Source organism: Aedes albopictus, chromosome 2 (assembly GCF_035046485.1).
Source record: "Aedes albopictus strain Foshan chromosome 2, AalbF5, whole genome shotgun sequence".
NCBI lineage: Eukaryota > Metazoa > Arthropoda > Insecta > Diptera > Culicidae > Aedes > Aedes albopictus.
Genome location: NC_085137.1, coordinates 305,050,163 through 305,122,251, shown reverse-complemented (window position 1 = coordinate 305,122,251; position 72,089 = coordinate 305,050,163). Strand labels below are relative to the sequence as shown.

Below are 72,089 nucleotides of genomic sequence, written 5' to 3'. Positions count from 1 at the left end.
GCATCAATTATTATTCAGCATATTGGAAACCAATATATTTCCAGTCGACTGGATGCAAGGCGTCTTAATAAAGGTACCTACCCAAATTGGATGACCTGACTGATATGCAGAGCAAGCTCAATGATCTTGCCATAGGTGATCGCTTCGTAGCGGCAGATCTTACCATCACCCCCGCTTGCGAGTCAGCCGCGTAGTCGCCGGCTAAGAATAGAACTACTAACCCCAATTCAAGGTATCAAGCGATCCGCGCGGAGGAATGAGTGATCGAGGGGGTAAAAAAAATGCTCGCTTATTAACGGAGCCTGTGTGGTACCTGGGCACCACCCACAGTATTTCGTCCCTTACCGCGTGCAGGGCTCTGGCGTGGTGGACGTCTTTTCTCGTACTATTCAGGGGATTAATAATGAAAACTTCAAAAAATCAAAATCAAGTAGGTAGTGGTAGTGGCGAGGCTAATCCCTTCGCAAGACAAGGGTTGGCGAAGTCTTCGTTAAGGAGAAGCGAGGAAGTAGGAGCGGGAAGCTACGCACGCAGCTCCAGTGTGGGAGCTCCGATCCACGCCCTGACAAGGCAGTCGCTGGAGATACTGATCGGAGCGTGGTTGTGTCGGCGTCGGTGGTGTAGTGGTAAGCGTGGTTGCCTCTCACCCCAGTCGGTCGGGGCTCAATTACCGTCGACGCCGATGGGATTTTCTGAGACATAAAATCCGTGATCACGTCTTCCCTCGGATAGGAATAAAAGCCGTAGGTCCCGGCCCAAGTGTTGATGGGTTCGATATGTAGGGTCCTCAGGTATGGTGGCTGTCTCCCTGAGGGGGAAAACATCCTTTTGCATATAAAACAAACCAAATGATCCATAAACAAATGCGCAACGATCCATAAAAAATATCATTTCATGGGGTCTTGTAAGCAATTTTATTGCTCTTTTCGCATAAACTATGGATCGTATTGCACTTTTGTATGGATCATTACTGCTTTTTTAGGGATTTTCAGTTCAATTCTGTGGAACATGCAAATATATGTTATGGATCGTTTCGTATTTGTTTAAGGATCGTTTTTGTGGTTTTACTGGTACAAAAAAAGTGCTGCGTCAGAATTTAAGGCTTAGCTCCTAGACCCAGCCGACGTAAAACACAACTGGCGCCGAACGGTGCTAGTTGGCCAGAAAGAAGAAGAAGAAGGAGCGTGGTTGTTGAGGGCCATCAAAGAGAAGGATTTCCCGCAATTGAGGTGGCTGAGCAGCAGCTTGGCAAGATCATCGACTTTGCGTCCACGAAGTTCAACATTAGTAAGGTAGACTTCGTAAGTCGATGGACGATACCAAGCAGGATCACGTGAGACTCGTAAAGACTGCAGCAGCGGCGGAACCTGTGATAGTAGAAAATACGAAGGCGAAGTCTACCCAGACGGAGGCCTTCGTTTGCGCAGGTACCTAGTCCAAAAGGTACGGTGGATGCGACTGCTCGTAATAAGCACTCGCAGAAGCGGGTAAGGCAGCCGTTAGGTGGAGAGCTGTCTGGCGATGCCCGCAAGGCCAGATGAATACTATCCGCGAAGGTTGGCAGTAATGCCGGCAAGTCGGACCTCAGCCAGGCGTCGCGGAAAGCTGGAAAGGCTGGCCCGTCTCGGAAGGATGGGAACAAGAGATTCGACCGATGTTAGGCCCTTACCAACTGGAGAGTAGACGACAGCTACACTCACAGTGATCACCTGGCGGGTCACTATAGTATCGATTACAACAACAGCAGGTAGCGGGTAAAGGAAGAGGCGGCTAGGCCATGAAAAGAAACGCAAGCAAAAGGGCCAGAGCTTCGAGGGTCTCTGTCAGAGTGCCAATGTCAATCCGTGGGGTGATGCCTACAGGATCGCGATGGCCAAGACGAGAGGTGTAATGGCTCCTACAGAGCAATCACCAGAGATCTTGGAGGGGATCATCGAGGGCCTTTTTCTGCGTCATGATTCTAGTCCTTGGCCTCCTTTCGTAGGACAGCCGGGGACTGGAACTGGGGATAAGCCGAGGGTCACCGATGTGGAACTTGCGGGGATAGCAAAGTCGCTTAGCGTAGGTAAGGCCTCAAGTCCGGATGGAGTTCCGAACCTGACCTTAAAAGTAGCTATTGCAGAGGCTTCCGAGATGTTCAGGTCTGCTATGCAGACATGCCTGGACGAGTGAGTATTTCCAGAAGTATGGAAGAGGCAGAGCCTGGTTCTATTGCCAAAGGCGGGGAAATCACCCGGGGACCCGGTGGCATATACAACAATATACACGGTGGGGAAGGTGCTCGAAAAGATTATCCTCAATAGAATGTTGAGGCACACCGAGGGTGTAAATGGTTTCTCGAGTAGCCAGTAAGGCTTCTGGAAGGGGAGGTCGACCGTAGACGCTGTCCTGTCGGTTACAAAAACCGTCGGGAAAGCACTCGAACGTAAGAGAAAGGATATTTGCTTCTGTGCAGTAGTGACTCTGAATGTATTGAACGCGTTTAATAGCGCCAGGTGGCCAGCTATTGCCGATGCGCTCCTGCCTCTGGGGATATCAGGGTACCTGTACAAGATTCTCGGGAGTTATTTTCGGAATCGAGTACTAGTTCACGACACAGAAGTGAGTCGGAAGTGTTTTCACATAACCTCAGAAGTCCTGCAAGTTTCCATACAGCGTCCGGTGTTATAGAATGCCATGTACGACGAGGTGTTGAGGTTAGAATTCCCGATGGGAGGGGAGATTGTCGGCTTTGCTGACGACATTACGCTCGAATTCTACGGTGAGTTGATTGAAGAAATGGAGTTGACTACCACCCGCTCGATCAAGCTTGTGGAGGCGTGGATGAGGTCCAGCAAACTGGAACAACCGGAAGTCGGAGCAGCAAGAGGTGGTCCAGGGGTTCGGAGTCGGCTTCGTAGGCCATATCGGTGCCCTGCGGTCAAAATTGAACATTACAGCGATTATGTGGCCGCGGAGAGAACGTTCCGGTAGCGTTGCTGTCGTGGCGTCAGTCCACTGGTTTGGATCCGAGCCCGCGGTTGGAAAGGGGTCCCCGGTAAGGGTCAGAGCAGGTGGACACCCTACTATCAGCAACCTTCTGGTGCAGCTGATAGGGCCTGAAGGGTAGTGATACTCTTGCTTTCAGCAGGTCAGATCTGGTTGCACGAAGGCATCAGTTCTCGATGTCTGCCCGCCTTCCGAGGGCAAAGAGAGTGGTGAGAACCACTCGGGAAACTGGCGAAGCGCCAGCATGCTACCGTGATGGACTCTCCAAAGCAAGTCATCGATGTTCGTTGCTGCAGTAGACCGGCCCACATTTGTATGAAGCGAAAAAAAAGTTTTCAAAATTCACGGGGCATCCTCTAGAATCGTGCCTTGGGATAAGAACAACAATCTGTGAAAGATTCAGCTCAATCGGTTGAAAACTGAGCTGGCGCAAATGAGTTGAAGGTTTGTATGGGATTCTCAGTTCAAATATATGGGAAATTGGATGCCCTCCAGTCTCTCATACATCACGCCGGTTTGACGAGTTCGATTTGGGTCAGAATTGAAAGAATAGCAGTTGATACCCTAATGAACAACTTTGTAGAAGACCATATCATGATAAAACTTAATTTAGTTGCGGTTTTAGCCAACGAAATCAAGATTAGGACATCTTCCCCCGTTTGCTCTCGGCTGTTACATGCAGCACGTGTTTGCCGTTCGAAACTTGCTCACTACATCATAGGCGGCTATGTTGTCCTTCATTTCCATTGCTCACGCATGTGGGTGAGTATCGAAACAATGTAGAATTACATAGCTGCCTATGATGTAGCGCGCAAGCTACGGCCGATCAACACGTGCTGCATATAACAACCGAGAGTAAACGGGGGAAGATGTCCTCATCCTTATTTCGTTGGCTAAAACCGCAACTGAATTAAGTTTTATCATGATATGGTCTTCTACAAAGTTGTTCATTAGGGTATCAACTGCTATTCTTTCAATTCTGGGTCAAATCAAACTAGCCAAACCGGTGTGCTGTATGAGAGACTGGAGGGCATCCAATTTCCCATATATTTGGACTGAGAATCCCATACAAACCTTCAACTCATTTGCGCCAGCTCAGTTTTCAACCGATTGAGCTGAATCTTTCACAGATTGTTCTTCTCATCCAAAGGCACGATTCTAGAGGGTGCCCCGTGGAATTTTTCAACATTTTTGTATTTGGGCCGGTCTATTGCTGCAGGCTACACAGCTAACCTTGAGGATGCGATGTGCACTAGCCCCTCTCTGAAGCAATGCCTTCTTGGTAATTCCAAAGAGACTAAGGGTTAGAATTTAGAATGTGTTTAATGGGTCGAGGAGAGAGTAATCCTGGCATTCATTTTTGTTGTAGATGACAGCCTTAACCCCACATTACCCGGACCTTACTGTTCGGGTATCTGTTGGTTTAGAAGTATGAAAACGAGTATCATGTGCATATTCGTTGATAGATTCATGTCCAGAAAGAACAGTAAGATGAACATTTCTAGATAGTCACAACGTATATTAAAAGTTTCCCTCTTCTCAATACTCTTACATCTAGTTATGCACGTTTATGGATAGTTGTCTCGGCCCCAAATTTGAGATGGCATTGAGGGATAACCTCAACAGACTTCTGATTCGATGTCAAAGCAAAATAAAGTGAGCAAATAGTTATGACGCTGTCGCCTAGATCATCGTTACCCAAACTTGGTTCTCGCGAGTCGCGACCTTATCATCCGATGGTATGGCGCCAGACACGATTTCACGGGCATTGCACATTTTATACTGTCCCTTTACGTTTAGAGCGTTACGTACCTGCAATAAGCACGAGAACGAAGCCGAACAACTGTTTAGGTCATGTTCTCGCACGACACCCGATTGATTATCAAGAACATGTCAAAATGGATATTGAATGCATGCAGTCAGTCCTATTTCCTACCCAGATAAGAGAGGCGGAATATTAATTCGCAATCTGGTCTACAAGCTCACTCGGTCAGTTCGGTTGGGTTCCCATGCATTTCCAATTTCCATGCATCCACAGGCCATCAACAGCGGATCAGACAAAGTGGTCCCATAAAATCGCCAATTCCGTCGTCGTCCATGCCTAGCTATAGTAGAGCGCCGTGTGCTGCGATAAACATCACCGTCCCGAAAAAGTTGGAGGGGTTATATACTAGACACGACCGCAAGTCTGACGTTGAATAACGTCCGTTTATGCATCAGTTTCGATTATTGAATGCTGTTTTAATATTGATAAAGCCTGTGATGTAAAATTTTGGTTTGGTTTAGTTTGATTGTAGACGGCAATTGATAGGGGAGTTTAATTTATCATTATTTTCGATCCGATTCATTCCTTATGAACTTTGCCGTTCAATTTGAATAGGTCGTAAATTTGCTGGGATTCCTATACAGATACGACCTATTCAAATCGAACGTCAGAACTATTTAAACCTGTGTACTAGCCCAGCACTAGGTTTTCTTGGTTCACCATTTATGAGCAGCCCAGGTACTGGTAGTCGTAACTAGTTTCTCTTTCATTAAACTATGTTGTTGCTCTCGAAATACAGTGAGTCAATTTGCAAAATAATTTCAGCGGGCCAACTGTAGTTTGCTAGACCTTTGAATTTCTTTGGATGCTAACAGGTAATTATTTTGCGAAGAAAATTGATGTAGATTTCAAATCCTCTCGCACATTTTCTCTGCTTTTGCAGGTTTATACATAGAAATTTAGAATGGACGCGACAAGACTTGTTCAGCGTAGTAGTTGGTTTTAAAATGTTTCCATAAACGAATTTTTCAAAACCATTTAAAAATCTTTACCTATAACAGAATTGTCTTGGTAACCGTTCATTTTATAAGAGTTTAAAAAGATGCAATCCAACAGATCATTCAAAAATGCAAATCATTAAGCTTTTGCTAATTGGTGGACTGGAATTACCAATATGTAATTATTGCGACATTTGCACCCATTTAGACTCGGCCCGAATTTATTATTATCACAGTCGAATTTCGCACACGACTTCGCAGCGGCTAGTGTATACAATTTCGGTGGAGTGCATGACAGGGGCGTCGGATACACAACAGGTAAACAAAATAAGTTTGATTAGTGTAAAATATCGCTGGGAAATGATGATTCGGTAGATTCTCTAATTATCACAGTAGTCTAAACATTCATGAGAAACCCAATATATAACTAAGAATTTCTAGATATCATACAGTTTTCGTCTAGATTGTGTGGCAAAAATGGGCATAGAAATGTTTAATTTTTGCGGACACAACACACATTAAAATTTGGCTGGGAAATATAAAGGATGCTACAACAATCTAATATATTTCCACTATTCCGCTTGCAAAGTTTATGCCACGGTTTTAAGATTTAGTCGGTTTTGACATATTTGTGACCCGACGCGTCGCCTAAGAAAATTATTCGATTCACTCTTGTGAGGAACATTTTTGAAGCCCTTAGAAAGGCTGTTTAATTTTATTTGTTGTACAATAATCGTTCAATAATTATTGTTGCATGAGGTGAAAATCGATAGCTATGCCAACCAAATCCAGAACGGCATCGGTGGCGTTGGTTCTGATGGGGGTTTTGCAAAAGAAAGCCCTCGTTGTTGCCGCGCACCAGTTTGAACTGGCTGATTGCTCCACTGGCGCCGTGTACAACGATACAAAGGAGGGCGTAACAGCCGACAACCACCGCGCTCGGCTTGCCAAAGCATACTGATGGAAAACGCAAACGGAGAAACTGGCTAGCTTTCCTTCGATGCGATCCCCTCGAGGGGTCACGAAAGAATAAAGAAGATGAGAAGAAGCAGTTTGCTTTTATACGGCACAATCGCCTGGCTTCCCCTCTCGAACGTGATTGGTTAGATGTGAGGGGAGTAAAATTCAGCAATGCCATACAAATTTATCTGCATTAATTTATTATAGCGGAGTATTAAAATATACTAAAATGATTATTATTAGCCATTGCCAAATCAGTAGGTAGGCTTAGCATTAACCAATATTATAATGTTTAGTAAAGAATGACAGTATATAGTACAAAAGTCATGTATTTTCGACCAAAATTTCTAAAGATCACAGATATTTGAAATTCTAAAATTCTTATTGAAATTTGGCAACGCTGGTTAACAGTTTTCATTTCCAGTAAACCTGCTATTTGTCAAAGTTGTAGAAATTTCAAACAGATTTATGATGCGCGCATAAGTTTAGGCTTTTGTTACCGTATCTTGAATTTAGAATAGATTCTACATCAAGCGGTTAAAATATTCCCAGTTGTTGCCATGCCCATCCGCTACCGCACTGGGAAAATGCGAATGAGCCACCGCCACGGCTGCTTCTAGGTTGCTGGCGGTGCTCTCGAAGTAGGTTTCAAAATGTTTGCAGGAATTCGAATCAACTCTTACGTGGAATTTAAAATTGTAGCCCTAATAATGGCTGTTTAATTTTGATCTGAGAATTTTGATTTCACAAAACCAAACCGCGTTACTGCCGTGTCGACGGCGCCCATCCGCTTCCGAACTGAGGAAATGATAAATTATTCCACTACCGCCGCTGCTGCTCGGTTGTCGTCGGTGCGTCCCGTCACGCGTCCGTCAGTCTACCGCGGTCGACAGCGTGAGAATGTGCTGTGAGAAGAGAATGCTGAGCGAAAATGTAAACCGAGCTGTGCTATTCCGTCTCTGACGAACGAGCTGCCGCACGCGAAGAGCCACCGACCACCGCGCTCGGCTTGCCAAAGAACACTAAAGGAAAACGCAAACGGAGCAAACTGCACAGCTCTCTTCTGCCGATGCGTTCCCCTCGAGGTGTTGATGAAGAATGAAGGAAGAGGGGAAGAAGAAATAGCTTTTATACTGCCAGGCGCTCGACGGAAAAGTCCAAAGCTGCGCTCGAACGTGATTGGCTGAATAAAACATGGGTTCACTTTTCCTAAATTTTCAATAGTTCGCTGTTGAAAATCAATAGTTGTTATTAATTGACATAATTGCTGGAAATATTTGCGTCTGATCGGTGCTAAAATTTTTAAAATTCGTTCATAAATGACTGAGTTATTAGCGTTCAAAAGCTGACCACTTTTCGTGACGCGGCCGATTTTTGGTTTTTCTGAAGTTACACCCCTATATGTTGCCGAAGGACGTTATTCAACGTCAAAAGATACTTAGCACATAATTTATCCGAAATCGATCGGTTATCACAATTAACGATTATCTGATTAATCTACATACGAAAATACTCTTTTTTATTGATCGATGGCAATAAAACTTTACGGGTCTTATTGCCCTGTGTGTTTGCGAGTTGCACGATGCAAGCGAAAGGCGAATAGGTGAGCGACGACACAAAAAAAAAAACGCTTGTCCTCTGAGGAATATTGGCGACCTACACCGTCGCAGGCAATCAGTTCTATTTTAATCCTTCCTCGGATGGATATGATGTGACGATTTTGATGATGGCGATACTGACACTGACACTCAAGCTTCTTAAGAGACTCATACTCAATACTGTCATCTTTTAACAGCATTGCGAAACACATACTATTCAGTGAAAACACTGCTACCTTCAATCAACTAGAAGTGTAATATACATTCCTTCTAAATTACAAATTCTAGTCTCCAGTCAATGAGTCAGTATTCTTAGACTTTCTGCGAACATGCATTTTTTCCTTGACTCTCTTTCAACCAAAATCGATTCCAGTAGGTAGCGCCTGAAACATGTTCGCATACTTGTTACCCACCAACCGCACCGCATGAGATGACTTCCATTCGTTCAAAGATGCAGCCTGCCGTCGCAGGGGGATTATTGAACTCGAATGCGTGGAGGACTCAATTTGACATCCAAAGCAATAGTCGTATACTACTGCTGAATGCCTAAAAAAAGTGAACGGTCGTTCTGGTGCGATTTACATAACTCAGATCGGGGCGGATGACTCATTGATAGCGAACGCAAAAACTCCGGCCAAGTCTGCGGTTCCATTCCACCCCGAAGGGATGTCACGGACGGAATGAGAAATAGATGGTGCCATTTCGATTACAAATCTCGCTCAAAACCATAAAAAGGCGTTTTACGGAGGTAGGGCAAACTCCAAATTATTTGCGTAACGCCACTTTTATGGGGTTGGTTTTACATCTATTCGATGATATGTACATAGGTACCATTAGGGCAGTTCAGATTTGGAAAAAGTTTGAAATCGTTATCTCCCATACGCTTATTTTGAAGTTTCGGTAGTGTTACGGTAACATTCGAGGCGCTTTTATCCATGTTGCAGAATTGTTCTATTAAGTCCTTTGACGCCCGACCCGACACAAACTCGGGAAGGATATAGTGTAATTTTGGCATATGATAGGTCAGTTTCATAGGCTGGGCCTGGCCAGCTTGAGGTCTCAGGGCTCTTACGAGTACCTGGTAGGCTGTGATAGCGGCCTGGTAGCCTGCATACACAGAAGTTTCGATGTGGAATACGCGAAATTGTCACTTGGAGAACTAGATTGGAATGAATTTACATGGAGAAATAAAAATTCATCAAAGCGTGCTACGCCGCCTCCCTATGCTCCCTGTGAAGTAAAGCTTGACTTCCACCACCAGGTTCGCTAGTGTTCAGGTATCAAACGAGCAGCACTTTTCGTGATGAAGATTCACCCCCGTGCTGCATAGCTTGGTGCTTGCTCACCGAGGGTACGGTCGATATTCTCGTAGTCCCGGTCATCCAGACGGCGGAGCGGCTGCTGCAACCAGCTCAGCGCCGACACCACCACACGCGTGACCTTCATCCTTTCGGCGTTCGTTTCGCCGTTTCTGGTCAACAACACATCCGCGTAATGGTCGCTGAGCAGACAGCCGGCCAGGTCTGTGATGCGGAATTCTTCTCGGTCGGTGGCTAAGAACGGTCGTAGCTTGCGTGCTACATCATAGGCAGCTATGTAATTCTTCATTGTCTCGATACCCATGCACGTGCATGAGCAATGGGAATGAAGGACAAAATAGCCGCCTATGATGTAGTGCGCAAGTTTCGAAAGGAAAACACGTGCTGCATGTAACAACCGAGTTTAAACCGGGGAAGATTTCCTCATCCTGCTTTCGTTGACTGAAACCGTAACTAAATTTAGTTTTATCGTGATATAGTCTTCTACAAAGTTGTTCATTAGGGTATCAACTACCATTCTTTCAATTCTTAGCCAAATCGAACACGCCAAACCGGCGTGCCGTATGAGAGACTGCAGGTCATCGAATTTCCCATATATTTGGACTGAACATCCCATATAAACCTTCAACTCATTTGCGCCAGCTCAGTTTTCAACCGATTGAGCTGAATCTTTCACAGATTGTTCTTCTCATCCAAAGGCACGATTCTAGAGGGTGCCCCGTGAATTTTGAAAACTTTTTTTTCGCGTCATACAAATGTGGGCCGGTCTAGTATTACAGTAAGTTATCACAGATTTTTCCTTAACACCTAAATTACCAAGGGTCCAAAAAAAGTCGGAAGTCCAAATTTGACAAGGCAATTCTCGGCCGTTTTTCAACCGATTTCAAAACTTTTTTTTTGCGATGGAACCGGACAGGTTTCAAGATCATCGTCCATTTAAAAAATATAAAATAGATGCGGCTGCCCAAAGTTATTAAGCAAAAGGCACTTCCTAGATTTTTTTTTTGAGAGGGCATTTTTGCGCACATTGATCAATAAAACAAAATTTAAAGCGATGACATATGGTTTTTTCGACTCTAAATCATGCGTACAGCTGGATTGAACATGTTTGTGCAAAATTAGTGATTTTTTAGTACACTGATAATTTACCTTACTCAAAAAACTGCTAGAATACCCTATTTTTTACATAAAATAAACAATAAATCAAAATTCAAAGCGATGACATATAGTTTTTTTTTGTCTTAAATTGTTCGTAGGATTGTACTCGACATTTTTGATGAACTATGAAAATGTTCTAATTACAATCTTATTTTGTTTTACCCGAAAACTACGAAAATTCCATACTTTTTTTACACAAGGTAGTCAACAAAACTAAATTTAAAACGATAACATGTAGTTTTTTAGCCTTGAAATGTTCGTAGCAGTTTGGGGTACTTGAAGAATAAAAGTGATGTTTTCATTACACTCAAATTTTGATTCGCTCAAAAATCAACGAAAGTACCACATTTTTCACGCAAAGTGGTTAACAAAAATGATGGCTTACAATGCAAAGTAGTATTTTACCTTTAAATTATTCGTAAAAATGCACTGGACGTTCTTGATGATTAATAGTGATGTTTTCATGACACACTTAATTTATTTTATTCGAAAAGCTACATAATACCATAATTTTCATACAAAACAGTCAATAAAACAAAATTTAAAGCCATAACATGTAGTTGTATGGCCTTAAATTTTCAGTTACAATGTACTGGACCTGTTTTTGATAAAATGTTGATGTTTACATTACACTAATATTTTGTTTTATAAAAATATGTACGAAAATACCACAAAAAAAACGAATAAGCCAAAATTTAAAGTAATGATATGTAGTTATTCAACTTTGAATTTATCGTAGTAGTTTAGTGGATTTATTTGAACAATCCTAGTGAATTTTTCATTACACTCATATTTTATTTCACTCGGAATACTAGGAAATACCACATTTTTCACACAAAGTAGTCAACAAATAAAATTATAAGGCAATGCATTCTGGTTTTTTGGCTTGAATTTTTTCGTGAAATGATAAAGGTTGAACAATAATACCGCCTTCATGACACTCTTAATTCATTTTACCAAACAAGTTTTTAAAATACCATAATTTTCTTACAAAATAGTCAATAAAACAAAATTTAAAGCAATGACGTGTAGTAGTTAGTCTTGAAATATTCCGTTGGAATGTACTTTTGATGTTCACATCATATCCACGTTTTGTTTTAGTAAAAAATCACGAATGTGCCATATTTTCATGTTATTGGCTATTAACACAAAATTTAAAACAAACACATGCAGATTTCTATTACTGACTTTTTTGTACCAGTTTCAGGTTATCTACTATCTGAAAAAATACAAGGCAAACCGAAAATTCACCAGGGATTTTTTTTATTTGTGTCCATTTGTGTCTCCTGAACATGCAGTAGCAATCACCAAAAAATAAACGGAAATCCCGTGAAAATGAAAAAAAAGCTACGAACTTAACTGGTTTTCAAAGTTAAGGTTAGGTTATGTGTCTTTATTAGAGAGATTTTCAGCCTTCTTTCATTTCTGTTTCTTGGAATTCCTTTTCAAATTCCTCTCGGAGATTCTTTTGTATTCCTAACGACGTTATTACCCTAGGTAGATTCAAACATTTCTTTCCGGAAAAATTCCTGGAGAATATTACATGATTTCTGAAATCCAAATATTGTCTCCTAAAGGTTTTTATGAGAATCCTATAGATTTTCTTCCAGAGGTTTTCCCATATTTGCTCTCAGAGTCTCTCGTTGGATTTTTCCTCCTGCGTTTTGCCCAAACAAATTTTTGTGGAATTTATTCACTTTTCTCCGGGAATATACATCCGATGTTGTCGTAGAATTCTCTTAGAATTTCTCTCGGAATTTCTCTTGAAGGTTTTCCACGATTTCTTCCGGTATTCCTCTTGGTAATTCTCCATGAGATTTTTCCGGGATTTCTAAGGTTTTTACAGAAACTATTGCTGGGATTTCAACTGAGGCTCCTCCCGGATTTTAAAGGAGTTTTTCACGATTTTTTTGAAGGAATTGCTTCTGTGATTTCTCCCGAAGTTTTAAGAAATTTCAATGATTTTTTTTCTGGAGTTTCTACCCGGATTTCTACAGAAGTTACATCCGGGATATTTTATAAAGGTTCTTGCGAGAGTTTTTTTTAAGTTTCAACTGAGATTACTCTCGGAGTTTGTGCTCTAGAAGCTGAAATACAGAGCTCCAAACTTAAGCATTTTGTATGAAAATCGGTCAATGCGTCCAGTACTGTACTTTTCTAGAAGTGTTTCTCGGAAAACTTCCTGCCTAAGATAACCTACAAAATTCATTGTTGTAAATAACCGGAGACATGTCGGAATCAATCCACGTGATTTTTGCGAGAAACTATGCAATGAGGAACGCGAGAGAAACTTCGGAAGAAATCCTGAGAAGAACTTGGAAGTCTCGAAAAAAAGCTCTGGTAGGAAATATTTAGAAAATTCTTGAAAGAACTCTGAAAATCTCTAAGAGAAATCTCGGGAGAAACTCCGGATGAAAACCAGCGAAGAAATTCAGGAGAAATATCGGAAAACTGTTTGGCAAAAATTCCAGAAGTAATATAAAAAATATCCTTGGATATTTATCAAGCAGTCGCTAAATGAAAACCCAGAGGAATAAGACACTGAAACATTTCAAAAGTTTTCTAAAAGAATTCCTCGAGAAATAGAACCCCTAAATAAATTCCGCTTGAATCCTTGATGTTTTTGAAAATATCCCTGAAGGAATCTCTGGAATATTTTTGAAACATTTTCGAAAAGAACCCACGACAAAATATTTTGAAAGAATCTTTGAAAGATATCATAAAATATAAATGCACCTTTTGGGAAATTTCTGGAAACCAAATATATATGGAAGAGTTTCTGATGCAATATTGTAAAACGGGGTAGCTTTGATAGTTTTTCAGCAATTTTCCTTAATATGTTATTCCATGTATTTTTCCTGATTTAATAATTTTAAAACAAGTACTGTTGTCTCAGTTATAATTGCAATGTAAGAATTGGACAGTTTTAATTGTTTTGGGTGATCAATATTATTTTTTGATATGAGCGAGATTCACATTTTCATACTTGAAATCTAACCTAAAATTAAATCCAATGCTGAAAATTTCATTTCGTCATATCTAAATTCAATCACCTACAGCTCATTTTAGAAGCTAAACCTGAGAATATGGTGTATGAAAAACTTATGTGGCTAGACCAGTTCTGCAAGAAAATCACGGAAAAATCGCTATTTTTCGAATATTTAAGGTAATTGTCACGGACTACATTTGAAAAATGCCAAATGATATTCATCGTGAATATCATCGGCATTTTTTGTAGGTGATGGCCATTTTCCGCAAATTGTTTAAAGTTTAAAGCGTTATTTTTAACAAATAAAAATGGACCTCTCGTCGATCAATTTCACCCCACTGATCAATTTCACCCGAAATCACGGTACACACATTTATAATCTCGTAATTAACTTACATTAAACGGTTTCGACCATGTTGAGAAGTTGAGTCATCCTTTGCCTCAATTTCAATGTTATTTGTCTTCTTCTTCTTGGCGTAACGTCCTCACTGGGACAAAGCCTGCTTCTCAGCTTAGTGTTCTATGAGCACTTCCACAGTTATTAACTGAGAGCTTCCTCTGCCAATGACCATCTTGCATGCGTATATCGTGTGGCAGGCACGAAGATACTCTATGCCCAAGGAAGTCAAGGAAATTTCCTTTACGAAAAGATCCTGGACCGACCGGGAATCGAACCCGTCACCCTCAGCATGGTCATGCTGAATACCCGTGCGTTTACCGCCTCGGCTATATGGGCCCTATGAACACAAGTATGTTATTTATTCAACATTTATTCGATATTTCTGACAAAAAAAACTTCTCTGATCTTGACAATCAAAAGCTACCGACTAATAAAAAGGTGTTGCAGCTCTTCTTTTTCTATAATCAAGAAGGCAGCCGCTTGAGAAAAGATGCGACTAAAGGGTGAGTCGTTAATTATTGTGCCACCCTACCTTCAAGTGATTCGCAAATTGTCTACAGTTAACGAAATGAAACCAAATTCTTACTGTAGTTTCGTATATGTATGTATTTCAACTTTTTGGTATAGGTTCAAATTTAGGATGCGTTTTAGTGAAATTCCCGACATTTTCAATTAACGCCCTCCATGTGGACATGTTCAGGCTCAACTTGGAACCAATAATTAAAGCTCTCTAGTTTATTTATGCGCATCGTGCCTGGTTTTCCAGCTCCAAGCTTAAAGCCTGTATCCGCAATAATCGGGACACAGAAATATGGCTGCAACTCTGCAATATATACATTAAAATTGGCCAAATTATGTCTGATAGTATCTCAAGATGTGTTTATTTCACCTGCAAAATTTCAATTGAATCGGTGAAGTACTTTTTGTTGTGGCAATGAAATAGTAGAACGCGAGAAATTGAATTTTGTACAGCCCCTGGTTTAGCTTGTCAGCGCTGTAACTTTTGAATTTGACAAAAGAAATGGCTGAAATTTTGAACACAAACCTCTCAACCCTTGCATAGGCAAAATTTCAAAAAAATCGATGCACTATCAACAACTTTATAGTCGAAACATATACTGGGGCTAACCGTGATTTTAGCTCCTCAGACAACTATTGTTTCGATTGTATTGTTGAAAGTACCGTAAAACGGGGTATCTTTGATAATGCGGGTAACTTTGATAGTGCGTCAGGCATTGTATAGTTTATCTTACAACTATGATTTCTTCAATCAGTTAAGAAAAAGGCAAACGTAGACCAATTCTATACATATGAAAGCTCATCTTAGATGTATTTTCATTAAAACCTAGTTTAAATGCAATTTTTTGGACAAAAATAAAAATTGTTAATATTTTTGTCATTTGTCAACCCCTTCAAACAATCTGCTATACGACTACGTTACAACTATTTTTTCAATGAATGGACTCTTATTCTTGATAGAATCATCATAGTAGATTCCAAATCTGGCCTTAAATCTCTTAACGAAGTGTGTTTTTACGAAGTGGAAGCAATTTTGTAAATTGTGACATAAATCTCCATACATTGATAAACGCCTAAAAGTATGCAATGCCCTTGTAATTTCATGTAGATAAATCTGTGTTGTTTAAAATTTGTTAATAAAACATTAAAAAAAAAACCTAAAAAACAAGAGAACTCACCATGAATAGCATGTAATCATATGTTGATGTACCGTTAAACATATACTTTTACAAAGATGATGATTTTTGATAGCTAAATTCACTTTTTTTTCACACAGTACTCCACAAGCATATTTTTATATGTAGAATTTAGTAAAAATCAATGTTTTGGTATGAAAATTCTACCTGATATAGTCCACAAGGCTTCTCTCATCATGTTCATATTCCTAAGATTTCAATCTGTGGTTATTTTTTTTAGATTAGATGTGTTTTTCAGTGCATTATCAAAGTAACCCCAAAATGAAAATTTAAGCCTCGCTCATATGAAAAATTAAAAGTCACCCAATATATTCAAAATTATCGGATCTTTCAATTGCAATTGATAACTGAGACCCCAGTACTTGTTTTAAAAATATAAAACTCGGCAAAATACTGTTACATGGAAAAATATTAAGAAAATTCGCTGAAAAACTATCAAAGTTACCCCATTTTACGGTACTACAGCAATAATCACCAAATTTTTCAGGAACAATATACACATAATCAACTACCTCCTGTGAAAATTTCATGAAAATTGGCAGAGACATTCAAAAGTTATGAATGGGCAAACATCGCACATGAAAAACATGAAACATTTTCACTAACACTAGTCCCTATCAACACCAGTGTCTTTCAATCCAATCGATAAAAGTTGATGAAATTTTGCAAGAAAGTGTCTCTATAAGTATCATAATTGCTCACGAAATTTCATAATTATCCTCACAGAACTTGTAATTGTAGCGAAAAAGAACCATCTAGTATGCGAATGAAAATTGGTGATGATTGTACAAAATCTTAAAAACCACGTCTGTTTGTTTCTCACCCACAGTTAAAAGTAATGCATCGATTTTAATGAAATTTTGCACAAATAATAAACATACATCAAAGAGTTCTCAGTTAATTTTTGATCAATTTTTATTGATTCAGTACAGAGTTACTGCCATACTTCTGTGTCCCGATTATTGCGGATACAGGCTTTATGTTTCACTGGCAACCGTTCCTGAAACCTATTGACGAATATTAAGATGATCCGATAATGTATAATCATCAATTGTTCCAAGGCGCTATACCATGATTTTAGCATGTGATTGTACAACATCTTTTTTAGAACTGTGAACTAAATTTATTCTATATCGAGCGGAATCTCACTGATAACTGCTCAATTCATTTTATGTGAACAATAGACTCTAAGGAGAACTGTACAAAATTTGGTTGATTTTGGTGAAGTAGGAAAAAAGTTACGTTAGTTTGAAAATGGCACAATAATTATCTACTCACCCTTTAGAAAGGCGTACAACGTAATCGCTTCCGTTTGGGCTACCCTAGGTATTCCTACCCGAAGGGAAGATTACGGCCATGCAAAATTATTAAATCTTCATGACAAATGGGTTAAATTGGGAAAACATAAATCAAGATGCAGTAAAACTGCAAAGATCTCTATTTAGTTCAAGCTTGGCCAAGTTGTTCGACATTGGCCTTGAAATTAGCAAACCTTCAGAAAACAAGATTTCTGAACCAATTGATGAGGATCACAGTCCAACAGGGGGTTTGCTTGCTTTTGATGATGATGTTGGTGATGATGGGGACCCGGACTATATCCCAGTAGGAGACGGACAGAAAAAAGAAACGACCATGTTTAAGCCGAGGACTTTGCACGGCACTTGACCAAACTGGCGTTTGGTCCGCCAAGGCCACGATGGCTGTTGCGGCGGCTGCGGCGAGCTTTGGACAGTCCATCGATGAGTTGATCCTTTCTGTTTCCACGGTAGGGGAAATGCGGGCATAACGCCCCCCGGGGGCAAAACGCCTTCACGTGATTTCATCATATTGTGGAGGTTTTCGTTAGATACAGGCAAACTGAGCAGGTTAAGCCCAAGAACGGCTGCTATTGTCGAAAAAAAAAAGCGTGAAAAACGACGATTTTCTACGTTTGGAAAGATTCCCTAATTTGCAGCGCACAGAAATTAAGACATTGCGCGCTAATTATATGGAATCAACCCATTAAACTATCACACGCCTCCTACTCCTTCATTTGATGCTGGGAAGAGTTTAATGGAGCTCCTTGGTATTTCACAACAACTCAAAGCGGGAAATGCCAGCGGGCGTTTTGCCTCACCCAAAAAGGCGTGTTGCCTCCTGGAGTTTCCCGGCACCTATAAAGTAACACTTTTTTGAATTGTTTATTTGAATGGGAAATTTTGTGGGTACACGGGTCAAAAGTTGAAGTCTCTTAGGTGAACTAGTAAACTGCTCTCCAAGGCAGAATACGACCTTAAAATAAGCACTTTTTGAAGTTAATGACCACATATGCTTAGTCGGGGCGTTATGCCTGTCTTTCCCCTGCGACGAATGAGAATAAAGACGCGCGAGCTCGAAGCTAAAGAAATCAAGGCGAGTTTTGATCCAAACGGGTGCTGGGTGGTCCATTGGGATGGAAAACTGCTCCCAGACTAAACCAACGATGGAACAGGTAATACATAGTTCAAAAATCCTGTAGGGGGGGTGGGGGTAAGACGGACATGTTTAGTAAACACTCTATTTTGACAGTGTTAACAATGCGATAATTAAAATTTTATCTCCATACTATATACTTCAACTAAGGTACTTTACAGTCTGCAAGCCGATTTTGCAATAAAATTTGATTTTCCATGACTTTTGAGATAATTAAAAAGTGATCTCCAAATGTATGTTTTTCAACAGTGTGGGTAAGACGGACCGGTAGGGTGGGTAAGATGGACACGTTTTGAAATTTAGCTAATACGCCTCTAATTGTGTTCAATGTTGTTTGTGGCCGTTTGTATTCGGTAGATCAATCATAATAGAATCTAAATTTGGCCTTAAATCTCTTAGCGAAACATGTTTCTGCAAATTAAAATCTATTTTGTAAATTGGAAACCTCCATAGACTGATAAACGCCTAACAGTATGCAATGCTCTGGTAATTTTACAAAGTTCAAACTGTTCCAACAACAAAAATTCTAATAAAATGAATTTTTTAATAAAAAATCAATATGAAATGCTTTATACGGCTTCCATAATCATTTTTGTACTCCATAGATTTCAATCTGTGATCAATGTGTGGGTCTTAATGTATTTCTTACGGCACAATCAAAGTAACCCCAACACTGTCCGTCTTACCCACCCTCAAGGCGGACCGTCTTACCCCCACACAACGCATAATATTCATTCCACCACCGTTATTTATAATCCATGAAATTTACCTGAATGTCGTTGTGTATAGGATGGAACAGTTTAAAACTACTGGGAAACTCAAAATAAAGTGCAAAAACTTAGCAATTTAATGTTAAAAAGCTTATTTATTGCCGCCTCAAAATTAGATCCCAGCACAAAAGTGTGTAGTCTGGTAAATGGTTGATTATTTTTTGCACTTTTGACATATGAATTCTCTCATGGAGTGGTTCAATAATCATCAACTGATAAGAAGATAGAGTTAATCGTAAAAGAAAGTCAAATTTCAGCTCTTAAGTGCCAGAACTAGTCGGTGGTCCGTCTTACCCACCCGGTCCGTCTTACCCCCACCCCCCCTATATATAATGCAACTTATTTATTGTCATAATTTCAGGTGAGTTGTATTTTTTTCTGCAGGAGCAATCCAACAAATTCTAGGAGTTCCCAAACTTGCAGCAGGAACTGGCATGGCGCAGCAGAAGCTGTATATAAATGTTTGGTTGATTGGGTTGTTCAGGATTACGTCGTTGGGATGTGTTTCGATACGACCAACTCCAACACCGGACGTGAATCAGGGGCTTGTGCGTTGATAGAATCCAAGTTAAACAAGCCTCTAATACATCTTACTTGTCGTCATCACGTGTTGGAGTTGGTTTTGAAAGCAGGATTCGAAGACCAGTTCGGCACATCAACAAGTCCATCCATCCCAATGTTTGACAAATTCCGTAAAGAGTGGGACAACTCATTTTCATCATTAACAATACTCGTACTGTACTAGCCCGCTGGATTGGCAGCCAACCGGAAGGAAAAGGCAACAATATCTTATAAGGCAGAACATGTTGCATTTTGCAAAATGCAACTTGAGGTTAGTTGCTTTCAATATAATAAGACTAATGAAAATTAAACTTTGCATATATTTGCAGGCTTTTCTTCCCAGAGATGACTCCAATTTCACCTCAAAATTTTCTAGATAAATTTATTAATGCTTCCCCCTCTCAAAATGTTGAATTCCGACAACAATTTCCCAGGGGAGGGCGACATAAGAGAAAATCGAAGTTTGTGTCAGCCTTATCATTAATGGTGGTTGGCAGATAGGAACCACTCAAATAGTATGAGAATTTTAGCAATTCTGAAACAGAGAGATGGAAAAATTAAAATAAGGGATATAAAGAATGTAGATAAAAATATCTTGTCATGTTTAAGAAGAGGATAAATGGTAAGAAGGAAAAATGGTTAATAGTAAATATTCACACCCTGAATTCAAATGCAATTTCGTTTTACGCAAGTCTTGGATCATATATTAATGGTAACCCAAAGACGGAACAAATGATAATACTATTTTTTTTTGTCTAGTTCATTTATTTATGGCTCAATCGCGTGTAACGCTTAACGAAGCCGAAATTCATTCAAATGATAATACTAGGAGGACACAGAACAGGAAGAAATGGATAGATTAGGAAAGTTTATTGGACATAAGAAGACAAACGAAAACGGAGAATCTATGTTATTATTCCTAAAAATATCTAAAATAAATGTAATTTCAATGAGATACGACAAATCTGTACTGGTTACCTGGACAAACACACGGTACAGTTCCCAGATAGATCATGTTGTTAGCGCACACTATAAGTTAAAATCAAGTATGTTAGAGCAAAATGGACAACGATACAAACAGACCATAATATATGCTAGTAATAGGAATAGCTTCAATGCAATCAGAAAAAAACAATAGGGAACATAAAACAACAAAATGCATTTTGTCAAACAACCTATAATATCTGACCACAAGGGAGCATTCCAGGAGGAACTCAAACAATACGACCCAGTCAAAACAAAAGAATGCACTGTAACAGAAGCCTATTAAAATTAACAGAAAAGGTTGAAGGTTGTGCAAAAAAAGATATTAGTCGAATCAATGACACCAATGGCACAAGGAAGAAAGAAAGCTATGCAATCAATGATAAAAGTTAGGAAAAAGATGAGATTTGCCAAAAGAAAAGAAATAGCAACAGAATGACACAGGAAAAAGCATGCAGAAGACAAGAGTATTTGGTTAAACTAAAGGAACATCAGAAAAAGAGAATTACAGTTAACTGAAGAACAACAGTTAGTAATAGAAAAGGACAGAGAAGAATTAACGGAAGCGCCAACAACATCATAAATGGCATCTGGACAAAGCGTGTACGAGCACCTTGAAACGATAACATGGCAAAAAAAAGAAATAAAGTCCAATTGGCTTCTTTAGTGGTGTTGAGATAATTCCATATTCACAATCTACATGCCAAACTGAGCCGAAATCCAAATTTTCATGAACTTTGGTGCCCGGGAACCTATTTAAAAATCGATTTAAAGTTTGTATGGGAGCGATTTGTCGAATCACCCCTCGTCGCATTTCGTACTGGGCGGAGCTGTCAAGCAATTGCCCAGCTGTCAAAAGGTGATTTCAAAAAATCTTTTTGTAATTGAATTTAGGTATCAAAATAAAGTTTTAAAAATCTGAAAAAAAATCATACTGGCTTAAAAAAAGGTGCTCTTTCGAATAAAATCAAAAAATCAATATATTATTCTTAATTTAAAAACCCAATTGGCTTTTTTAACGATGTTGAGATAATTCCATATTCTGAATCTGCACGTCAAACTGAGCCGAAATCCAAATTTTCATGAATTTTGGAGCCCGGGAACCTATTTAAAAACCAATTTGAAGTTTGTATGGGAGCGATTTGTCGAATCACCCCTCGTCGGATTTTGTATTGAGCGGAGCTGTCAAGCAGTTGACCAACTGTCGAAAGGTGATTTGAATAAATCTTTTCGAAATTGATTTTAGGTATCAACACAAAGTTCTAAAAATCTGAAAAAAATCATAGAGGCTTAGAAAAAGGTGCTCTTTCGTTTAAAAATATAAAATCATTGATTTTTTCTAAATTTAAAAACCCAATTGGGAATTGCATATTTTATTAACTGAAAGAGCACTTTTCTCTAGATGATGCCACATGTTATGCCTATGCTACGAATTGTTACAAAGGTAGTGATCCAAACTTCAAAAACGACATGTGTAGAAACATGTTTGGTTTATTTTGCGCCCAAAAACAGGACAAATTTCCACCATTAGGACGCAATCAGTGAAGCACAATTATGGGTCACTCAAGAAGCAATCATTTCATAATATGAATCGATTTTCGTATAAAAATAATATTTTCATTTTTTTATATTCTTATCATTTAAACTTCTTTTTATTATTTTATATAAAAATCTGCTTGTGAAATTCACTTTAGGTGGTGAAAATTACCTGAAAGTTGGTAAATAATGAAAACCACAATAATGGGTCGAAATTGGCTGTGTAGGCTCGGTGTACCAGTTATGGCTATAGTACCTCAAATTCGCCATAGTTGATTTTCAACCTTTAACGATGCAAATCAACAAGAAAAAAATTGTGAACGAAAGATCACGTTCATAAAAGATGATAGCACTCATTCAAATTCCCATTTTGCTCAAATTAAGATAGACATGATTCATTTTCGTTAACATTTTGGCTTCCTTGCACCCTATTTCGCCATAGTGTACCAGTTATGGCAAATCCCATAAGGAATTCATGTAAATAGTGCGAAGTGGAACCAAAATTTTAAAATATGTCCATAACTAGTACAGGGTTCCAATCATTGGCACACGCCGTAGGGTAAATATAATTTGGACATGTACAGGGGATAGACAAAATGATCGGGACTGGCAAAATTTTCACTTTTCAAAAAATGTCCAATTAGCTGTAACTTTTCAAAAAATGCATCAAATATTTTCAATTTTTTACTGTAAGTTGATCAACTAGTTGCGTATCAGTGGACAAAATTTTGAAAAGATTGGGCTATTCTGCATGAAGTTATAAGCATTTTAGAAAAAGGTAGAATTATCCGATAGCCAACTTTGAGCTGTTATATCTCCGGATTCAATAAACCGAATACAATGAAATTTTGTCCATTTATAACTTATATAATGAGCTTTGAAAAACGTTTGACTCAACTTTAAATTATTAACAATAGAAAAAGTTCTAGCAATTTCATTAATTTTATGATTTTTTAGTAAATTGGTCTATTTTTAATATGCATCCCATTACTTTTTCAATGAATTGCCGCCTATGTTGTTACTTTCCTTTAAAACATATCTGTATTCAAGATAATCAGAGGGAATTTAAATGAACTATAATAGGCATTTTGAATTTTGAAACGATGTTGAAATTTAAGAAAATTTGGGGTTTTATTATAAAAATAATCTAATCGTTATAATTTTCGTCCGTGTTAAGAATTTTAAGTTATGTCAAAAGTTTTTCAAAAATCATTATATAAGTCATAAATGGTCAAAATTTCATTGCATTCGGTTCATTGAATCCGTAGATATAACAGCTCAAAGTTGGCTATCGGATAATTAAACATTTTCTTTAGAATTTTTATAATTTCGTGCAGAATAGTTCGATCTTTTCCAAATGTTGTCCACTGATACACAAATAGTTAGTCAACTTACAGTAAAAATTTGAGAATATTCGATGCATTTTTCGAAAAGTTACAGCTATTTGAAATTTTTCTTAGAAGGGGAAATTTTGCTTGTCCCGATCATTTTGTCTATCCCCTGTATGTAATTTGGACATGCACGGCGATATATGGCTTGTTCCGGATGGCTAATTAAAGTAGATACTTCTCAATATCGATTATTGGATCAAACAGACCCTATTCTAATGACTTATGTTGAAAATACGCTTAACAATTAAGAATTTACATCAAAATTATCGAAAATGTAAATTATTTCACTAAAACCCCTCAAATGCACAGGTATGCGAGACGACATACACTTCGCCGTCACATACAATATTCGACTCAAAATCGTTGAATTAATAATTGTAAGAAATTTAAATGCCTGATTGCAATGAAAAATGTTCAATAAAGAAACATTAGGCAGCCAATCTCTTAACATTCATCGAGAACGCTTAAAATAGGTGGTGTCCAAATTACATTACAAGTTTTCTACTGTAAATATATTTTGAACATCTGACGAACTACAAGGAGATGCTGTGCGATTGCATACTTGGAGGCGTATTCTGTGGGTCTGGCGATATTTCCTCGATTTTAACAAAAACTGTAATAGTTATCAAAATAGATGCCAGTTAAGCGAAGAAATTTGATTATTTGCAAGCAAATACTTGTTAATTTATGCTACTTCCATGATGTAGCAGTATTCATGGCTAAACATTGAGATAATTGCCCTGTCCAAATTATATATAGGGGGATTAGGGGCATAATGGACACCCGGGGCGAAATGGACACCCCTGTTTTTGCCGAAACCGTTGACTTTTATGTAAAACTTTTAATGCATAAGTGTAAAGGAACAAGTCATTGTTCTATTTATCAAAAGTACCATTCATATTCCTTCAGAATAACCAAAATATCGTTGAAATTTAAGTAGGTTTTTCATATGGTGGATTTCTTATAATTTCGAAGCAGCAGCAAATAAGGTATTACGAGGGTTGGAGTGTGTCCACCATTAAAACAAATGAAACGTTAGCTTATCTACATGTATACGCAGATTTAGCAATGGATGAAGTATTATATTTTTGATTAGAACTTACTCAAAATAGCAATTTTAATGTTGTAGTCGATTCGGGGCGAAATGAACACTGGCAATTATGAATGGATGTACGCGCGTTGCATAATGTTAGGCGTTTTAGAGAGTTTAGAAAAAATCAATCCGATTATTTTAGCCTAAAATTTATTTAATTAACTTTGATGTTATGTAAACTCGTCTAAGATGGAGTATTGTATCTGTGATATTGATCTCCGTAGGCAAATTACTTAACTGTTCGATATTATAAAAGATACAGCATAAAATATGCTGGGGTGTCCATTATGCCCCGATGGGTGTCCATTTCGCCCCGTACCTTTCCTGCCAGCCCCAAAAAACACACGGTTTACAATTCATTATTTCCTCACAATAATGACATTCTACGTGCTGTAAATGATTGAAATACGTAGGAAATAAGTTAAAGTTGAAAGCCAACTAATAAACTGTTAAGTTTTTGTCTGTTATACAGGCCTAACATACTCATTTGCTTAGGGTGTCCATTATGCCCCTAATCCCCCTACCTGATGGTGTCCAAAACATATATTCGGTGTCCAAAATTCAATTCTAACAGGCGATTGGAAGTTGTGATTTTCTCAGCTTAAAATGCTTTCGTTAAGGTTTTTGTCACCAGGAACGTAAAGTACAGTCATATTATAAGCCTATTAGTAACTTTGCGAAATAATCAATTACTTTCTAAGGAAGCTAAGGGATAATGTTTCCAACGTTGTCTTCAGCCTGTCCAAAATACATAAATTACCCTAATAAATAATAAAAGTGGGTTTGGCTCAGGTTTTATATTTTTCCTGTAAAGTATGTAAACAAATCTATCATTTGACATATCGACGAGATTGGTCGGTCTTCTTCTTGTTTTTGTAGAAGTAGTTTTCCTTAGGTAGTGCGATAACTGGTACAAGCACCCTAACAATTATGGGTCAATATGTTTCCTTTTATGGATCACTCAAAAGAAACCGACGACTGTCTATTTTTTCAATGAATTATCACTTATTCTCGGTAGATTTACTAAAGTAGAATCTTAAGTAACATCTAAAATCTAAACTAAATCTAAAGAATGGTCTCAAATCTCTTAACGAAGCGTGTTTTTGACGTAGGACTACGTCTTTATTTTCTATACCGGGGTACACTTTGCAAAAACCAAAAATCGACCGCGTCACGAAATTATGAAAGATTTCAAACGTTAATAACTCAAAAAGTAAACGATGGATTTTTCGGATTATAGCTCAAATCGATGGGAAAACTGCACAACAATTTTCTACAATACTTGAAAGTTACTATTTTCAATCATAAACTACTGAAAAATTGAAAATTGTTGACCCATCTTTTCACTGACCAATCACGTGCAAGCAGAATTTTGGATTTTTCCTTGCGGTATAAAAGCATTCTGCTTCTTCCCATCTTCCATCAGTCTTCTTCGATGCCTCGACGAGAGCGCATCAGCGGAGCGCCCGTGGAGTATAAATTAAAATCTTCTTCTTGCTTTCGCTCAGTGTTCTTCCGTGCGTCGTCGAGTGCGGAGGGTCGGCGAGAGCGCTTTTGCGTTTCGCTTACCCATTCTTCACCAGACTGTCAAGCGTGGCAGACGGACGGATGCTGCCAACCGAGCAGTAGCGGCGGAGGTGAAATCAAATTTTCATCATCGTAGCGTGCGTCATTTGCACTTCCAGCATCGGAACCAGCACCATCGTCGAAGCAAGTGATCTCCAAGATTTAAATCAGATTTGATTTTGCGAAATCAAATTTAAACAGTCCTTTTCGAATTTTCCTAGAAAGTGCCGACATTTCAAAACCAACTTGTACGAAGGCGTCGTGTGGAAATTAAATCGCGCTTTCTCGCATCTATCATAGATTTAATATAGAATCTGCCAAATAATTAAAATAAATTAAATTATATAAAGAGCATTACAAATCATCAATTTTCTTCAACTCAAAGAACATTTAGGATTGAAGAATGAAAATCGTTGACCGGTGTTCCCATATTTCAATATAATTTTCCATAGCAATAATTTGATTAATTTACACTGATTTGGCCAATAAGCCTTCAAGAAAATCGTATGGAACATAGATTTTCAAAGATAATTTATAGGTAATGAGCAGTCTACTTATTAGCAATAGTTTAATAATGTTTATTATTAAATAACTATCAACTTGTGCTACATCCCTTTGATTGCAGGTAAATCTGCATGGCATCACTGATTTTTACCCCTCTCTCGTCTAGCCAATCACGTGCGAGAGGGGAATCCAAATTTTTGCGGCGTATATAAGCTAACTGCTTCTTCTCATCTTCCATCAGTCTTCTTCGATGCCTCGACGAGAACGCATCAGCGGAGCGCTCGTGGAGTATAAATTAAAATCTTCTTCTCATTTTCGCTCAGTATTCTTCCGAGCGTCATCGAGTGCGGTGGGGTCGGCGAGAGCGCTTTTGCGTTTCGCTTGCCCATTCTTCACCACACTGTCTAGCGCGGAAGATGGTCGGTCGGGCGGGCGGACGGACGCATCGCTCAAACCGAGCAGTAGCGGCGGCGGTGGAATTTTCATCATCGCGCGTCATTTGCACTTCCACCATCGTTGAAGCAAGTGATCTCCAAGATTTCAAGCAGATTTGATTTTGTGAAATCAAATTTAAACAGTCCTTCTAAGGGCTAGAAATCCAATTTTCCACAAGAGTTAATACCGAATTTTCCTAGCAAGTGCCGATATTTTGAAACAACCTACTGCAAAAGCGCCGCTGGGCGCGGTAGACTCACCGCCGGCAACCGAACAGATAGCGGTGGTTCATTCGCATTTTCTCAGTGCGGTAGCGGATGGGTAAGACAGAAACTGGGAATAATTATTTACTTCATCGGAGCTAACCCGGTCCCGCGTGAATTGAAATGTTCACATCGGATTCAGCACCATCGTCGAACAAATCTCTTCTGCAAGGTGATCACATTTTGATTTCGCGAAATTAAATTTAAACAGCCCTTGTGAGGGCTACAATTCTGAATTTTCTGCAACAGTTATTACCGAATTCTCCTAGAAAGTAAGTGTCGGCATTTCGAAACCAACTACTACGAAGTCGCCGTGCGGAAATTAATGATTAACTCTTGAGTGAATTCTCTATCGGTAGTTCTGAAAAGGACTGAATGGTTAATTGGTAGAGAACTTGGCATCAGTCTTGGAAAATTGATGGCCATGGCTTTCCTCTCGCCGATCGGTTTCTAACTACTTCTTCTTATTCTTCTGCCTTTTCACCAACCAACGTGCCCTTCTCGCCGAACGTGGTTCTTCAGGCCCTTCTTGAAGAACCGTGCCAGTATCGCGTTTATAGTTTGCGGTGTACTTCTTGATGCTCTGTAGGGACGCCTCGTAGAGCTCATTCAGGATCTCAATTGCAGCAACAACAATATCGTTTACCGGGGAATGGCCTCCGATTGCCCCAGTCTTTGGAGGCCCACGGTCCCTTGGACTTATCATGGACATCAACTGGGAATAATTATTTATTTCATCAGAGCTAACCCGGTCCCGCGTGAATTTAAATTTTGACATCGGGGACAGCACCATCGTCGAACAAATCCCTTCTGAAAGTTGACCAGATTTCGGTTTCGTGAAATCCAATTTAAACAGTTACCGAATTCTCCTAGAAAGGGAAAACACGTAAATTCTCGATTTTAAAACCTACTAGTACGAAGGCGTCGTGCAGAAATTAATGATTAACTCTTGTGAGAAATCTCTATCGGTAGTCCTGCAAAGGACTGAATGGTAAATTGGTAGAGGACTTGGCAGCAGTCTTGCGAAATTTACGGCCACGGCAAAATTGTTTGATATGCTTATGGAATGCGTAAGGAACATGAAAGAGTAATTTGTAGCGACGAACCTCCGTCGTAAGGAACTTATATAGTTCTAGGATATAATATCCCTTCTACAAGAATCTTCACACTATTGAATCCTAATCATCGTGGTCCTACGTCACCCTTTCGTACAACCCATAGGGTTATACCCTTGTAGTTTTACGATTTACACTCATTGCACAATTATGGGTCACACACAATTATTAGTCACTTTCCACTTTAACAGATAAATACTAATTAATTGCAAGCTTTTGTTAGCCATTATCATTTTTCGTTGATGAGTTGATTTGTTTTGTGTCACTATACGTATCGCACACGGGCTTATACGTCAAAACATACATATTTTCAGTAATTTTTTGTTCGGCATAAAACCATCTGTCAAAGTAACGCTTCGATTGTGAACATCAGAAAGTACGTGCGCTGCTTTCGTAAGCTCTGTAAAGGCGAGCTTTAGTGATTTTCAAGTGCGAAATGGTATCGTCACCAGAACAAAGGTATAATTTACGTTCTAAAAGTAGACATTCATGTGACTGCAGCTAATTAAAGCTTATTTCAGGCAAAATTTAAATGACTCATTGTTGTGACAAGGAACACCGAAAATCACACAATTATGGGTCACTTTTTGTGCAGCATAATATTATCAGTTCTGCGTACATGGGCATTGCATACTTTTAGGCGTTTATCAGTGGTTGTGTTGGAGATTTTGTCCCAATTTTGAAAAATTGATAACAAATCGTGAAAACACGCTTCGTTAAGAGGTTTGAGACCAGTTTTAGATTCTACTATAGTTGATCTATCAAGAATAAGTGACCATTCATTAAAAAAAATAGACAAAACATTATTGTTCAGCTGATTCTTCTTGAGTGACCCATTATAGGTAACAAATTGATCCATAATTGTTACACAGCCAATTTTGACCCATAATTGTGGTTTTCATTATTCACCAACATTTCAGTAATTTTCACAGCCTAAAGTGAATTTTACAAGCAGATTTTTATATAAAACAATAAAAAGGAGTTTCAATGAAGAAAATATCAAATAAAAATAATGAAAGTGTTATTTTTATATGAAAAACGATTCATATTATGAAATGATTGTTCCTTGAGTGACCCATAATTGTGCAATGAGTGTAGAATCAATATTTCAAAATAAAGACAAAATCTCCACACACCACGGATAAACGCCTAAAAATATGCAATTCCCATGTACGTAGAACACTCAATTTCATGCTGCACAAAAAGTGACCCACAATTGTGTGATTTTCGGTGTTCCTTGACACAATAATGAGTCACTTTAATTTTACCTGAAATTAGCTTTAATTAGCTGCAATCACATGAATTTCCACATTAGGAACATAAATTACAACTTTGTTCTGGTGGCGATACCATTTCGCACTTCAAAATCACTAAAGCTCGCTTATGCAGAACTTACGAAAGCAACGTACGCACTTTCCGATATTCACAATCGAAGCGTTACTTTGACAGATGGTTTTGTGCCGAATAAAAAAAAATATTGAAAATATGTATGTTTTGACGTATAGGCCTGTGTGCGATACGTATAGTGACACAAAACAAATTAACTTATGTACGAAAAATGATAATGGCTAACAAAAGCTGCCTATTTATTAGTATTTATCTACTAAAGTGGAAAGTGAATAATAATTGTGTGTGACCCGTAATCACGCTTCGATTGTGAACATCAGAAAGTGCGTCCGCTGCTTTCGTAAGCTCTGTAAAGGCAAGCTTTAGTGATTTTCAAGTGCGAAATGGTATCGTCACCAGAACAAAGATATAATTTACGTTCTAAATGTAGAAATTCATGTGACTGCAGCTAATTAAAGCTTATTTCAGGCAAAATTTAAATGACTCATTATTGTGACAAGGAATACCGAAAATCACACAATTATGGGTCACTTTTTGTGCAGCATAATATTTACAGTTCTGTTACATGGGCATTGCATACTTTTAGGCGTTTATCAGTGGTTGTGTTGGAGATTTCGTCCCAATTTTGAAAAATTGATTCCAAATCGTGAAAACACGCTTCGTTAAGAGGTTTGAGACCAGTTTTATATTATATGGGTAGTACGGAGATCGCAAGAAATTTCTTGGCCTATCTCGATGCGTGGAAAATTCAGGCAAGGAATCGCTCAAGAAATGAGAAAGCGTCGCTTTATTCCGGATCCTAGTACGGAGCTGAAACGAAACGTCAAATCGAATGGGACTTGCTGTGTTAAATTTCTTGACCATTCCGGTCACGGAAAAATAATGCACTGAACGAAAATTACTTGAGCTATTCCGTTTGAAGTGCATACCTCGCAATACTAGGGTAATTTTCCAATTGTTGCACGGCTAAAAATTCGCCAATTGTTGCACACCTCATAAGAATAACATGGAGTGTGCAACAATAGGCGAGTTTTTAGCCGTGCAATAATTGGAAAATTACCCTATAGTTGATCTGTCTAGAATAAGTGACCATTCATTGAAAAAATAGACAAAACATTATTGTTCAGCCGATTCCTCTTGAGTGACCCATAATAGGCAACAAATTGACCCATAATTGTTACACAGCCAATTTTGACCCATAATTGTGGTTTTCATTACTCATCAACATTTCATTAATTTTCACCACCTAAAGTGAATTTTACAAGCAGATTTTTATATAAAACAATAAAAAGGAGTTTCAATGAAGAGAATATAAAATAAAAATAATGAAAGTGTTATTTTTGTATGAAAAACAATTGATATTATGAAATGATTGTTCCTTGAGTGGCCCATAATTGTGCAATGAGTGTAACACGAACTGAAGTAAAAATTTGTCGAGCAGTGTAATCAGTGTTTTCATAAATTGACAAGATTAATTCGTCGCCAACCCGTACACGAATGGCTACAACCTTTCTAGGAATACCACGGATAATTCAAACGGGTTCGAATCAAAGCACATTAATGAATTCTATATGTTTTGTTCCATGTGACATCGAACATCGAACTAAACCATTTTCGAATGGAAAAAGCCTGAGGAACCATATTGTTATGAGAATCGTGTACGACGTGGAAAGTCTCGGATCACTAGACAGGGCAAGTTTATAACGGTTCTTAGCAAAAGAGAAAGAACGCGTACTGCCCCGGATATTCCCGAAGAGTTAAATGCACTGAGAAGCTCTCGTCTTTCCGTTCCAACGATATGTCGGCTGCTTCTCGAGGTAGGATTGTAGGGCCGTAATGCTGCCAAGAAACCACTACTCCGCGAAGCAAATAAAATAAACAGGCTTCAATGAGCAAAAGATCACGAGCATTGGAACATGAACCAGTTTTAAACGATCAATCCAAATTTGACCTATTCAGCAATAAAAGGAGAGTTTTCGTTCGACGTCTCCCTAGTGAGCGAATGAACCAGGGGTGTGTCGTGCCAACCATCAAACACGGAAGAGAATCGATGCTTGTTTCCGGTTCGTCTGTGAGATCAGGTGTTGAAGATTTGATCCGTGTAGAAGGCATATCAACGACCATTTGAACAGCTTTGTCAAAGACTTGAACTTTATATCTTAGCAGAATCGCGAGACAGAGCTACCACAGTGCCAGTTTAGCTCTGACTGAGAACGGTCGTCTCTTTCTCGAGCTCGCGCGTTTAGGTAATAAAAATTACCTTGGTGGTGTTTTCTGAGAAGTTTCCCACGGAGTGGCAGCAGACCACGTGTGGTTGGTGACCGCGAGTGCCCGCAGAGTGCGGAAAAGGCATTTCTCCCGGGTTTTTTCTTCCACCGCTTTTTCATTCCGCATACCCAAGTGGGAAGGCCAAAAAGTGCCCCACGGTGCCAGTGGAAAAGTGACAACCGAAGAAGAAAGAAAGTGAAAAAACCTCTCTAAAACAAGGTTAGCGTGGGTGCTCGGCAACGGGGCTCACTGTGAAGAAAAATCTTCCGGACGATCCGGAAGATTATTAGCGCTACGTGAAGGGGCAAACCCCATTAAGTGATCTAGTGTTCCCAGTGGTTGTTTTTGGCCATTTTTGGGCCCCAGAAAGGGACCCCAGCCCCCAGGGACAGACCCCCCCCCCTACCACTACTCCCTTGAGCCGCCAAGACAACAGAAAAGAAGTCACCGACCAGTAAAACACGACGGATAGCGACAATTCGATCGGCACTGTGGCCTCGTCCGCAGCCGGTTCGAAACGATCACACCCACTCTCTTCCTCAAGCGCGGAATACAGCTCGAACTCTAGCGAGAACACCCGGCCCACTCGGAACCGAAAAAAGGTTCCACGTGAAACTGAGTCAAAAAATGACGACGGGTTAAAGACCCCGCTCACGTCGCTCAACAACACCTACAAAACAACACCATGATTTCCTCCCCCCCCTCCCTCTCCTCCCCTTCACTCCCTCCGAAATCCCTGCCAAAAACCCAAAACAAAGACCAGTTGGGCGACCAACAACCAGTCCCATGAACACCAGCAACAATGACAACCCTGAAACCCCAAGCTCACCAACGACGGTCCCAACAAAGACCGATACACTGCAGAATAACCTCCCAGCACCGAAGAAGCTGAAAATCAGCCCCGCACACCCACCTCCCCCCCCACCCCCGGCGGAATCCTCCGCGGTGCAGGCTCCCCCCGGAGCGCTACTGCAACGACATTACTTCCCCCTACCCTATACAACCAACCGGACTCAAGCCACTCTCCGCACAGGAGCAATCAAACGCCGCTGCCTACGACAGAATGGTCACTATCCGTGACCAAACGGCAGGCCCACCCACAGCCGGCCCCTCGGGGCGGAATCACAATACAGCCTCTACACTAGACCCGGATCCAACTCAGGATCCTTCTGGGCACCTCGGACCAGCAGTTCCGAGCGGTAAGCCCCACCCCAAGCTACGCCCCCGCCAGCCAGACACTCCCAGCGAAAGCCTGATCTTGATCGGGTCTAACCAGCCCCGCCACCACCCTCCCCCCCCGGCGGAATCCTCCGCGGTGCAGGCTCCCCCCGGAGCGCTACCGAAACGACATTGCTTCCCCCTACCCCATTCAATCAGCCGGACTCAAGCCACTCCCTGCACAGGAGGAATCAAACGCCGCTGCCTACGATAAGATGGTCGCTATCCGTGACCGCATGGCAGAACCACCTACAGCTGGCCCCTCCGGGCAGAATCACCAAACCCCCTCTACACCAGACCCGGATCCAACTCAGGATCCTTCTGGGCGCCTCGGACCAACAGCTCCGAGCGGTAAGACCCACCCCAAGCCACGACACAACCAGCCAGACAACCTCAACGGAAGCCCGGTCTCACTTGGGCACCTCGGAAGTAGCGCCCCGAGTGGTAAGTCCCACTCGACCCAAGACCCCCATCGACCTCCACCCAGCCTCGTCATGCAGTGGAATATAAACGGGTTCTGGAACAACTTTCCTGACTTGGAACTGTTGGTCCACGAGCAACAACCATTAGTTATTGCCCTTCAAGAGATCCACCGGATCGATGAGGGAGCAATGAACAACACACTGGGACGGCATTCCAAACCTCAACTACCTCCATTTACCACTCGGTGGCCATCGGGGTTTCCGCCGAAGTCGCGGCCACCAGGTTGAACATCAACACCGATCTCCCCGTCGTCGGAGTCCGACTTGGCCTGCCGATTGCCGCATCGGTTTTATCACTTTACCTTCCCAACGGAAGAATCCCCGACCTGGGGAGCCAGCTTCAAGAAATCCTCCGGCAAGTTCCGGAACCGATTTTGATCGCCGGCGACGCTAACGGACACCATCAAGCCCAGGGGAGCAGGGTAAACAACCCGCGCGGCAACTGCATCATGCAGGTTGCCAGCAACAGCGATTTACCGATCCTCAACGACGGCTCACCAACTTTTATACGGGACACCACCGAATCGGCGATCGACATTGCCCTCGCCTCCACGAGGATCGCCCCCCGGTTGCGGTGGCACACTGTCGAGACCCCCACGGCAGCGACCATACCCCCATCGTAATTGCCTTGAGCGATAAGAACCCGCCGGAAACAACCCGACGTCCTCGTTGGAAATATGAAAATGCCGACTGGGCGGCATTCCAAGCGGCCGTAGAAGACGAATTTGAAAACGCGAAGCCTTGCTCAATGGAAGAGATTACTTCCGCAATCGTCCAGGCTGCCGGGCAGGCCATCCCAAAGACCAGCCCGAATCCGGGAAAACGAGCCCTCCACTGGTGAGACAGTACCACCAAGGCGGCGGTTAAGCTCCGCCGGAAAAAGCTCCGGGCCTTGAAAAGGGCCAAAGACCGACTCCCGCCGGATCATCCGGGATTAGAGCAAGCCAATGAAGACTATAAAGCCGCTCGTAACTCATGTCGCCAGGAGATTAGAGAAGCTAAGGAGAGGTCATGGAAGGAGTTCCTTGACTCGATCAACGACCAGCAAACGTCTGCCGAGCTTTGGCAGAAGGTCAATTCGCTTCAGGGAAAACGCCGAACCAAAGGAAGCTGCCTGAACGTGAACGGGTCGCCCACCAGGGACCCACAGGAAATCTCTGAGGCTCTGGCGGAATATTTCCATGGGCTCTCGGCCATTGACAAATACCCTGCTGCCTTCCTCAAAGCACATCCATCCCCGCGGACCGCCGTGTCCAGCTTTGCTGTTCCCCCCGATCGGGACCAGGAGTTTAATCTCCCGTTTAAACCCCACGTGCTAGATTTCGCCCTCAGCAGGGCCAAGGGGAAATCCTCCGGGCCAGATGAGCTCGGTTACCCCATGCTACGAAACCACCACCCCCCCCCCCCCCCCCCAGCTGCAAGTGGAGCCTACTACAGGCCATAAACACCATGAGCCTGGTAGTCCCGATCCCCAAAGGATCTGGACCAGCCAACCAGGTATCCAGTTACCGACCCATCGCACTAACCAGTTGCGCCTCCAAGATAGTGGAGAAGATGGTAAACCGCCGTCTGGTGGAACACCTCGAAACCAACGGCTACCTAGACCACCGGCAGCATGCATTCCGGGCCGGACGCGGCACCGGTTCCTCCCTGGCCGAATCGGGTCAAACGCTGGACGATGCCCTAGAAAACAACGAACATGCCGAGATCATTTCCCTCGACTTGGCCAAGGCCTACAATCGGGCTTGGACCCCTGATGTCCTAGCAAGGTTAGCTCATTGGGGAGTAACAGGAAACCTTCTGCATTTCCTGAAGGACTTCCTCACAGGAAGATCCTTCTAAGTCATTATTGGAAACACCCGAAGCAGCGTTCGAGAGGAAGAAACGGGCGTCCCCCAAGGGTCCGTGATTGCGGTCACCATCTTCCTGGTGGCCATGCATGGTGTTTTTGAGACCATCCCGAGGGGTGTCTACCTGAAGGTGTACGCCGATGACATCACCCTCATCGTGATCGGCGTGCACCCAAAGGCATTACGAAAGAAGGCCCAAGCAGCCACGAATGCCGTTGGGAAGTGGGCCGCCAAGGCCGGCTTCGATATTTCGGCCACCAAATCGGCAAGGCTGCACATCTGTGGCAGCAACCATCAACTGTCCCGGAAGCACATTACCCTTAACAAGGAAGTGATTCCCACAAGGAGAACCTTGAAGACCCTCGGGGTCACCCTTGATCGGCATTTGACCCTACAAGCCCACTTCGAAAACGTGAAAAAGAGCTGCGAAACCCGGTTGAATTTCCTCCGGAGCATTTCCGGCCGGAGAACCAGGAGCAATCGGGCCACCCACCTACGGGTCGCCGACGCCGTGATTTGGAGCCGCCTAACATACGGCATAGAAATTACATGCCGAGCCCGAGATCGTCTTATCAAGGTCTTAGGGCCCATCCATAACCTGGCTATCCGAACGATTTCCGGTCTTCTACCATCGAACCCTGCCGACGCAGCATGCGTCGAGGCCGGTGTCTTGCCTTTCCGGCACAAACTTGTCCAAACAATCTGAAACCGAGCCATAAGCTTCCTTGAGAAGACCCGGAAAATGGGCAAGGCTGCTTCCTGAGGGGGCAAGCAAACCTGGCCCTTCAATCCGTGGCCAACGCCACGCTTCCACCGGTGGCAGGTCTCCACCGGCTCGGGCCGAGAAGCTGGTCGGCCAGGGCACCAGAAATTGACCGAGCAATTAAGAACCGCTTTGCGCGGCAAGCTCAACCCCAGGAACTCCAGGCCTTCTTCCTGGAGAGGATCCGAGGCCGATACAGCGAATATGTGATCCATTATACCGACGGCTCTAAACTGGGCAACCGAGTGGGCATTGGTGTCCACGGTACAAACCCAGAACAACACCACCGTCTCCCGGCGGAGTGCTCGGTTTTTTCGGCCGAAGCAGCAGGCATCTCTCAGGCCATAAAAGCACCAAGGGACTGTGCCGCACTGGTAGTTACTCCAACAGCGCCATCTCTGCCATCGAAAATGCAAAGTCCAAGCACCCCTTCATCCAGGACACTCAGGCGGCCCTTGACGCTGCCGAGCACCGGACGGTGCTAATGTGGGTTCCCGGACACTGCGGCATCCACGGAAACGAGCGTGCCGACGTCCTAGCCGGCATTGGCCGGAACAGCCCCTTCCTCACCCGGAAAATCCCAGCGGACAATGCCAAGAAATGGATCAAAGACACCATCCGACAAGCCTGGTCCAACGAGTGGAGGCGGAACCGGACCCTCTTCCTGCGAAAGGCCAAACCGACCACAGAACCCGGAGAAGATCTTCCTAACCGGCGAGACCAAATCGTCCTGTCCCGATTTAGGACGGGGCACACGAGAGCATCCCACAATATGGCCGCTAGCAACTCCGGCTTCCGCCGGCAATGTGAAAATTGTGACACGCCAAACACGGTAAAGCACTTCTTGTGCGTCTGCCCGGCACTCGGGTTCCTCCGAGAAACCCATCAAATCTACGATATCCCAAGCTCACTCTCCAATGACCAAGTCCGTGAGCGGCAAGTCATCAACTTTTTGAAAGAGGGTGTCCTGTACCACGAGATATAAGAAGTGCCAAACCGCTGGCGGGACCGGTGGGCTCCTCGGACCTCTCGGACTTCCCGGGATCCGAGTGGTAAGGCCCACCCATCAACCAACTCCAACTCCAACTCCAACACTTCAAGGCTACAATGACCGTCAAGATCGGACTCAGCAGCGGAAGGAGTTACAATGACCCTCAAGGTCGGATTCAGCAGCGGAAGGAGTATTGAAGCAAACCAACAACCACATCGACCCTCAAGGTCGGACATTTGTAGCGGCAGGAGAAAGATCAGCGGGCTACTCTCTGCAACCGTCGGGGCGCCGTCCAACCGGAAGCCGGTAGGGGACCGGCATGGACGGGTCGACCTCGGCGTTGTGGGGAGGAACCGCCGACACAGCGAATCCTCCGGTAGTCGGGGCGCCTCCAACCGGAAGCCGGCAGGGGACCGGCATGGATGGACCGACCTCGGCGCCGGATGGACAACGGAATCAGCAGGAACGACGACCAACACTACACCACAACGATCTCCTGGTGGGCACCTCGGACCTCTCGGGCTTTCCCGGGATCCGAGCGGTAAGGCCTACCCCCAAGCCACAGACCAAGCCACGGACCAACCCTTAGCTCCTTGAACCACCCGGTTCCGGGACTATAGCGACCCTCAAGGTATCAGCAACAGGAGAACCGCGGGCCACCGGTGGGCACCTCGGACCTCTCGGGTTTTTCCGGGATCCGAGTGGTAAGCCCCCCCCCCCCCCCCTCAAACAACCGCCAACCGACAACTCCGCCTACCCTGTGGTCCTTGCGGGACCTTATTGACCCTCCCATGGGGAGGAGCCATCCAAACAGACCGAGAAGGACTTCGTGTTCAATCCTGGCCAGCAAAGGCCCGAAGCGAGCTGTAGGCCGCCTGGAACCCCGGACCGCAAACCAGCAACCTCATATAACCCGGCTAACCAGTCGGAAACAAGCATCGAGTCCAACCCCGGCCGGAAAGACCCGTGGCGAGCCGCTGGCTCCCAGGACACCATGACCAGCCTGGTCGGCAGACAACCCCCTCCCCCGGTGAGCGGCGGGCCTCACGGGCCCACACCGCCGGTACCAAAGACCGAAGACCACAGCAGGCAGCAGCAAAAACAAATGAACAAAAACAAATGAAATGTAATTACTTCTCTTTGGTAGCCCCCTCTGGGCTCCATACACTCACAATGATTTGAAATATTTGACAGCTTTTGTATTTTTTTCCAGATGAGCCCTTCTGGCTCACCTTTCCCAAGAAAGAGACGAACCAGCCAAGGGCTGAAAGTCTCTCAAATAAAGATAAATCAATCAATCAATCAGACAGAGCTACCATACCTTCTAGCGTCACCTAGTGGTAAAATGGCATAACAAACTGCTTGCTATTGTATGTACTGCCAACGAACCACTTTGCCAAAGATTCGAACTTACTATTCCATCCTTATATTGAACGAGTTAAGAATGATAAAGAAAGCCCTGCAATTTTAATAACTGTGGAAATGCTCAAAGAACACTTAATAGAAGAGAGGCAGGCCAAGTTCCAGTGGGAACGTAGAGCCATAAAGAAGAAGAAGATATGTATATAAAACCTAAAACGAATGGGTAACAAAACGTCAAATGCCAGAAAGGACAAAACGTCGTCGGTGAAATAATGGGTCTTCCTAAAAGAATAAAGAACTCACTATTTGCTTAATTACTAGTTTCCGACGTTTTGTTTCTAATTCGTATAAAACTTCGCCTATTAGTTTGCGTTAGATAGCTCGTTGTTGGTTCTATTCTTCAGCTGTTCCGTTTTTGTTGATTTGAATTCAAAATTCAGGTTGCACGCAAAAAAAAAACTTGCGGGCGAACCAAGAGCTACTTCTGCTCTTTTGACAGGCAGAACCTAAGTGATGCAAAGGTGTGCCAACAAGTGGGATTTTTCAGCCAAAATGAAGTCCGGGCTTAACACTTTCTTTTGGGTAATTTAGAAGCACGGAAAATAAAACAACTCAAAATTAGGATAAAAATATGCAAACGGACGAACTCTCTTTCTGAACCTTTCTGAATAGGGGAACTTACGTATTTTCGGCAGTTTTGTTCTTTTCGTCATGGGTTTTTTTTTTTAAATCTGTTGGTTTCAGAGTTGGCCTCAAGTCCTTCCCAACCAAGCTGAGTTGTATGCCCAAATTTCAGGCAATTCGGCCCACAAAACCCCCATGACGAAGAGAACAAACCTGCCGACAATACCCTTTCTCACCCTATAATAAACACAAAATTGAAGTATTTTGACAGTACCTTTTGATAGATACACGGTTTCTGGGTAAAGGAATAACGTTAGGGAATTACGTATTCACATCATCCTATAATACTTATTTCCGATTTTATTGAACAAGTATATCAACAAATTCCATCATCATTTATTTTGATCGATCAATTTCCGTCCTTTCAACCTATGTATTGACTTACTTCCGAGAACACTTCAAAGTTGTGGTACGACTTCAATTCATCCCATTCTTCAATGTCCCAAGTGGATCCTATTCTTCCATGAAAGAGCAAAAGCCAATTATTCATTCACAAAAGGCTTTTTCTGGTACCTGTCCTGAAGCCATTCATCATCCTTTTATAGAAAATGTTACGTTTCTCTTTCCCTTCCAAACACATTTAGATTACTGTCATCCCACCCTAGTCCTCCTCCTCCGCATGGAGCTTTCGTAGAATGAGTAAAGCTTAAGTAATGGCAACTAATCACTCACAATTTGTTTGAATGCTACCGTTTTTGGACGATGCTCACTGACTGGCCAACGCAGGCGTTGTGGATGATGTATAACCTGTTTCCAAAAATCTGTAGCGCTAAAGGAATTGTGTGTGTTTGTTTGCATTCCCAAGTGGCTGTCCCAGAAGCTCAACGCCGCTGTGTTTCGTTCCGTACGGTACCGCTAGGGCGCTTATCTGATTCGAACGATCTACACTTCCTTCGGCGGCAAAGCACCTCAGCACACAGACAGCATCCATAGCGAGACGATTGACGATCGCGATCAACGGCGAATGTTTCGGGTTCCAGCACGCTCTGAAATTGATCCTCAAAAGAGCCCCCAAAAACCTGAAACGAATGCGCGGTAAGGCGGGTAGGGCCGGGATCGAGCACCGTGAAGAGTGGAAGTTCTGACAAGAGATTTTGGATAAGCTCATTCCGGTCGGCGGCGGTGGTTCTGGTTGGGGAGAATATGATGGAATGTCTGTGGCTGCACCACAAGCGAGAAATGAGAACGATTCCCATTGCTCAACAGAAGAAGCGAGATATGTTGTGACACGAAATTAATCATGATGTATGTTTTTCTTCATTCAGATCTTTTTTTGGAAGCAGGGATAATCGTCTTAGCCTGATGATGCCAGGCATTCGGTAGGCAACAGGTAAGTGAGGGGCTGATGAATTATTCTTTTCATTCACCTTTCGGGAGTAAATTAAGTGACAAATCACTTGGCTTCTGAATCTGTCAAAAAAGCTGACGTTCAGTCTGGTTTTGTACTTTAGAGAGCACGTTTTTAATCATATTGGATTATATGACGACTACCGTTTCGAAAACGAAGATAATAATTTACTTTACTAGAAAGAGAAAATTTATCATAATAAAAGCATTCATGTGAAACTAACAGTTCTTCTTCATATGTAAGAATGGCGTTTTCGAAGTTTTTTTGAAAAAAAAAATATTATAATTCTTTCCTTTAGTTTACTTACTTACCTATTCAAATCGAACGCAAATTTACGACATATTCAATTGAACTCAAAAACAAAAATAGAAAAGTACGTCCCCCTGAATCGCCAGTTAAATATTTTTTGATTTGTATACATGCTAGTGGGTCAGAAAAACTCATTGCGGGGTAATTTTCCGAAGCATAAAAACTACCTTCGAAGCATTGATACTATTTATCCAAATTTGGATTGTATTGATTCTACTCATTCGTCCACGGAAGATCATGGATGGATGAGTCAAAAGAAGTTAATTTTGGGTAGATTTTTATTTCGGTGTACCCACTGTTTTGGGTTCGAAGAAATACCGAAGGCTTGCTCACTAGGTAAACAGGGAAAACCTAGAATCAATGAAATTGGATTGATTAAATTGTCCTATTCTGTTAAGCAACAAGCACTTTCTTAAATTGAATATATGTGTGTAGAAACAAAAGGAAGGCAAATTAACAATTAAATACACCCCATTTTACATACAAATCAGATAGGACCAAACATAATAAATTACAGAGCCAACTTGGAAATTGTGCTAGCCGAGTAAAACGAATGACTAGTTCAACCTTCTATTGGGATCATGGCCCAAGGTTAACTAATAAATCCCTCGGAGAATTTGCCAACCAACTGGTGGTGATTTATTAGAAACCACCAGGTCAGCATCCAGCGCAGCGTGGAGAGCTCGGCAGCTTTGACTCATTTGATTACTACTAACCGGCTCACCGTGGCAGAGAGATAGCTTGGCACGTTGCCGCCGCCACCTCTCAACAGCTGTTTGCAGCACCCTATAACGGACACTTAGTTCTGGCTATTAAAATTCAATATACAATTTGTAGTTTCCTAGCGTTCTCCTCCCCCGGTCGATCGGCAGGAGGAGAGCATGCGAGTATGTTTGCGCTGCGCTGTGCGAATTAATGTAGTGGCAGTGTGTGACCCCGTCGATCGTCGTCGTTGGACGGACTTTGTCATTGCGCAATGTATACCCAAACGCCGCCACGCCAGCACTTCCTTGTTCGGGACCGCATTAGGCTGTGCACGATTTTTATCGGTTTATCATGCCGTTGAACCGACTATTACCGAGTGCCTGTGTAGACTCCCTTCTCCTGTGTGACAGTGTTTTCCAATCAACCGAAAAATCTACTAGTCTCTTGTCTATGTCTAGTCTATGCTGTCGCAGAGCAAGGTATAGATAAATGGCTTTCTGTGATCACCCACTGATGGCCTTGGTAGTTAAGATTGGAACAAACGCGATCACTGTGGAGACTTGTCGCCAGGTTGGAGGTCTGAATGGAATGTAAATTGGGCCCTTCGGATTCTAGGTCAGATTGAGATCTGAAATAAGTGTTTAACCTGCGGAATTTTTGCGACGACTTTGCGTGCTTGAACTTTGGCAGGAACCTGCTGGTAGATGACATGATAATTTTACCTTAGATCAAATGGGTAAAAGAATCAACTTCATCTACTACCTATTGAAAATTACATCCCAGCCGGAATGAATTCGAACATGTGTGGGTTAAAGCGAATTTTAATGGTGATATTCATATTTTTGCAACAGTTTACTTTCCCCCAGATCAAGCTTGTAAATCTACATACGAAGTCTTCTTCCATGCAGCGGAAGAAATCCTATCTAAACTACCTCCCGAATATGAAGTACAACTTTACGGTGATTTTAATCAGAACAGTGTCGATTTCATTCCAGATTTCGAAAATGAGAGTATCCTTTTACCAGTCATAGGGGAGAATGAAACATTACAATTCATTTTTGAGAAGTTTACATGCCTAGGTCTTAATCAAATCAATCATGTTAAAAACAGGCGAAATTGTTATCTAGATTTTTTATTGACAAACATTCATGAAGACTTTTGCGTAAATGAGTCGTTAGTGCCTTTGTGGAAAAACGAGGCTTTTCATACAGCATTCGAGTTTTCTGTGTTTCTGCATAAAAATTACTTTCCCGATGAAAGTGTTTACGAAAATGTTTTCGATTACAGCAGAGCAAATTATTCTAATATCAGACAAAAACTAAATAGGGCAAATTGGCAATCTGTCTTGAAAAATCAACAGAATATTGAAACTGCTGTTGAAGTTTTTTATAAGTTGTTGCGGGAAATTATTCAGGAAGAAATCCCGGTTATTAGGAAGCGTAGAAGTTTCGATTCGAAAAACCCATTTGGTTTAACAGGCAAATCATTAATCTTAAAAATCGTAAGCAAAAAGCACATAAAGCTTACAGAATTAATGAAAATCATGCCAATTTGGTGAAATATTTGGATATATGTGATCAACTTAATGTTGCTATTTCTACAGCCTTCACTGAGTACAATCTAAAAACAGAAAATGAAATCAAATCATGTCCTAAGAACTTCTTCAATTACGTCAACACTAAACTAAAATCATGTAGCTTTCCATCAAAAATGACATTAGATGAAAAAGAAGGAAATAATTCTGAAGAAATTTGCAATCTTTTTGCAACTTTTTTCCAAGAAACGTATTCGAATTTCTCAGACAATGATCGTGATTTCGCGTATTTTTCACATTTTCCTGAATTTTCGAGAGATGTTGGTGTTAGCCATATTAATGTTCAAGACATTTTGCTAGGTCTTAAGAATTTAGACGGCAATAAAGGGCCAGGATCAGATGGAATTCCACCAGTATTTATGAAAAATTTAGCAATCGAGCTCACAACTCCTTTATTTTGGTTATTTAATATGTCACTCGATTCTGGTGTTTTTCCTAGGGAATGGAAAAAATCCTTTCTAATACCAATTTATAAGTCAGACAAAAAAGCTGATGTCCGCAACTATCGTGGCATTGCAATTATTTCATGTATTCCAAAACTTTTCGAATCAATCATTAATAAAACTATGTTTGGCCAAATGAAAAATCGGATAACAAACGCTCAACACGGCTTTTTTAAAGGTCGTTCAACTGCTACCAACCTTTTGGAATTTGTAAATTACTCATTGAATGTAATGGATAACGGTAATCATGTTGAGGCACTCTACACTGACTTTAGTAAAGCCTTCGATAAACTTGACATTCCTATGTTGATTCACAAGCTTGAAAAAATGGGGATTGAAATAAGTCTCCTTACCTGGATTAAGTCATATTTAACTGATCGTCAGCAAATAGTAAAATTCAAAGAGCAAAAATCTAATCCAAATCAGGTTAGGTACTTCGGGAGTACCCCAAGGCTCACATTTAGGTCCTCTTCTTTTTATTTTATATGTTAATGACATTTCTTGTTTTAAATAAATTGAGGATTCTTATATACGCTGATGATATGAAGCTATTCTTGGAGATCAATAATGACGATGACTACATAGTTTTTCAGAATGAAATAAAAGTTTTTCATACGTGGTGCTGCAAAAGTTTATTGGAGCTTAATGTAAAACAAATGTAATATTATAAGTTACAGTAGGAAACAAAACACACTAAGTTTTCCAGTAGTATTAGGAAGCGAATATGTTACACGTTGTGAGAAAATGAAAGAATAGGGATTGTTTTAGACTCCAAACTAACATTTGTGGATCATTATAATGCAATTACTCATAGAGCAGGCAACATGCTTAATTTTATAAAACGTTTTAGCTATCATTTTCAAGATCCTTATACACTCAAAACACTTTATGTTTCTTATGTACGTTTAATTTTAGAATACTGTTGTGTTGTTTGGTCGCCTTATACTAAAAAATATGAAGAACGTATAGAGTCAATTCAACGTCAGTTTTTACTATATGCATTACGTAACTTAGGTTGGTATGTAATGCCTCTGCCATCGTATGAATCATGTTGCTTGTTTATTAATCTCCAAACATTGAAAAGGCGCCGAGAGTGTGCGATGGTGTCGTTTATCAATGATGTTGCCACTCAACGCATTGATTCGTCTAGTATATTGTCAAAATTAAATTTATATGCTCCAACTCGCCAACTGCGTAGTAGAAACTTATTTGATGTAGATTTTCACCGTAGTAATTACGCAAAATTCGGTCCACTAAATCAGATGATGTCAACTTATAATCAACATTGTGAAAGGATTGATCTTACCATGACGCGGACAAAATTGAAAAAACACTTTTATGATACTCAAAACCAAGGAACTTAATAAATATTGTTAAGTGGAATAGTGTAATATAAAATGTACAACTAAGCCTACTTATGTAACTAACGGTCTACGAATGATTGACGTCAAATAAATAAATAAATAAATAAATAAATAAATAAATAAATAAATAAATAAATAAATGAATGATAAGCCTCTCAATTCTGAACCTTCTCTGGATCAGTTATTGCAAGCCTCAGAAGAGGTCATACATCAATCCTTATTATTCCTTTTGACAATCTCATGTCTCTTCAATCAACCACAAAGATAGTGAACAAAATTATATTTTGTGTCAGTGCCACCGATTTCAAGCCGCAAGCTGATGGTTCGATAATAATTAAAAATCCATTCGGATTAAGCAAATAAAAAAGCCACTGGCAAAAAATGCATGGAAAGAACATGAAAAAAACGGACCCTTGTGTATTTGGTAGGAACACATGGACATCTCGAGGAAAAAAACCGGTACTTTCGGCGGGAGTCTTCTTGATTGCCTGGAGGTGATAAAAACAACATCACGACAGGGCGATCAGCGCAAATTATATCCAGAAGGAGGAGATAAACAAGCGAATGATAAATACCGACTCAGGTCACAAAGTTATAATTGACAATGTGGAATGTCACAATGTTTGGTTGGTAATGATTTAGATATGTAGTGGTATGTTCTGCGTTGAGTCGGTAATGGCTTCTTTGGATACTTGTCCTAGCGAATTTAACCAGCAAAAGATAAATTAGACTTGTAACTTGCAGACATTGCTCAAATTTGTATAGTTCACAACTTTTGAAATCTTAAGTCAATAGTAAAATTATGGGATTTTCTGCCTTAGGCCAACAACATACTGTTCTCGATATGTACTCAAAAACCGTTACAGAAAGTGAAAATGAAGCTTTGGTTAGATTCCCGCTCAGCGCTTACATCCACGCTGCGCTCAGGAACTGCGGACCTATAAATGCAAACACGGGTTCGAAACCTTACCATGATCCAATGTTACGCGCCAATCGATGTTGCCCAAATGCAGGTATCAGGTATCAGGTATCAGTAGGTCGGCTCAAGAGGCACGTTCTCCTCCATTTGGGAAATTTGTGCCATCGCCATGAATACGAGCCTATTCATCATTTACCTGAGGGAGAGCGAAGGGAGGAATAAGGGATGGGATAGGAAAAGGGAAGGAAAGGGAATAGGGTCGACATAATAGCATAAGCGTACCACAACGGGTTCAAACAGCGCCCTGAAAAGGTCACTGTAAAAAGCGCATAAAGCGTAAAGTAGCTACTTGCCACAACGGGTTCAGAACAACAGAACATCCTGAAGATTCAGGCTTCTTAGGTCAGTTTCACTTAATCAAGTGTTTACCGAGTACTCGGAAACGCAGTTGCGTAACAACTGGGTAGTTACATATCAAATGATTCAAAGTTTCACAGTCGGATTCTCAGCTAAGATATACAAATGAAGCCTGTTAAGGCTTGTGATGGAAAAAATCATAAATAGGAAAACCACATTGAGTTATCTCAATTGCGTTTCTGCTACGAGATTCCTCAAAAGTTATGGCAAGACTCCCGCATGGGGGCATCCACAAACACTCAATTTCCTAATCGCTGCTTGACGTAATGCCGAGAGGAGATGTTGGTTTTTGAGCATTTTCTTCTTCTTTCTTTGTGGCTTTACGTCCCTACTGGGACTTAGCCTGCCTCGCTTCAACATAGTGTTCTTTGAGCACTTCCACAGTTATTAATTGAAGGGCTTCCTTTGCCTGCCATTGCATGAATTTGTATATTGTGAGGCAAGTACAATGATACACTATGCCCAGGGAGTCGAGAAAATTTTCCCGACTGGAACGGGAATCGAACCAGACGTCTCCAGATTGGCGATCCATAGCCTTAACCACTAGGCTAACTGGAGACCCCGGTTTTTGAGCATTTGGTAAATCCAATTGGAAATCATTGAAAGATAAATAGGACAATCCATGCGGCTTCCAATATGGAATCGAAAGGTACGTGTTCAAAAGTATCCTGGAAATCCGAGAAAACACCCAAACAAAATTTATTTGAATGAATGCCTTTCCGATATCGTAAACCAACATTGTGTAGGCAAATCACCAAATGCAAGACAAAGAGAACTTTTACAGCCAACCGAATACTGCCGTGTATACGATTATAAAAGGTGATCTCAAGATCCTCGTCGAGGAGCTGGAGCACCAGACTGCGGATATTCCGGATGGTTGAAGCGTAAAAGATCAATGAAGTGCCATTAAAAATGCCTATATCGTAACCGGCGAAAATAAGCTTGGGCGAGCTAGGCAACCAGATGAAGCAGTGGAACACATGTGACACCTGGAGGATTATAGAGGAACAATGGAACGCCAAAGCCGCGATAGAGCGAGCGGAAACACGAGGAGCCAAAGCCGTAGCTCGTCAGCGCTCATCGGCTCTCGAGAAGGAAATGAAACGCTCATGTAGGCGCGGCAAACGAGCGTGGGCGGACTCTAAAGCCGTCGAAGGCGAATGAACGCAAATACGACCGACATCCGTCTCCTCTACGATGTATCACTTCGCCTTGCTGGGACTAAAAAGATTGCTACGATGCCCGTGAAAATACTAGATACAATTTGAGGTTCGAAATCACTAAGGTACGCCGGGGCAAGTTGAAACGGGTGGAGTAAAATGAAACAGCGGGTCAACATGATGTTTTCTAATGATGATTAACAGTTAGAAAGTCATAACAAATAGATTTTGTTTCAAACAATCTTTTAGCGAAGGATAAATTTTTAAATTGTGTTGAAATCTATTTCAAAACTTTGCGTTTCATCTTGCTCCACCCGTTTCAACTTGCCCCGGTGTACCTTATATTAAGTCAATATGATATCCCTGAGTTGGACTTCATGAATGAAACTTTTGTGAAAGTGATCGTTGTCGTTTTATTGAACGATTTATTAAAAGTAGGATATCAATTCCTTGAACCATTGCCTACCTTTAGGCGTTATTTGCGGTTTAGATGATTTCAATCCTGTTATTTTAACATAACAGAAAGAACAGTAGTTGTAAGAATTTATACAACATATTCGAAATATCTGGGAGCTCGTATTGAGTAAATAAGGGTTTGTTCAACACAAACAAAGCTGATCATTGTTATCCCAAATCAACAAAATAAAAAAAAAATAAAAAAAAAAACTATTAAAACATGCTTTTTAGTTTTACAATACTTTTTCAAGAAGCTCAACACATAATCAGAGGATTAGTACTTATTTGAAAAATAAAACATGTTACAACATTTGCTCAAACAGGGTAGTAATTTAGAAAGATCGCAAATTTTGATCAATGTTACCCCGGATTACGGTACTCACAACTGAATTTCTCTATGGGCCAATAATTCTCTTCAATTTTGAAAGCTAGAGAACCGTTTTGAATGTCTTGATTGAGTTTAACTTCGCCTTTAAACTAATTAGTTTGAAAATCTTTAAAGCACTCGAAGTTGTTTGATTTTGAAACATCGCTTTGAATTTCAAACACATGTTTTAAAACTACTTCCGCGACGTGTTGAAGGTATGCTAAAGCCAGCACCTTTTCGTTGAGCAGCGCCGGGGTATTTGATTGGTAACTCCCACGTGTGCTCGTCTGAATCACATTTAGGAATCGTTTATGGTATTTAAAAAATTAAATTATATGTACCACTCAAAATTACCTAAATTTACGGATGTTGTGTCAAAACACATTGCTGATACGTTCTCCTCAACTCTCCAGTCTTCAATTGTTCATGCTTCAACAACGGTTTCAGTGCCATATGGAAGCGAGGGTACTGCGCAAGTAGCTTCGATACACCCAAGCTTGTTACCAGCACTGTTGGAAAACGGTGTTGTTTCTTTCCTTCTTAATTGGAAAGCATTTTTCCATCCCAATGAATTGTTAATGGAATGCCAGGTCGAAATACGCCTTTGATCTGAAAATTCAACAAATAGGGTCTGGGACCATTCAGGCATGGGATCCTATTTTGTACACTTGCTGCTACAACTCAACGGTAGCTAAAACCGATTGACTTAAATGTTCAAGGCTAGATACTGTACGTAGGGGGATTAGGGGCATAATGGACACCCTAAGCAAATGAGTATGTTATGCCTGTATAACAGACAAAAACTTAACAAATTATCAGTTGGCTTACAACTTTAACTTGTTTCCTGCGTATTTCAATAATTTACAGCAGGCAGAGTGTCATTATTGTGAAGAAATTATGAATTTTAAATCGTGTGTTTTTTGGGGCTGGCAGGAAAGGTACGGGGCGAAATGGACACCCATCGGGGCATAATGGACACCCCTGCATATTTTATGCTGTATCTTTGATAACATAATATCAAAACAATGCAGTGCCCTATATATAAAATGAGTTTGAAATCCCTTTGAGGCAATAAATGAATGAACCGATCAGTATGACTCTTGCACGGTTCGATTCGTATTCATGGTGGCTATGTTTATTAGCAGAAAAAGTTACGAAAATAAACTAAAAAAGTATGAAAACAGTGAAAGTACTGAATTTAAATGAGCTGGGAAGAAATTCAACCCGATCAAAATAAAATAAATCAAGAGTGCGGTGCTGCAATGACCTCAACAGTTGTCAAACCTACACAGCTTGGCAAGACAAAGTTTGCCGGAACAGCTAGTTCTAGAAAAGAATCAGTTATTAAACTGTTAGATTTTGTTTATAAAGTAATTTAATGTAGCTGAACTCGCTTACTTTATAGGAAATTGCCTACCTTTAAAGTGTCAGACATTTAAGTGTCAATTCTAAAAGTTAATTCAGCCGAATTCACAAGTTGTAAGAATTTTGACGCAGGAAAAGGTAATTTTGATTTTTAACTGATGTTAAATTGCATGCTCATCAATTTCACCCCAAAGTGGTGTATTATTTTTTCTTTATTGCTTTGAAGTTATTTTACTTTATGTTAAAACTAGCTGAATTGCCCGGCTTTGCTCGGGTTTATTTATTGAGGGGGGCTGGAGCAAATGCGAAGTCCCGTATAGCTGAATGCGTAAACATGCCGGTGTTCCGCAAGATCATACTGACAATAAAGAGATTCCAGGTGACATAAAAGCCATATGAAAATACTGTCAAAAATCCAGAGTTCCGAAGCATACTTAGTGTACTAAACATTAAATCTACTAATACGTTTCTGCGGCATAGAGTGCCATTGTGTTTTCCACACAATCTACAAAAAACAGTATCTATCTTAAAAAGAAAAACCATAACTGAAGAGAGGTAAGTCAAGTTCTATTCCATAACTGGAATTTTATTTTGGTTTCTCATCTTTGTCACATGTCATTTGCTAGGTTTATTAGTTTCATATATTTCAATGTAAATGATGATTCTTCATGTTTTGCTCTGTCAAAATAAATTAAAGCTAAATCATGTGCTTTCACAATTTTTCAATGGCACTTTGAGAAAGTGTTAAAGGTTCATGTAGATCTCAGGTTCCATAGATAAATGCAACGAAAACAAAACAAACATGGACTCTATGACCTATCGAATTGCGAAGCCGTGGTTTCAAATATCAATCAATAGACATATGATTACGTTACAACATGTAAACGCTTGCTGTCCGACTCGCTTACGCTCGTCGGACTTAAAAAAGGGGTTACACCTATGTTCGCATTCTACCGGGCAAATGCTTGGATATGCTGTTCGCCTAGAAGTGAATCGACGCAAACACGCCGCATCGGACTTTCGGAACATCGGCGGCTTTCTGCCGCCGATGTTCCTCAGTCCTCCATACAGTTGCAGCGCAAAAAGCTGCCGACGGCTGTTAATTTTATTATGGTAAACGAATGTTTTTCGGTCCGCTATCTTGATTTCCAAAATGGCGTTCGATATCGATTTGTAATTTCTATTCATCAATCCCGATCGATTGCAAGGTATCATGGCTTAAACTACCATTCCATGGCCGATATCTTGGATTATGATCCACCATCTGGAATTTATAGTGCGGCATCTTGGAATCCAAAAATGGCATCAAATATCGATTTTTGACTTCTACTCATCAAGCCCGATCGACTGATATCCATATTGCTTGGTATCATGGCAGAAACCACCATTACATGCCCGCCGTCTTGAATTATGGTCCACCATCTTGGATTTACAGTCCGGTATCTTGGATTACATATCAATTTTTGACTTCTACTCATCAAGCCCGATCGATAGATACCCATAAGGTATGGTGTCTTGCTCAAACCACCATTCCATGGCCGCCATCTTGGATTATGGTCCGCCATCTTGGATTCCAAAATGACGTCGGCTATTGATTTTTGACTTCTAGTCATCAAGCCCAATCAATAGATACCCATATTGCATGGTATCATAGCCCAAACCACCATTACATGTCCGCCATCTTGAATTATGGTCCATCATCTTAGATTAAATATCAATTTTTGTCTTCTACTCATGAAGCCCGATCGTAGGATACGCATATTGCATGGTGTCATAGCTCAAACCACCATTCCATGGCCGCCATCTTGGAATATGGTCCACCATCTTGGATTATGATCTGTCATCTTGGATTTCAAAATGGCGTCGGGTATTGATTTTTTACTTCTATCCATCAAGCCCGATCGATAGAAACACATATCGCATGGTGTCATGAATCAAACCACCATTCCATGGCCGCCATCTTGAATTATGGACCGCCATCTTGGATTCCAAAATGGCGTCGGATATTGATTTTTGAATTCTACTCATCAAGCCCGATCGATAGATACCCATATTGCATGGTATCATAGCTCAATCTATCATTTCATGGCTTTTGAAATATGGTCTGCCATCTTGGATAATAATCCGCCATCTTGGATTCCAACATGGCGCCGGATATTGATTTTTGACTTCTACTCATCAAGCCCGATCGATAGATACCCATGGGGTCTCCAGCTAGCCTAGTGGTTAAGGCTTAGGATCGCCAATCCGGAGACGGCGGGTTCGATTCCCGTTCCGGTCGGGACCATTTTCTCGACTCCCTGGGCATAGTGTATCATTGTCCTTGCCTCACAATATATAAATTCATGCAATGGCAGGCAAAGAAAGCCCTTCAATTAATAACTGTGGAAGTGATCAAAGAACAATAAATTGAAGCGAGCCAGGCCAAGTCCTAGTGCGGACGTCGAGCCATAAAGAAGAAGGAGATAGATACCCATATTTCATGGTGTCATAGCTCAAACCACCATTCCATGGCCGCCATCTTGGAATATGGTCCGCCATCTTGAATTGTGGTCCGCCATCTTGGATTCCATAATGGCGTCGTATATTGATTTTTGGCTTCTACTCATCAAGCCCGATCAATAGATACTCATATTGCATGGTGTCAGCTCAAACATCCATTCCATGGCCGCCATTTTGGAATATGGTCCGCCATCTTGGATTATGGTCTGCCATCTTGGATTCCAAAATGGCGTCGGTTATTGATTTTAACTTCTATTCATCAAGCCCGATCGATAGAAACACATACTGCATGGTGTCATGACTCAAACCACCATTCCATTGCCGCCATCTTGAAATATGGTTCGCCATCTTCGATCCCAAAATGGCGTCGGATATTGATTTTTGACTTCTACTCATCAAGCCCGATCGATAGATACTCATTTTGCATGGTATCATAACTCAATCTATCATTTCATGGCTCTTGGAATATGGTCCGCTATCATGGATTATAATCCACCATCTTGGATTCCAAAATGGCGCCGGATATTGATTTTTGACTTCTACTCATCAAGCCCGATCGATAGATACCCATATTGCCAGGTGTCATAGCTCAAACCACCATTCCATGGCCGCCATCTTGGAATATGGTCCGCCATCTTGGGTTGTGGTCCGCCATCTTGGATTCCAAACTGGCGTCGAATATTGATTTTTGACTTCTACTCATCAAGCCCGATCAATAGATACCCATATCGCATGGTATCATAGCTCAAACCACCATTCCATGGCCGCCATCTTTGATTATTGTCCGCCATCTTGGATTTCAAAATGGCGTCAAGTATTTTTGACTTCTACTCATCAAGCCCGATCGATAGATACTCATATTGCATGATATCATAGCTCTAACCACCTTTCCATGGCCGCCATCTTGGATTATGGTCCGCCATCTTGGATTCCAAAATGGCGTCAAACATATATTTTTGACTTCTACTCGTCAAGCCCGATTGATAGATACCCATATTGCATGGTATCATAGCTCAAACCACCATTCCATGGCCGCCATCTTGGATTATAGTCAGCCATCTTGGATTCCAAAAAGGCTTCGGATATTGATTTTTAACTTCTACTCGTCAAGCCCGATCGATAGATACCTATATTGCATGGGATCATAGCTCAAACAACCACTCCATGGCCACCATCTTGGATTATGGTCCGCCATCTTGAATTCCAAAATGGCGTCAAATATCTATTTTTGACTTCTACTCGTCAAGCCCGATTGATAGATACATATATTGCATGGTATCATAGCTCAAACCACCATTCCATGGCCGCCATCTTGGATTACGGTCCGCCATATTGGATTTATAGTCCGCCATTTTGGATTCCAAAATGGCATCATATATCTATTTTTGACTTCTACTCATCAACCCCGATCGATAGATACCCATATTGCATGGTATCATAGCTCAAACCACCATACCATGACCGCCATCTTGGAGTATGGTCCGCCATATTGGATATATAGTCCGTCATATTGGATTCCAAAATGGCGTCGGATATTGATTTTTGACTTCTACTCATCAAGCCCGATTGATAGATACCCATATTGCATGGGATCATAGCTCCAACCACCATTCCATGGCCGCCATCTTGGATTATGGTCCACCATCTTGGATTCCAAAATGGCGTCAAATATCTAATTTTGACTTCTACTCGTCAAGCCTGATTGATAGATACCCATATTGCATGGTATCATAGCTCAAACCACCATTCCATGGCCGCCATCTTGGATTATGGTCCGCCATATTGGATTTATAGTCCGCCATATTGGATTCCAAAATTGCATCATATATCTATTTTTCACTTCTACTCATCAAGCCCGATCGATAGATACCCATATTGCATGGGATCATAACTCAAACCACCATTCCATGGCCGCCATCTTGGATTATGGTCCGCCATCTTGGATTCCAAAATGGCATCAAGTATCTATTTTTGACTTCTATTTGTCAAGCCCGATTAATAGATACCCTAATTGCACCGTATCATAGCTCAAACCACCATTCCATGGCCGCCATCTTGGATTATAATCCGTCATCTTGGATTCCAAAATAGCGTCAAATATCTATTTCTGATTTATGCTCGTCAAGCCCGTTTGATAGATAACCATATTGCATGGTATCATAGCTCTAACCACCATTCCATGGCCGCCATCTTGGATTATAGTCCGCCATCTTGGATTTCAAAATGGTGTCAAATATCTATTTTTGACTTCTACTCGTCAAGCCCAATCGATAGATACCCATATTGCATGATATCATAGTTCAAACTACCATTCCATGGCCGCCATCTTGGATTATGGTCCGCCATGTTGGATATATAGTCCGTCATATTGGATTCCAAAATGGCGTCGGATATTGATTTTTGACTTCTACTCATCAAGCCCGATCGATAGATACCCATATTGCATGGTATCATAGCTCAAACCACCATTCCATGGCCGCCATCTTGGATTGTAGTCCGCCATCTTGGATTTCAAAATAGCGTCAATTATCTATTTCTGACTTCTACTCATAAAGCCCGATCGATAGATACCCATATTGCATGGTATCATAGCTCAAACCACCATTCCATGGCCGCCATCTTGGATTATGGTCCGCCATCTTGGATTCCAAAATGGCGTCAAATATCTATTTTTGACTTCTACTCGTCAAGCCCGATCGATAGATACCCATATTGCATGATATCATAGTTCAAACTACCATTCCATGGCCGCCATCTTGGATTATGGTCCGCCATGTTGGATATATAGTCCGCCATATTGGATTCCAAAATGGCGTCGGATATTGATTTTTGACTTCTACTCATCAAGCCCGATCGATAGATACCCATATTGCATGGTATCATAGCTCAAACCACCATTCCATGGCCGCCATCTTGGATTATGGTCCGCCATCTTGGATTCCAAAATGGCGTCAAATATCTATTTTTGACTTCTACTCGTCAAGCCCATATTGCATGGTATCATAGCTCAAACCACCATTCCATGGCCGGCATCTTGGATTATGGTCTGCCATATTGGATTTATAGTCCGCCATATTGGATTCCAAAATGGCATCAAATATCTATTTTTGACTTCTACTCGTCAAGCCCGATTGATAGATACACTAATTGCATCGTATTATAGCTCAAACCGCCATTCCATGGCCGCCATCTTGGATTATAGTCCGCCATCTTGGATCTCAAAATGGCGTCAAATATCTATTTTTGACTTCTACTCGTCAAGCCCGATCGATAGATACCCATATTGCATGGTATCATAGTTCAAACTACCATTTCATGGCCGCCATCTTGGATCATGGTCCGCCATCTTGGATTTATAGTCCGCCATATTGGATTCCAAAATGGCGTCGGATATTGATTTTTGACTTCTACTCATCAAGCCCGATCGATAGATACCCATATTGCATGGTATCATAGCTCAAACCACCATTCCATGGCCGCCATCTTGGATTATTGTCCGCCATCTTGGATTAAGGGCCGCCATCTTGGATTCCAAAATGGCGTCGGATATTAATTTTTGACTTCTACTCATCAAGCCCGGTCGATAGATACCAATATTGCATGGTATTCGTAAAAGATTTACCGTTAAATTGCATGCCTTCTGACGTTTTGGCCGCCATCTTGGAACCCAAGCCGCCATCTTGAATTCCAAAACCCTTATAACCACCTCCCTAATTTAACAAATGTGTATACCAAATTTGGTTGAAAATGGTTGAGGCATTCCGGAGTTATGCTGGAACATACATCCATACATACAAACAAATAAACATACAAACATACAAACATACAAACTTACATTGACTTTTATATATATAGATTTGTTGAACCAAAATTGTCTCACGTACTGATTTTTCAGAAATTCTTTTGACAATATTTGAATTGCTACTCACATTATCAGCAAAAGCTGTTTTAAAGTGATCAATTTGACCCCGGTTTACAATAATCAATTATAAATTACCATTCATTCCATCCCCACAATAACAACACCATACCACGTTTGAACCAAAAATCTTTATTATTTTAAAAACAAGCAATCTTTTTCTGAAATTCTGGCAGCACTGGTCGACCCCCGTCAAAACAAAGTTGCTTTTTACCACAGGCCATGTACTATTTCAGTTGTCACATCCTGTCCTAGCTACCATCTACAAAACGCTAATAAGTCCGGTGGTCCTCTACGGGCACGAGAAATGGAAGACCTTCAAACATTCGGAGTTTTCAAGCGACGCGTGCTAAGAACGATCTCCGGCGCTGTACAGGAGAATGGTGTGTGGCGGAGAAGGATGAACCGATTGAGTGTGATTTCTGTAAAATGTTGAACTAAATATGTATAAACAGGTATTGGTTCGCTTCTTAGGCATGTGGCTCCCATTTTCATCCTACGAAAAACAAAGGATTGAAGCGCTGTTTGTTTTGTTCCTTATTTTTGTATTTTTTGTTAGAAGTGAGCACCCATGGAAACAAAAAGAACGGAATCAATCGGTGCCGTAATCGCTTGTTTTCGAATAAGATGAATATGGGAGAGTGACATCAGTAATCTCACATACCCTATGTAAATCATTTTTAAATGATTCGAATGCAGTGTTTCAATTCATTATATTTTTTGATATTCAAAGGATTTTTTTATTTATTTTCTAATATATTAGTCTGAGAAATCATATGATCATATCTGATGGTGACAATATATACATGGAAATTTGTATGTTAATATGGAAATATGGACATATGTACGTTCTATTCCTATTCCATACAAAAACAGTAACTCAAGCCATGCTTCCAATCGTCATCGAATAAACAACTTCAAACAGATCTCTGATCTTCACCCATCAAATCCATCATGCATTACAACATCCACTATAACAGTAACAAACAACTTGACCTTGCTCTAGATCGGCATGCAACAGAAGAAGAAAAATTACTTCCAAGTTTGTCGGCTCGTGTGTGCCGCTGCTGTAAGCCGAGAGTTGCAGTCCTTTTCTGTCACTCTCATCGATTATTTATTGCCGATCTTCGACAGCACGCCGCCGCGCCGTCATCATAGCCACGCGCCTCCATGAAACAGCATACTTAGTCAACTCGTGGCAGCACAGAACGACAACGACGGCGGCAATGAGAGTAAAAGTTACATTCCACTCTTTGCCATTATTTTCCTCTTCATTGACGACTTCGACGACGACGACGTGTGCCCGAGGATCCTGTTAGCCTGGCAAACCACCAATGCAACGGGCCCAAGATTCGCGCAGCATTTCCTTAATTGATCATGAAATTAGAATTAAAATAAATCGCTCAATTGTGAATAAATCAATCGTTGATTGGATTTATACGTCAACCGGGGGATCGCGAGTCTGGTGGTGATCAATTCACCCCTCTAAGGGGCTGTCCATTAATTACGTAAGGGAATTTTTGCGATTTTCTGACACCCCCTCTCCCCCTTGTAAGATTTTTTGTATGAGAACCCAAAAATTTTTGTATGGCGCGTAAGATTTCTCATACCCCCCCCCCCCTCCCCCCAAAAACCCTTACGTAATTAATGGACAGCCCCTAACGAATGCTATCGAAAGTATGAGCCGTCTATTCAACGGGTGAGGGACAATTTTGATGAACGGAACTAGACCACGTTTGCACATACAAAAGTAAGTGTTGCGCAGAATAGAGGACGAGTTCGCACGCACATTCGATGTTCATATTAAAAATGAATAATTGAAGTCCAATTTAAACGAGTTGTTTCAGTGAATTTTTGAAAGTGACTTGACTTGAATAAAACGTTTACTTAGCTTCGACCATGATATTCCTTAAATGATATACAATGCTTTAGTAATAACTTTATTTTTCAATCTTCAAATGGCTGCATCAGTATTTTCTACTCAGATTGCAAGCAAATAGAGAAACCAAAGTTGATATCAAAATTGCACCGTAAAATGGTATAATTTTTATAGCTGATGGTTTTCTAATATAATACATCTGTAGTTATGAAGCCTCTACAACTTTGCAGAACATCAAATATAAAGTGATGCCAAGAATTTATGGCTCATTCCCAGTTGTGCATTTGGACGAGTCGGACCACGCGATAGACCTCGTATAGGGTAAAAGCTCCCTTAGTGGAGGTATTACCAATAGTGGTGGTAGTGGCAATTTAGCACCATTTTGACCAAAAAGCTTGCAAATTACATTTTTAATAGATGCATCATACCTAAATACTAACATTAATTCAGTTTTGTGTTCAAGATTTGCTGAAAAACCTATTTAAAACAATTATTTTCCTTAATTTTTTTGCTCCTTTGCACCTATAGTGGTGGTAGTGTTCCCATAGTGGTGGGTCCTATAAGAATTCAATGGGATGCGCCATTATAGGAACCAATGTTAAATTTTACCTCCATAATAGGAACCGTGTACCTATAGTTGGTGCAAGTGATTTATTAGCAAAAACTGAAATAAACAATAATTTTTGCATTTTTTCTAGAAAGTTTATGTGAAAAACTACCGATTAACGTTTTCAGCCTTTTTATTTTGTGGTTTTATCAATTTTATTCAATTATTTTACTACAAGGAGCTACTAATAGCACCACTATTGGTACATTTACCCTAAGTGGAGTTTTTTCCCCCGCAAGTGCGGAAGGTTTTTTATATCGTACGTTTTCCTGCTTGTGCGAAGTGTAGTGTCGCAAGGTGGTATCCAGCGCAACCCGGGAAGCGAGGTGCTTGCATCATCGTACATCAAAGAAGAAGCATCGCATCCAAGAAAGTCATCTTTATAGCCATCATCAGCACCTCCGTCATCGAAGAGGACGGCGGCGACGGGTGCGAAGGCAGACGCGACGGACAGCTTTACCATCGACCTGCCTGTGATAAATATCTACCTGCTTCGGTCAGATAAGTATCACTCTTTCGATACACTCTTTTGTCCGCCCAATTTGTTTTGATCGCTTTTGTCTATAGTCTATTTTACGAAACGACAACAGTGTTGATATTGATATTAGCACTCACGGGCTTGGGCGCAGCCTCTTGTCAAATTTTCATTCATGAAATGAGCGATCAGCTGATCCGAAACGTCTCGTAAAATGGCTCATTGTATTCATTGTATAACAGTGGTTCCCAAACTACTGTATACGGGTAAGGGTGTGCAAACTGTAAATAACAGAACAATTTTTTTTTGTTTTTTTATTAGCTATTTTTTCTTATTTTTTCAATACCGTTTTTTTTTGCATCCTACAGGGTGCGCTAAAATAAACATAAGAATTGAATTCGTATATTATTAGTACAAGTTTTTTTTTTTGCTTTATTTTTTTTCTATATATTATTAACATTGTTTGGTTTACAAACCAAACAGTTGTCGTCCTAAGGAAGAAAGTGCACTGTAAATACTTTAAGGTTTTTCTCTTCCTCTTTTGCACTTTTGAGTTATTTTCCATAAATTTGTTTCCACATGGACGATTCGATTGGAGGCGAAACGCCTCCCAATGATATCATTGCTCGTACGCGGTTTTATCAGCCATCTTCGCCTGGACCTTGGGTTGTCTATTTCCGGCGCAAATGCAAACCATTGAATATGCTTTCGATTTCTCGAGAGCTGACGCGTAAGTATCCTGGGACCGTTATTCACCAAGTGAAAGCATCCAAGCTGCGTGTTACCGCACCTAGCTACAAAGCAGCAAATGAAATTGCTCAACACGAAGCGTTTACTGTTGAATACGCGGTCTATGTGCCAGCACGAGAAGTGGAGGTGGAGGGGAAGATCCTCGACGAAATGCTGACATGTGAGGACATCAAGACCGGCTTTGGTCGATTCAAAAATAGGTCAATTCCTGATGTGGCTATCCTAGACTGTAAACGCTTATCTAAGGTTTCCATGGAAGGAAATAAAAAGGTGTACTCGCCTTCAGCGTTTTTTCGAGTGACTTTTCCAGGTTCCGTCCTCCCGGAATTTGTTGTAATTGATGGTGGTTTTTACCCAGTGCATCTTTTTAGGCCGAAGGTTTTTAATTGTACCAAATGCAAGCAGTTTGGTCACAGTGATAGCTTTTGCGACAACAAGCCCCGTTGTGGCAAATGCAACCAAGCTCATTTGGAGGACTCTTGCACACAGGAAGCGGAAAAATGTAGCTACTGTGGCGGAGATCCACACGACTTGCAAGTTTGCCCGGCTTACAAAAGACGCATTCGAAATGAGAGTCGCTCTATTATAAGGCGCTCCAAGCAGACCTATGCGGAGATGGTGAAATCTTTAAAAACACCAGATTCCGTGTCTGAATCCGCTGTCCCAGTTGAAAATCCCTATCGGGAGTTGTCTTCCGATGATCAGGACGATGGCGAAACTGATGAGGGTGGATCTCTTTCGGAGGTACACGCACCTGGAAAAAGGAAGTCATCATCTTCCCCGGGATTGCGCCGAAAGGTCTTTTTGAAGTCTTCCCTCAAAAGTTTGCCAAATGTCAAAGGGGACGCGGTAAACTTAAAAACTCCGAATAATCAGGTTCCTCTAGCTTCAGATCCATGTTGTAGCAAGAACCCGTCTCCGCCTTTTAAATACACTTCAAAGAGAAATAATCGACAAGGTAGCAAGAAAAAAGCTACCAAAGTTCCTCGCAGTTCAAGCAAGCCTCCTAGACCCAAGCGAGGACTGTTTACTTTTAGGGTTCTCGTGGATCGCTTATATGATGCCCTCAGCCTTCCAGAAACATTTAGAGGCATTATTGGATATGTTTATACCTACAGTAGAAGAATATCTTCGGAATCTGACACAATCATGGTCCCTCCTTGCTGCGATCTTTCGATGGATAATTCATCAAGTGAGGTACCGTAATCCGGGGTCAAATTGATCACTTTAAAACAGCTTTTGCGGACAACATTAGTGGAGTTCCAAATATTGCCAAAAGAATTTCTGTAAAATCAGTACCCAGTGGATCTCCATGGAACCACGTGACAGAATTTTGTTCAACAAATTTAAACTTTAAGTTAAATAACTCCAAATATCAATAAATTGGAAATGCCACTTTGGGGCGAAATTGATCAGTATACAATTAAGCATCGGTTGGAAAGGAAAATGTCCTTGTCCGCTTAATTTTGCCCTTCTAAAACCGAATAACGCGTTTAAAATCTTACAACTAGTGAATTTATTACATTAAATGCAAAATTAAATTTTGAAATATCCCCTTAAACGCCTACAGGTAGGCAATTTCATTTGAAATAAGTTATTTCTGTCACAATAAATGACTATTTCAACATAAAATGAACTTTTTTATAACTATTTCATGTTCTTATTAGCTACATAACTTTCCAACCAAGGCTCCACAAAAATGTTAAAACAGAGAATTTACGGGAAGTCCTATTAGCAAACGATTGTTTAGTAGTCACGATTTCACCTAAATGAGTAATACATTGCAAATTCCTAAAAAAATAAGGCAAAACTAACTTTTTTCTAAAAAAATAATATTCTACACTCATCTCTAGACATCTACGAGCCAGATAACGTAAAAAAGTTTAAGATCATTACGACGCTTAAGAGTTCCTAGTATGGAATTACAATGTAGTACCCGAATGATCAATTTCACCCCGCTGATCAATTTGACCCCGGTTTACGGTACAAGATATGATCACTGTGCTACAGTGGAACTGTCATAGTCTAAACCTAAATAAGACCTGTTTAAGTTTTTGATTCACAACTCTGATTGTGATATATTTGCCCTTTGTGAAACATGGCTTTCTTCTGAAGATGAACTCAACTTCCACGATTTTAACATTATACGCCAGGATAGAGATGACCATTATGGGGGAGTTCTTTTGGGGATCAAAAAGACTTACTCATTTTATAGAATTCCAATCGCGACTCATCCTGGCGTAGAAATCGTCGCTTGCCAAATAAACGTAAAGGGTAAAGAACTTTGCGTAGCTTCCGTTTACATTCCTCCAAGAATTTCAATTAACCGCCGTCATCTTTGGAATGCGGTTTCTGCACTATCACATCCAGTTTTAATTCTGGGTGATATGAACGCGCATGGTACAGGGTGGGGCAAACCATATGACGATAATAGAGCGGCCGTTTTCTATGATTTGTGCGACGATTTCAATTTGAACATTTTAAATACAGGTGAAGTGACACGTATTGCATCTGAGGCAAAGAAAGTCGTCTCGACCTATCACTGGGGTCAAGTTCACTATCATTCGATTGCTTGTGGAAGGTAATCGAGGATCCTCATGGTAGTGATCACTTACCCATTATAACCACCATAAAGCATAATAGTGAAAGGTCAGACCATCCAATTCAGGTTCCTTTTGACCTCACAAGGAATATCGATTGGCAAAAGTATGCAGAAGCGGTATCTTTTGGCATCGAATCATTCAATCCCCTCCCACCTTTGGATGAGTATCGATTTCTGTCTGAACTGATATATAAGAGTGCATTAGAATCACAAAAACGACGTGTTCCAAGTGCAACCTTCAAAAGAAGACCAGCCACACTAGGCTGGGATGATGATTGCACCCAGTTGTATCTTAAAAAATCTGATGCTTTCAAAACTTTTCGTAGGCACGGTACCTCAGATCTTTATCAAGAGTACGCAAAGCTCGAAAGACAGCTTAGAAACCTGCTGAAAGCGAAGAAGCGTAGTTATTGGCGACACTTCATTGAGGGTCTCTCAAGAGAAACTTCAATGACAACGCTTTGGAGAGTGGCTCGCAACATGCGAAACGGCTCTTCTTCTAATGGGAGTGACGAATACTCCAACCGTTGGATATTCAGCTTCGCGAAAAAGGTCTGCCCAGACTCAGTCCCAGCACAACCGATTTCTTGGGAAACATCCCCAAGAGACGGTTCTCTAGACAGACCCTTCACTATGCTGGAACTTTCTATGGCTCTTCTTTCATCAAACAATTCCGCTCCGGGACGCGATATGATCAAGTTCAATCTTCTAAAGAATCTCACAGATATCGCGAAAAGACGATTACTGGACCTGTTCAACTCATTCATGGAGAACAACATCGTTCCGCATGAATGGAGACAGGTCAAAGTAATAGCTATTCAAAAGCCTGGTAAACCAGCGTCTGATCATAATTCATACCGCCCAATTGCTATGTTATCATGTTTAAGGAAATTGTTGGAAAAAATGATCCTATCACGACTCGATCATTGGGTCGAATCGAATAACTTGCTTTCAAATACACAATTCGGGTTTCGCAAGGGCAAAGGAACAAACGATTGTCTAGCGTTGCTTTCAACAGATATTCAACTGGCCTTTGCGGAAAAGGAGCAACTGGCTTCAGTTTTCTTGGATATTAAGGGCGCCTTTGATTCAGTTTCCATAGGAATATTGTCAGAAAAACTGCACAATAGTGGACTTCCAGGAATTTTAAATAATTTCTTGTATAATTTGTTGTCAGAAAAACATATGAGTTTCAATCTCGGACAACTGACAACTTCCAGAATTAGTTACATGGGCCTACCCCAAGGCTCATGTTTAAGTCCCTTACTTTATAATTTTTACGTGAAAGACATTGATAGTTGCTTGGAAGGACAATGCACGCTAAGACAACTTGCAGATGATGCTGTGGTTTCTCTAAAAGGCCCACATGCAGAAATGTTGCAAAGACCATTGCAAAATTCTCTAAATAATCTGTCAATCTGGGCAAGAGATTTAGGGATCGAGTTTGCTCCGCAAAAAACTCAATTGGTTGTTTTTTCTAGAAAGCGGAACCCATCCCAACTGAAACTCAATCTTTTGGGAATAGAAATCGACCCTAGAATCGACCAGTCTTTGACTTCGAAATACCTTGGGGTCTGGTTTGATTCAAAAGGCACTTGGGGTACCCAAATCAAGTATTTGGTGCAAAAATGTCAACAAAGGATCAATTTTCTACGCACAATTACCGGAACATGGTGGGGTGCTCACACGGAAGACCTCATAAAACTTTACAAAACGACTATTCTCTCTGTTATTGAGTATGGCTCTTTCTGCTTCCACTCAGCAGCAAACTGCCACCTAATAAAGTTGGAACGAATTCAATACCGTTGTTTGCGTATTGCTCTCGGCTGTATGCACTCAACGCATAATGCGAGCCTTGAGGTCCTGGCAGGGGTGAAACCTCTCCAGAACCGATTCTGGGAGCTCTCGCTAAGGTTACTTATCCAGTGTGGAGTGAGCAACACACTTGTCATTGAAAACTTCGAAGAAATGCACAGTCTGAACACTCAATCAAAATTCATTAGAATTTATCTGTTCTACATGTCATCTGACATAAGCCTACCAAGTTATAATCCTCCCCGTGTACACTTCACTAATGACAGTACCTCTGTTAAATACGATCTGTCCATGAAACAAGCTATTCATGGAATACCAGATCAACTTCGATGTATATCTATTTCTCGCATTTTTAACGAAAAGTACCAAAATGTCAATTCCTGTAAGAGATTTTTCACTGATGGGTCTCGCATAAATGGATCCACTGGTTTCGGTGTCTTCAATGAAAATTTCACCGCCTTCCGCAAACTTCAGGAACCTTGTTCGGTTTATGTTGCTGAGCTGGCAGCAATCAATTTCGCTTTGGGGACGATTTCAAACATGCCCGTAGACCATTTCTTCATCTTCTCGGATAGCCTTAGTTCGATTGAGGCACTCCGGTCGATGAAACCTGTAAAACATTCATCTTACTTTCTTACAAAAATAAGGGAGCAGATGGGTGCACTGGTCGAAAGATCATACAAGATTACCTTTGTATGGGTCCCCTCACATTGCTCAATTTATGGCAATGAGAAGGCGGACTCTCTCGCAAAGGTGGGCGCACAGGAAGGTGAGATCTATGATAGAAGAATTTCACATGATGAATTTTTCCATTTTGTTCGCCAGAGTTCTCTTCAAAGTTGGCAAAATGATTGGCGAGATGGCCAGCTGGGACGGTGGTTACATTCCATTATTCCTAATGTTTCTTTGCGAGTGTGGTGGTATGGTCTGGATGTAAGTCGCAATTTCATTCGCGTGATGTCAAGACTTATGTCCAACCATTACTCGCTAGACGCGCATTTACACAGGATTAACCTCGCGTTGAGCAATGTTTGTACTAAGTGCGGTTCCGGTTATGATGACATCGACCATGTAGTTTGGCAATGCCCGGATAATGACGCCTCCAGAGCGCTAGTATTGGATACCCTTGAGGCCCGAGGTAGACAACCCTTTGTTCTTGTGAGAGATGTGTTGGGGACCCGCGATGTCACATATATGGGATGTATTTTCGACTTTCTTCGCTCTGCTGGTATAAAAGTTTAATTCGCTTGTGTTTTCTTCTCCAGTTTTTTTTTCTCTGTTTTGTCCTCTTTGTGTTACCAAGCTACTCCTGGCCATCCGGAAGACCAAGTCCCACAACAAGTTGGTACCAACACCACAAGGCACCGAATTCGCTAGCAAGATGCGATTCACCCCCGGATGAGCAGCAGTGAAACCTTTGGCCCAATCCTTACCCTGTCCATCCCTCAAAATGTGACCTTCTAACCTCGAGCTGCCACGAGTACCCTGGCTTCCACCCATTACTAACAGATATCATTAAAAAGTTATTACTCTGTATAATGTATAGTATCAAGTACAAAGAAAGATCCTCGGCTCCGTAAAGCGTTATACGCGATTGAGCCCCAAATGAATGAACTAGATAAAAAAAAAGAATTTATGGCACGAGCTGGAGAAAGATTTTTTTTAGCACAAGTCGTACGTTTATCCAACAAGACTTGCAATTAATGCCCATTCTGTGGCACTTGGTACGAGAAAATGAAGCATAGATAATTCCTTGGGAAAATTATTCCTCCTAAGGCTGAAAGCAATATCCTCTAATCCGGTGGACTATTTTACTAATGACATTCGAATATCACGCAGCTGATCACACTTTCGATTCCCTCATGTAGAACTCCAAATAAGACGACTTATCTTGGTGATAGCTTAATACATAATGATCATTTATTGTCTCGTATCCTAGCATGACCTACTTCGAATCCTGATACAGAATCGTAGCTTACTACATCTCTCCTTCTTTTTATTTATTTTAAGTTTAAGTTTTATTTAACAATTATTCAACTATTTAATTCAGTTCTCGTTCGCTTAGCTTGTAAATTTCATAATCATTCAAATATTCTGGTTTACGTTTACATCTCTGCATTCGGGTTTCATTTCGGCCAACGATTCCTTTGTCGACTTCACAAGAACGATTTTCTTCACAACTATCGAGGACTTCATCTGGCGAGCCGCTACGGGCATTGACCGGGTTACTAGAAATTTAAAGCTTTGCATGATTAACGTGGCGATCGAATTCAACTCCAGTTAATAAGTTCTTCAAAGTAATCCGGGTTCCATTCTTCTTAACGACAACAGGAGGTTGTGGGTTGAAGTTTGTTTCTAACTTGTTTCGCTTCACCAAATTTTTCACGACTACATGATCTCCAACGTCAATGTGTGATTCTCTCGCTTTTCTTTTCGAATCTCCATACTCCTTTCCTTTTTCTTTCTTTGTTCTGTCAGATTGACGTACTCTCTTCTCGGGGGTTTGAATGTTCGGATACACGAAACATTGGTTTTTTATCTCGAAGATTTCTTCCCAATAACAGCTTTGCTGGAGTAACGTTTTTTGTTGAATGAGTTGTGTTACGATAAGCTAGAAGAAAATCCCAAGAATAGAAAAAAAATGTTTGCCTCAAATATAAAATGATTAAAAAACATGTTAGACCATTTTACCTGCAGATCATATTTCCAATTCCTCCCCATTGCAATGCTTATTTTAACAGTTTTCAATAATGTCCTATTATGTCGTTCAACCAAACCGTTCAGGAGTTGAATGCGAGATTTTGCAAATGGTGACCCGTTGTCACATACAATTTCCTCTGGAAATCCAAATCTCGAGAAAATAGTTCGAAGTTTGAAAATAGTCGTTTTGCCGTTGTTGAAGTCATGCTTTCAATTTCTGGGTATCTTGAAAAATAGTCCACGACTACTAAGAGATGGAATCCATTTGTAACTTCCGTAAAATCCAAAGCTAATTTTCGCCAAGGTCCTTCTGGCAGAGGTGTTCTGGTTATAGGTTCGATATTCGCTTCAGATACTAGCAAACAGCCTTCATATCGCTTCACGTAATCTTGAACTATCAAATCCATACGACTCCACCAAATTTTTTACCTTAAGCGTCTCTTCATTGATTCACATCCTAGATGTGGCCCATGAGCAAGCTGTAGAACCTTTCCTTGCAAAAGTCTAGGTATAACTATTCTATCATGTTTCAGTACTAGTTTCCCATCTGTTGATAAATCATGTGCAATCGTCTTGTATCTAAATAACGTTTTGGACCATCTTTTGATAGGGTACGAAATCCATTCAATTCAATATCCTGACTTGTAGCGGCGATAATGTCTTCCAACGGTATATCAATTGGGCATGCGTCAAACGATACTAACCGTATTATCCTTCCACTTTCTTCGTCATAACTTTGGATGTTCGTTCCCATTTCTTGGTATAATCGTGAGAATGAAACAACAATATTTGTTTTCCCAGGCTGATATATTACCTTGTAATCACAGGACATGAGACGAAGCTTCCTTCTTTCTATGCGAGCGCACGGTTTTGCTCTGTCTCCGAATATTGTTACCAAAGGTTTGTGATCCGTAATAAGTGAGGTGAGAGATTTTCCTTCCAAATTATTCAACTCCTTAGGAATCCTCTTATAGACCTTTGCCAGAACTCCATAGGCTGAATGGGGTAATTTGGACAAAAAAGTTTGTTTTAAACAATTTCACTTTCAAACATACCTCGGGAAATATGATCCACGGGGTTGTTTTTGATTGGATTTATGTATACGTCAGTCGGGGGATCGTGAGTCTAGTGGTGATCAATTTACGAATGCCATCGAGTGTATGAGCCGTCTACCTAACAAGTAGATGACAATTTCGATGAACAGAACTAGACCACGCTTGTACATACAATGTTGAGTGTTGCGCAGAATAAAGGACGAGTTGGCACCTCCTCTGAAGCCCAATTAAATCGAGATTAGGGTGATCCATAGTTGTTTTGGACTCCTAGGAGCTACGTTCAAAATTCGAGGGGCTTCGATCTTAAAGGGCGCTCAACGAGCTCGAAGTTTGTAAGGGAAAGCTTGGCCAAATGTATGCAAAAATCTTACGTTATAGATTTTTGCCACTAAGTGGCGATGTAAGCCTTCAATCAATAAAACCTCTGTGTTGGGCGGTAGGTTCTTCGTAATATTGTGAATTTATTGATGGGAAAAGAAATTACAAAATTCCTGGAGAAAAAGCTATCATTAGAATTCATTCTTAACTTTAGATGATTAATGAAATTCTTACTGTAGTGTCTTCTACCGCGCAACTAGATGAATCAGTTGATAGCTGTATCGCTTCGTATAAATATTGAACAGGCTATCTGTGGATAATCAAGAACTCGGTTTCCTTAATGTACATTATAAGGTTAGTTATGTTTCTCACCTTTCAATGAGTGTGGAGCAATGTACACGATAATTTTAAGAGTTTCAAATTACTTATTCGCTAGGTGTGATTAAACTGGCCGAAAATATAAATTCCATTAATTGAATGCAAATGAATGCTAATCTCTTTTCACGACCTTACCGTTATTAACCGTTTTGGCTACGAGTTCAATGATATTAACGTTATCTAAATGGACTAATTTCAATTGTTTAGCTGCAATTGATGAATATTAGGTTGTAAAATTGTAGTTCACAAATAACAAATCAACCTCACCATTCATAAGGCACTAAATTCAAAGGATGTGCGTACTTAAGAAAAAATCATTCATCTAAAGGAAATGAGCGTGCTGCTGTAAACATTAAGCATAACATAGATGACGAATATAACATGTTCATAACATCACTGCCAGTACCTGCTAACACCTGAACACTTTTCACGCATTCAATTAATTATTCTAGATTTAATTCAGTGGTGTTATAAAGGTAACAAAATAGTTTTTTCAACATTCGTACTGATCAGCAGACAAATGGCACTTCATCACCTATTGTGTTTTCTCTTCTGATGGATTCTGCCCATGGTTGCTATCTGACACACTTTGTTCACGGTCTGCTGCCGGTCCCCCTCGTAGATAACGGGTGTGGCATGAGATGACCTTCAGCTCTGGATACATTGGGGCATGCGGAGTACAGCGAGTGCTGATGTGGCGCTACCAACACTCCCCCGGGAATGCGATCATCTTGAGCCGCATTACTTTGAACGCCTACATCGAGCACGGCGAGCTTCACTGCAGGTCTCTCGTAGATACCACTGGCTGTCTGTATGCTGGCACTCCTGACTTGATTATCTGCTCCTTTTTTGACTCCTATCACGCGACCCTTCGGCCAAGTGTTTCGAGGAAGATTTGGGTCTACGATGATTACCAAGTCACCAATCTGAATCGGCTTAACATTGGCAAACCATTTTGTCCTTCGAGTGATATGTGGAAGATAATCCCGCAACCACTGCTTCCAAAACTGGTTAGCTAAGATCTGTGAATGTCTCCAACAATTCTTCAAAACACCCGAGCTGTCGTCAAATGGAACCCAGGAACGCAGCCCATTGCTTGATCCCAACAAAAAGTGATTGGGTGTTAACACTGGAGATTGATCATCGTCTAACGGTAAACTGGTCAATGGACGAGAGTTTACTACGTTCTCAACTTCTATCAACATGTTCTCTAAAACTTCATGAGACACCGTCCTGTTAGGCTTCATTTTCGCAAGATTCTGTTTGACAGTCCGCACGAGGCGCTCCCATGCGCCTCCCATATGGGGTGAAGCTGGAGGGATAAAGTTCCAGGTTGTGTGGGAACTGGTGAACTCTTTTGCAAGCCGTACTTGTTCTACGTTCTTCATAGCGCATTCCAATTCCTTGCTGGCTCCTCGAAAATTGGTTCCTTGGTCACTATAAATGACTGCCGGCACTCCTCGTCTAGCCATGACGTTCCTAAGAGCCATTATACATGAGTCCGTATTCATAGTGTGGACTATTTGGAGGTGGATGGCCCGCGTAGTCAGGCATGTGGCCAGTAGTACCCACCGCTTTTCGAGGCGACGACCAAGGATAACTACATAGGGACCAAAGTAGTCTACCCCCATATAAGTAAAGGGACGAGAATAGGCAGCTAGACGCGGTAGCGGTAAGTCGGCCATTGCAGGTGGTACTGGCTGTGCTTGATCGTTTTTACACTGTTGGCAAGCTCGGCGAACCTTGTTATACGTTGACTTCAATTGGGGAATACTATATCTCTGTCGAAGTTCGTTTACTACTGTCGTGTGGTTTTGGTGGTGATATCGCCGATGGTAGTACGATACAATCAGATTGGTGATATGGTGACTCCTCGGGAGGATTATAGGGTTAGCGGCATCCTTATCTATAAATCGACATGCTCCCGTCCTACCGCGCACACGTAATACTTCGTTTTGGTCGAGAAACGGACAAAGATAATGAATTGAACTGCTCCTTGGTATAACGGCTGTTGAGATTCCCGATGCTTTTTTATCAAGGAAAACTGCTACTTCGTCAGCATAAGCACTACGTTGAGCAATGCGGTACAGATAGTTTTCGGCCCAATTCAGCTCCGAATTTGTCAGTGGTCCCTTACATCTTTGGTTACTGGGCATCCTGACATTAGTGACAAAGCGGAACACGTATGCCAGCCGGCGTACCAGATCAGTCCACTTGGAAAATCTGTTGGGATCGATGACAGGCTCTGGTATCTTGAAATGCACGAGCAAATGTGGACGTAACTCTTCCGATGTCGCTTCGGTAATGTGCTTTTTGACTGGCCATTCCGATTCGGGTTTCGTCAGAAAGTCTGGGCCATTGAACCAACGACTAGTTCTGCACATGTCAGGAGCCCGTTTCCACTTGGTCCCCTCATCCGCAACATTTAGCTTCGTCTGAATCCATTGCCACTCACCAATTTCTGAACTGTCGAGTATTTCACTTACTCTAAATGCAACGAATTGGCTGTACCGACGATGGTCCGATTGAAGCCAACAAATCACATCCCTAGAATCAGTCCAGAAGTATCGTTTGTTAACTTTGATGGAAAGCGATTGTGTTATGTTATTCGCAAATCTTAATCCGATGACGCAGGCTTGTAGCTCAGATCGTGGAATGGACAGAAACTTTATCGGTGCAACACGAGTTTTTGATCCAACCAACGCCGTTTCTATGAGTTGTCCCTCTTGGAACCGAAGATACGCCACGGCCGCAAACCCTTGCTCACTGGCATCAACAAATACATGCAATTGTACATCGTTGGAATCTCCAGTTGATGTGTCTTTCCTGTAGCACCGTGGTATTTCAACTGTCGCAACGCTGGGAAGTACATTCAGCCACTCGATCCACATTTCGTACTGCTTATCTTGAATGAAGTCATCCCATCCAACGGAAGATCGCCAAATTTCTTGCAAAACTGTCTTCAGGTACATCAAAAAATGTCCGATCAGGCCCAAAGGATCAAAGATCATCATCAACGTACGTAGTACTTCTCGTTTCGTAGGTCTTCGCTGTCCGGACATCAGATCCGGGTCGTAACGTGACGAAATTTTGAAGATGAAGCAGTCGCTAGATGTGT

At 41.1% G+C, this 72,089-nt stretch overlaps 2 protein-coding genes across 2 annotated transcripts in view; one reads left to right on the top strand and one right to left on the bottom strand.

Moving 5' to 3' along the window:
• The first annotated feature begins 33,237 nt into the window (after positions 1–33,237).
• LOC134286654 (uncharacterized) lies at positions 33,238–37,472 on the top strand. Its single transcript, XM_062848307.1, has 8 exons — positions 33,238–33,373; positions 33,552–34,097; positions 34,330–34,711; positions 34,775–35,230; positions 35,290–35,643; positions 35,743–36,389; positions 36,458–36,751; positions 36,829–37,472. The coding sequence occupies exons 1-8, from the start codon at positions 33,238–33,240 to the stop codon at positions 37,470–37,472; spliced, it is 3,459 nt and encodes a 1,152-aa protein (XP_062704291.1).
• Positions 37,473–68,704: 31,232 nt separating this feature from the next.
• The window catches only part of LOC134288188 (uncharacterized), an 8,324-nt gene continuing 4,939 nt past the window's right edge, over positions 68,705–72,089 (bottom strand). Inside the window, exon 2 of the mRNA XM_062852185.1 lies at positions 68,705–72,089. This exon is cut by the window's right edge and continues 4,031 nt beyond it. Within this exon, the coding sequence (XP_062708169.1) occupies positions 69,565–72,089 (2,525 nt within the window). The 3' untranslated portion in view covers positions 68,705–69,564.

What these genes read in the sequence shown, in the direction of transcription:
- LOC134286654 (XM_062848307.1), top strand. Translation starts at nt 33,238, where the DNA reads ATGGTCACTATCCGTGACCAAACGGCAGGCCCACCCACAGCCGGCCCC. An exon ending in GCCGAAGTCGCGGCCACCAG is followed by an intron (nt 34,098 to 34,329) that starts GTTGAACATCAA and finishes TGCATCATGCAG; the next exon opens with GTTGCCAGCAACAGCGATTT. An exon ending in AGTGGGCATTGGTGTCCACG is followed by an intron (nt 36,752 to 36,828) that starts GTACAAACCCAG and finishes GGCATCTCTCAG; the next exon opens with GCCATAAAAGCACCAAGGGA.